Below are 72,089 nucleotides of genomic sequence, written 5' to 3' on the forward strand. Positions count from 1 at the left end.
AACAATGGCAATGCATTTACACTTATGAATGCCAAGAACATTGACCAAAAAATACTATTTGCCAAAATGTAAAAAAAAAAAAAAAAAATCCAGAAGGCTATACAGTGATCAAATGCCATGGGCTGGCTCATCATTATTAAAAAAAAAAAAAAGGCTCTGGAAAAACGTTCCCACAAATTCAATCCACTGTGAGCTACAAACTGCATATGCTCATCGAAAACCACAAACTGCTGAAAAGGAATCTTAACAAAAGTCACAGTATGCTTAAAAACTAAATGCTGGGAAAGTTAACATGTAATGAGAACTATTTGCACTTTGTCAGCTTTGGTTAAATCCAAAAAAGTGGTATCGAACTTGCTGGACAGTAAAACCACCAACAAGACTGAAGGGATAATTCACCTGAAAATGAACATGTTGTTTCTGTATGCATGTCTTTATTCTGTTGAACATATAAGATAGTTTGAAGAATGTTGGTAACCAAACAGTTGCTGGTAGCCATTGACTTTCATAGGTTACCAGCAACAGTTTGGTTATCAACATGAAGGGGAGTAAATGATGACAAAATATTCATTTTTTTGGGTGAACTGTCCCATGCCTTATGGCAGTCAGAGCTGTGGGTTGATTAAGTGCCTTCTTACATCTGTGCATATTGTTTCACTGCACCACTGAATGTGACTTTGTACATTGTAATGGGCAAAAGTGGAACATTTGTTTGAAAAACCATAGCACCTACACACACACAGTCCTTTATTCTTCAGGATGGTCCCTAATGTGAAATGACATGTTAAAATGAAACTTCAGTCTGCTATCACTTTTGTTTCACAGAGCCAAAATGGCTTCCAGTGCACATCCACTTCATGATGGCTATTTCCTCAGTGGCTCATGTCTGAGTCAAGAGTACTACAGAAATGACCATTAAAGTCTTTTTTCCCCCTTAAACCACATTTTAGTGGCTTTTTAAGTGGTGTTGTAGCGAGCAGAAACCTTAGAGTAGTTGTAGTAGCTCATTTTGGCGAGTTTCGCCAAATCTTGTGCGTTGTTGCTGGCTAGATTCTCCCTCTCACTGTAATCAAAGCTCTCTTCCTCGTATTCTTCCTGACCCTCCGCATCAGGCAGGACATCTGAGGAAGGAAAATGGAGACACACAAATATAAGCCTCGTTAATAGCATAATTACCTTTAACAGTTTTTGGTTTTTAAATATAGAAGCTACGTGAATTCAGGGGTTTATAATTTATACCATTAATTTATCATTTTGTAAAATGAAATCATTGACAAAAATCTTTGAATCAGTCAAACGTATTTCACAAGTCTTATGTACATGTTATGGTATGTTTCTTTACACACACACAAGACACACTGTGTACACCAAAAGCAAATTTAATTTGCATGAGTAGATTGCATACAAAGTTAATGTAAAGACGCAAATAGATGAGAATTCAGGCTGGGTGATGCGTTTGCCGCAAACATGCCTCAACTTTCCTCAACTGTGTTTTCCACGCAAATTGAAAAATGTAAACTCGAGTGGAAAATATGCATGATGCATTGTCATGTAAGCTAATCAGTGAAGAGCTTATTGACATGTCTGGTTTTATCAGAAAATTATTATTATAAAAAATATTTTTTGGTATGATTGACACAAAAAACATCCCATGAGTAATCTAGAGTAATGTGACGCAAATATTCGCTTCGCTTTTGGTGTGCACCGTCAGACTTGCTGACTTTTAATAGCATCAGATTGTACTTCTGCCTTATAAGGCCACAGAGAGGCGTAGTCAAACAGTTCTATAAACCTCTAGGCTAAACCGGTCTTGTCGTTTCTAATTTTCTATAATATTGAGAACAGCAAGAGTCAGAAGTAAGTGTAATCTGAGGTCAAATTTGCATTTTGTTACCTTGTCCTTCAGTTGAGGTGTCCAGGATTCCATGTTTTACCTTCATGTGTCGACTCAAGTTGCCCTTCAAATTGAACTTGCTGGTGCAGTAAGGACACTTGAAGGGTTTGCTACCGGCATGAAGGTGCATGTGACCCAGCAGGTTGTACATTCTGTTGAAGGACTTCCCGCACACCTACAGAAACCAATTTAGGAACTGTTAGAGGTCTATGATGCACAGCTATATCAGACAGAAAAATACAGACTGTCTGGAGGACTCCAGCAGGGTTATATTGGCATGGAAGATTTCTTCATACCCACCTTGCACTTAAAAGGTTTCACAGGCAAGTGGACAATCATGTGTGTTTTAAGCGTCTGCTTCTGAACAAAGGTCTTGAAGCAGACGTGGCACTGGAAAGGGCGCACACTAGTGTGAATCAGCATATGTCGCTTCAGGTTGGCAGAGAGCGTGAACTCGCGAGAACACACATCGCATTTGTATTCCTTCATACCCTGTGAGAGAAAGACAACAGCAATATATTTAGAGATGAGTCCAATGTGACGATCACTAAAAGTAACTTTTGTAATTAGCGGTAGATTTTTTTTTTTTATTCGTTTTCGAGAGCGGGTGGAAAAATGATTTATCACTGGCATCGGCTGAATGAGAAAAAGTGGTTCGTTGTCATAAGCACAGCTGAATCCATCAGTAGGGTGCCTGTCTTGCTTGCTCACTAGAATCCATAATGCAGAGCAACTCACACACTTTTTTCACTGTTGTTATCGCAATGCTGCAGGGTAAAAAGATTTGTGTATGCAGCACAGTACAAGCTCTGATGTTCCAACAAGCTAAAACATTAACAAATGAAGAGGGTTAAACATTCTCCCTCATTAACAATTTGACTATTCAATGAACACTTCCATTGTATCCAGGGAATACTGCCATCCTAACACACAAGGAAAAACTCTTTCCATTTAAGAATGTGCTAAGAAGAACTACAATGAATCTACACTACAATGCCATAAGTGAGTTGGCTACCCCTTGTGTTTGGACACTTAATTTCAGTAAGGATAGTTCTAGAATTATGTGCCAACTGCCATCTTGCACAGGTGAAAAAATAAACTGTGAGGGCAATGGGGGCAATACACATCTAGTAGAAAGCTTTCCCAGGAGAGCTAGGGAGTATCAGCTCCGAACTATATAGGACATCCCGATGAAACGTACAGGTATCCACTAACTGTAGTGTACCCAACAAACGGTGTTCTCATTTAGGAGTGACATTCATTATCTCTAATAGCAATAAATCTAACAACAGAGCTCAAACTAGACAGCTGCTGATGTAAATGCTGAAGAAATGACTAACTGCCGATGTGTTTTTTGCTTCGAACCCTGCTGACCTGTGACACATTCTGTTTACTGACACTGCAGTCATGACGAGATGAATCATACTCATGGAGAGTGAGAAATGAAAGGAGGAAGTATCAGCTTGTGAGACCCACTTCACTGCACAAAGCACACACAAAACAAAACAACTCCATACTAGTGCAAGGGACAGGGAAACGGGATAAGTTAATGGCAGGGTAGGAGGCGGATTGGATGTCTGGAAGGGACTGACAGAGATGGCTCTATTTACATAGAAACTTGTTGTGGCAAAACCCGAGACACAACTGAAGATGACACATTAACCAGCAGCTTTATGAGAACATGAAGTGGTGGGAAAATGTATGTGGGGTTTGAATCTCAAAGTCACTGGGGAGTAACTTCTAATAAGATGGTTGCAGGAAGATTATGAAAACTAATGAGGTTTAAGTACCTTGTGTTCGATGGCCTGCTGTGTCAGTACCTTGTGTGTAAGCATGTGCTGCTTCAGGTGGTGGATCTGCACGAACTCCATGCCGCACTCGGAGCAGACATAGGGCCGCACGTTCTGGTGCTTCATCAGATGGTTCTGGAGCTGGCTACGGTAGGCGAAGGATTTATGACATTCAGTGCACTGAAAGGTTGTCGGGCCCTGGTGGCTGACCTGGTGCCGCTTGAGGTGGGCGTGAGTGGGGAACTCCATGCCGCACTGCGTGCAAACATGACAGTGGCCGCTCTCGTGCTTGGTCTCATGAGTACGTAGCTCACTAGGGTAGGCAAATCCTCGACCGCAGAAGCGGCAGCTGTAAGGCTTGACGTCGCTATGCTGCAACATGTGCCGTTTAAGGTGACTAGTCTGGGTAAAGGCTTTCTTGCAGACTGTGCACTTGTGTGGCCGCGTCCCCTGGTGCGTTAGCAGATGCGTCTGAAGATGGCTGGGCTGCTTGAAGAGCTTTCCACAATGCAGACACTCATGTGGTTTGATGCCATTGTGACCAAGGATGTGCGTAACCAAGTTGTACTTCGAAGTGTAGGATTTCTCGCACATGCGACACTTCCAGCGTTTCAGGCCTTCTCCCACATCCACACAGTAGGATTCGTCAATTTGCACGTTAATATCTAGCCGGTCAATCTGCATCCGTCTACCCAAGGAGTTCTCACCCTCCGTCCACATCATGGTCTGGCTGCCCTCCTCATAGTCTCCTGGAAGGCCCATCTCAGCAGCCTCATATGCGGTAACACTGGATTCATAATAGCGCCTTATTGCTGGGCTCACATCCTCCTCTGTTGTTTTCAGGTTCAGTGCGCTCTCCTCCACTTCCTCCTCCTCTTCTTGTGCCTCCTCCTTTCCCCGTCCTCCCTCAGAGGACTCCACCAACACTTTTCCACGGCCCACAGGGCTTTGGTGGGCTTGTGTCTGAGTGTCAGAGTCAACCTGCTGGATGGCTGGTTCCCTTGAGGGCTCAGGGTAGCCTTTGTTACACTGCTCTTCTTTCATTGGCACTCTCCGAGGTGCTAGGTCCAACACTTCTGGCTCATTGTCAGGTTGCTGGGGATTCGAGAGATAACATGGGTTGAAGAAGTCAGGCCTCTCTCCTTTCACCTGATTCGGTGTGTCCGGAGACCTCTCCGTGGATTCCTCTGGTGTTCCTTCACTCAAGGGCCTCTTGGTCCTCCCACGGGGTCCTGGACGCCTGCGTTCTGCCCCGTAGATCTTCTCTGGCCTCCTGTTCTCCCCGTGAGGCTCAGATAGATAGTCTCCATTAGCTCCAATTAGCTGATCTGCATATTCATACTCCATGGACTCTGCAGGAGGAGCGGGGCCTTCACGTCCCTCTCCCATGTAGAAACCGTTTGGGGCAATTGTCGCTCCGAAGATTTCGTTCTGTGATATGAGTCCAAGCACAGCAGCCTGGGCCAGGGACAGGACCACCACCGGTTCAGTCTGAGTGCCGACGTCCACGGCATGCTCCATCACTTTAGAATAGCAGCGAACCAGAGGAACTTCCTGCTCTTCCTGTCAATGGACAAAACAACAGGTCTTACCAATACTTCATAAAATCAGAATCAGTGTAGAATAAATCTGCCATTGCAAGGGTCAATACAATACAGTTGTAGCAAAAAAAAAAGTCTGGCTAAGGCTGTCATGGCAACAGTGTCACTACAATAGCAATGAAGTCAGTTCAGTAGCGTCACATCTACATGAGGTTCAGAACCACCAAGTAGACTGATGCGGACGGCAAATTAGAGCTGTTTAAATAGGGTTTGTGGATTTGCTTTTGAAATTAGAAAATGACAATGAAATGAAAATCATTCCTTTAACTGATCTTTTAGTTAAACGGTAAAAAAATGCTAATTTTCACAGCAGTAAGCAAGAGATATAGTCTGACAACGCCTTGCCTCTGTGTCCACCAAAGATTGCTTTAGATAGAAGAGATAAGACAGATCTGTTCGAGCGCCATGCTTCCTTCCTTCACAGTCTTTAAACGAACATGAAGCACAATGAGTGTCTGGGTCCGAGTGGGAACTCTACATCCGTGGACTATCCACAGCATTTCCTGTGAGGTAAAGCGCTGCCACTGCTGACTATGAAAAGGTTGGACAGTGAAGTTTAAGCAGTACCAGCTAGTCTAGTCAATTTGTGGACTTCACACATTGGCTGAAGCCAACATAATCCAGTTAGATACAGCACCTATGAGAAAATGTGTTCTTTGAGGCTGATGATTATGTTACTTACATATGGATTAATTAAGGGGAAGTTGGTCGAACATTTAGCTCAAGTCACTTTACCACACATCGGAGTGCTCAAATCACTGTCCTGAACGCACAAGTAAATGTGTGTGTTCTCAGAAAGTCATTTACACACATTATCACCTCTAACGAGCTGGTACCTTGATTTGTTCTTGAAAAAAAAAAAGAAACCTACACAATACGGATTTAAGATTAAGAAAAACAATCATACACAAGGGAAAGAGGAAGGGAGCGACTGACAACAGTAAAACAGAGGAAGAGAGAGACAAGCAGAGACAGGGGAAAGAAAAGAAGAAATGGGTGGAGGGAGAGAGAGAGGGAGCGAGAAATGGGAAGGGAAACCTGGATGCCCTGATAACTATGTCATTTATAATTACTGCTTATAAAGCAGTCGGACAGAGGGAGGGAGAAACAGACAGAAAAAAAGAGTGAGTGAGTGAGTGAGTGAGAGGAAAAAGGTTGATTGAGGAAGCAAGTGAAAGGAGGAAGAGAGTGGAAGGGGAGGGAAGGGGGGAACTGGGGGATGAGAGACTGACTGACTGACTGACTGACTGAGGGAGGGGAGTGAGGAAAGAGAGATAAAAAGAGATAAAGAAAGAGTGAGAGGAAAAGAAGAGGGGGAGGGAGGGGCGGCGGGGGATGAGAGACCGAAAGAAACTGAGTGAGAGAGAGTACAACAGAGAGATAAAGAGAGAGGGAGGGGTTGTGGGGAGTGAAAGACTGAAACTAAGAAGAAGGAGACAGAAACAGAGAAAAAATAAGAGGGTGAGAAATGAGAAAGAAGGAGGGAGGAAATAGGAAAGAGAAGGAGTGTTAAGACAGAAAGACAAATGAAAGAGCCAGTCGGGCAAGATAGCAGCCGTGCCTGTATGAGAAGAGCTGAAGTGAATATAAAAATAGATTAAAAACAAAATAATAAAAAAGCATACACACACACACAAACCCTAGGTAGTGTAAAGACAGCACAGAATGAACCTGTGTGTGTGAGAGTCTGAGAGATAGAAAACAGGAGAAACACACTGCACTGGAGGCAGAGAGACAACATGAGGCTAGACTGAAAAAGAGAGAAATGTTAAAGTATAAATTTCACTGTTGCGGTATTCTGTGTGTGAGAAAAAAAAGTTATTTCATTTCCCCAATTTAAAAGTTGCAAACTTTCACAAAGCAATTAACCAACAGTTCAAAGTCAATATATCAAGACAAGCCGCTTCATACAGCATGTATGTTTGGGTTGAGCACTCACCACATTACTCCTGGTGTGATGTTTGAGGTGTTTCAGGGACCTCATCCTTCAAGACAAGTGAGAAGAGCAAAAAACACCAGCTCCTATTTATAGCTGCGAGACGCAAAGGGGGCGGAGCTTGGGCTCATCCTCCTCCTACTGTTGCTGTTATCAGAACTGAGTGTGCCTGCCTCTCTCTCACACACATACACACACAAACCTATTTCTTCCATTCTCTTTCTTTCTTTCCGTCTCTCTGCCCTCCCTTCCTCACACTCCCCCATCTCTTTCTCCTTTCTTTCTTTCTCTTTCGCTCTCTCTCTCGCGCGCACATTCACTATTCCTCTTTCTCACGCACACACGGCGTGACCCTTCAACAAACATATTTCAGCTAACAAAAGCGCACTTCTCAACACATCTTCGCTTTGGAGATGATCTCAAACATGTTTCAAGCCGGCACAAACACACAAGAGTGATCCCTAATCACCGGCGCACTGGAGGCGTGTCTGTCGGTGTCAGACAGCCACTGAGTGAGATATGCTGAAATGTTTCCCTGGAGGAGTTCTACAGGTCTGTTTATTTGCGCATCTCAAATAATTAAGCCACAAGACGCACGTGCAATGTCTGAGAGCCAGTGCGCTCCAAAAAAATGAGTGACAAAAGAAAGAAAGGGAGAAAGAAAAGCAGTTTGGAAAGAGAGGGAGGGAGGGAGGGAGGGAGTGAGACAGACATGGGGGAGAGAGAGAATAAGAGGAAGAGGGAGGGGGACTGAGACAGAGAGGTATAGAGAGAAAAGAGAAGGGAAGGGGGGTGAATGGGAGAGAAATAGAAAGAGAGAGAGAGAGAGAGCGACAGAAGGAGAGAAAAGAGGTGGGGGGAGGGCTAGAGAAGAAGAGAATGCAGCAAAAAAAGGAGGAAGAGAGGAACTGGGGGAGGGACAGCAAAGCATAAGAAAAGATGAGGTCAAAGAAAAGAGAGAAAGGCAGAAAGAAAGAGAGAAGAGGGAGGGAGAGCGCTAGAGAGGGGGGTAGGGACTGAAAGAGAGATAGAAAGAGAGAACGCAGTGAAAGAGAGAGTTTCATCAGCCTGAGAGAGAGATAGTGAGGGGGAAAAAAGAAGAAAAGGGGGGATGGTGGAGTGTGAAAATAAAAAAGAGGAGTCCATCAGCAAGAGAAAAAGAGGGGGAGTGGAAGAGTGAAGGGAGTGTGTGTGTGGGGGGGGGGGAAACAGCAAGGAAAGATATTAACTATTAAAGTTCCGGTTTTCTTCCCATCAGGAGCATGCGATAGGCTACCTGTCCGCTCCGTTGCCGGGTGTGTGCTGAGGTGTTCCCGCTCATCCTCATTACGGAAAAGGTATGGGATTAGTCTAACACTTCCCGTGAGCTTATTAACGCCGGGATATATGCTGGCCGTCCCACAAAAGAGCCTCTATTATGGAATAGAACACACCTGAGTGAAGGAGTGAGCTGTATACCGTCAGTGTGTGAGAAGAGGGGAGGACATTTTTTCATCAGTGAGCAGGAAAGGGCAATCCATGAAAGAGAGAGAAAATCAAGCATTGTAGGAGAGTCAGTATATGTGCGTCTCAGTGAGAGAAAGATATGTTTGTGTGTGTGCGTGTGAGAGATCGTGAGAGGAAAGGAGGGAGGGAGGGAGGGAAAAGAGAAAGGACAGAGAGAGAGATAGGGAGCGAAGGGAAACAGACATAGATAAAGAGAGATTGAGGGAGGGTGTGAGTGAGGGGGAGAGATAGCAGGAAGTTGAGAGAGCGAGAGAGGAGAGAAAATAGAAAGAGTGCAAGGGAAGAAACAAAGAGATAAGACACAAAAGACAAAGAATCCACATGGAAGAAGAAATGGCCAGGGACGTGTACATAAAACAACAGAGCTGCCGGCCTGTGGGGAAAACGAAGAGGGGGAGACAACAAAAGTTAGGGGAAAGAAAGAATATATGCTGACTGGAATACCCATCCAGGCCCATGGGGTTTCCCCTCTCCTTATATATATATATATATATATATATATAAGAAACAGATGGTTTGAAACCTGTCCTAACCTCATTTGCCCAGAAGTATCAGACTTGTGCGAACCAGTCCTCCTTACACGCACACTCACACACACAGGAAATAATACATGATGAATAATGAACGCCTACTAGTTTCTTCTGCATGTGTGTGTGTGCGTTTGCTTCTCCACAGGTTCGTGTAGCTGTGCTTTAGAGGGGTGTGTGGTTTGAGAATCCATCTACAGGTTTAACCAACAACTGTGTGTGCACTTGACATGACACTTTTACTTACGCTTTGTGTGTTTCTCCTCCACCTGAACAGAAGCAATAGGGAACTTCTGGCTACATTGTTTTCTGTGGCAATGTGAACGTATGATACTGAGGGAAGTGGGCTTGAACCGGTTGGGTTAGTGGTTGAGATCTGACTGGGATGTATGAGCATGTGGTCGTTTTCAATTCTCAAAAGCTTCAGTGCTAATGTGACCTGAACAGAGACTTATACATTAGCCCACCGCAGGTGATACGAGGGGAAATATGAAACCATCCACCTGTACATACTGACACCTTCTAACTCCATTGTAATGCAATGAAAGCGAAAGGGTGTAGCACAAACACAGTGGTCAAGGCTTTCAAATACAAGACATTTCAAAAGAAAGTAGGGTAAGCGGTGCCACTCAATCTTCTAGACAAGGAAAAATGATCATTAATTCACCTAATATATTTTTGATTCAGGGTGTCTGTTTTTTTAATTGAAATAAAAAAATTATTGAAAAAAATTATAACTTCAATGTGATCTGTGGTAAACTGTGCCATGTCAAAGGGTACTGTAAGTTGAATAATCAGAGTAATTGTGAAAGATTTACATAAAAAAGTGCACATAAACAAGAAAAAAATTATAAAAATAGAACTATTTACAAATGCACAACACCATTCCGATCCGAAGTGTTATTTTGCTGCCCATTGTTCTCATTTTTTAAAACCAGACAGGATAAGGGTTAACATACAGAGTATCTGAATACATAACAGTATTTGAAATATGAATAATAATTATAATAGTTTCCCCCCCTGCATTTGGAGACACAACTCATTCTTTGTTAAATCACTGACACAGCTTGCTAAAACATCTGGCACATTTTAACCCATAGTAGTAAAATGTCATAGTTTAAAAATATATATATAATAACATTATTAAAAAAATAAGACAAATATATATAAACATATATTGACTAAAGTTATATGATCTAAAATTATACAATATGATAGGGGAAACCCTTATAGAGGCACATACATTTGAACAAATTATATTTATGAAAAAGGGCTCATGGACACATTTTGTGTCAAAATATACACTACTTTTTTTTTTTTTTTTGGAAAGAACTTAATGTTATTCAGTAAAAATTTATTACATTGATGAGTGAAAGTAAGAAAAATAATGTCACAAAAGTTTTCTATTTCAAATAAACTTGCATTCATAATGTCATCAAAAATGATGCATCACAGTTTCCACAAAACATATTCACCAAATCAACATATTCAAATGATTTCTGAAGGATCATGTCACACTGAAGACTGGAGTAATGGCTGCTGAAAATTCAGCTTGAATTTCACAACTGAAAATTGTTGTAATATTTCCCAATATTACTGGTTTTACTGTTTTGATCAAATAAATGCAGCCTTGGTGAGCATAAGACACTTCTTTCAAAAAAGTTTTTAAATGGTAAGTGTACATTTTTAGACCTAGATAACATTTTGACTTTGACATAAACTTTATTTTATCTGCCATGTACTTTACTTTGGCTGCAAACATAACATTATTACTTTCTAAATATAAGGTGACATTAAAAAAACTGCACAGTTTGCTAGATTTAAGGGGGTGACATCTTATGCTGTCATGTTAATCTAAACAAATCTCAATGATAAACAGTCTTTTCAGAAGCTTTTAATATAGGCGTAACCACACAAACATGAATTAGCACAAAAAGCCAGATCTTCAGTCATTCAGGCAACAAGATCATGACTCTGTGCTTCCGTGAGATTGGGTTTAGCAGAGCTCTTGAGAGGCGTCAAAGCACATACAGCCAGCCTTCAGCTCTAACAACCCCACATCCCCCTCCATCTGAGCCCAGAACACACACCAGCACTGCCACTTATTAACCACTGAAACTCAATGGACATAACCTTTGACCCCAAGCCAGACACACTGCCAGCAGTTAGTTCCTTTCTAAATTAACTTCTAAATCATTTGTCCACTTCTGTGAGAACATGCTATGAAGACAGACAGCAGGAGCTAGCTTATCCAGACACTTCACGTGTCAATTCCATCCTATACGTCTTAATCTCTGGCACACAAAGTTGGCCCTAATGGTCCTGCGCTCTTGATTTCAGTGTTTGTGTATTTTGGTTGCAGCCCATCCGAGAGAAATCACACTCACAGACGCGAGCGCACACAAAAACACAGAAGATGCAAAGAAGAGAGGCTTTCCAAATCCTGAATAAAAGATTACCCCCCTCATTCAGCATGGGGGTTACAGATAAAATGTTGGACCGAATATTGGGCAAGAAATGTTTCTGCCGAGAGAACCGAGAGGAAATAGAGTGAATAGAAAAGAGAATGACAGTTGAGGGAGGAGAGCATTCAGCACAGGATATAAAAGGAACAGAGAAAGAGAGAGAGAGAGAGAGAGAGAAAAGAAAGAGGAGAGTGGGGGAGAGAGAGAAGAAGAGCAAGAGAGAGAGAGAGAGAGAGAGAGAGAGGAGGGAGGGTGAGCAAGAGAGAAAGAAAGAAACAGAAAGAGGAAAAGGAGAGAGACAGTGAGAGAAAGACAGAAGAGAAGGGGGAAGGGAGGGAGATAGAAAGAAAAAGAGTCACACAAGAGACTAAAAAAACCACAGAATATATAAAAAAGCAGCAACGTCTGGCTTCGGCTCCATGAAGATAGACAAATATGAATGGAAATAGGAGGCTATATTGTATGCATCTGAATGAGGCGGGAGTCCACACCCTGCAAAATTCAGCTGCGAAGGCACAAGTTCATTGTGTTGGGCCTAGAAGCATTCAGGAGTGCCAGCCCTCTGCATGCGTGCGTCTCCCTGAGGTACGAGGTTGGGAGGTCAAAACCTCGGCTGACTCCCGCCGCTGCCTTCAAGAGAACAGTTGCCTCCTGCCTCCCGTGCAGTTTCATCTCATAATCCTGCTAATGGCAGTTAAATGGGCTGACGGCACGAGTCTATGCTCAAATGAAGAGGCCTGTACATACTAGTGAGTCTGACGCCCGACAGCAGGCAAACTCTCATTTGCAGGGTCTCATAAATAGCATCCGTCCTTCCGCAGGCTCGTGCTCTTGTATTTCTCCCTCACCGCACGGTAACAAATTTCAACCTGAATTACTTTTTCTTTCTCCCAAGTTTCATTCTTTTAAATCAAAACCCCTTTGTCTCTCTCTTCTTTTGTACCTTCTTCTTGTTTCCATGGTTACCCCTCTCTCTGCGCTGTACACTATCTATCTCTCCCTCCGTTTCCCTCTCCGTCTCTCTCACTCTGTTCTTATCTTTCTCATTTTGCTTTCATCTCTGCCTCCCTTCCTCCTGCTTTATCCCACACCCTCCTCACTCCGGCTTTTATCTCTTTTCACTTTCATCTGTCTTTCACCTTTCTCTCCCCTTCAAGCCTGCCATTCCATCATGCTGTTTTTTTTTTTCATTTCTTACTTAAGGAGAGCGAGAGAGTGCGAGGGGAAAAGTTTCATCTGTTGCCCTATCAATTCTGCATTTTTAATCACTTTCCATTCGTCCAATCCCCTGTTCCGTTTCCACTAGCACAATCACAATCATGTGCGCTAGACGGAGTGGTCAGTTCTTCAGCTCTCATCCCCGGGCTGCATCTCTGTTCTTCAGGCTCTCGGAAGAAGGTTTAGCATGAAAAGAATTACAGGATGAATCAAACCTGATATTGTGTGTCCTCATCTCGCTGCGGCTACTTCAGAACGGTGTGGATGGATACGTGATGTGTGTATGATTAAAGTCAGAGTGAACTGTCGTTTGCAAACCGTTTCATAATGTGATGCGCTTCTAAGTGAAACTGGATGTTTAATGAGAAAATATGTAGGGTGGAACACTGGAAATCGACTGGAGTGTGAAAAGTGGACATTATAGCTATTTGGATATTGGTAACATTATCCAATAACACATTGACGAAGTGATATTAGTGGAAAAGGAAAGCCTTTTCAGAGGAAGAGCAAAAGATTTTTAAATTGGAATAATGTGGACTGATTAATCATTCACAAAAAGATCAGGAAAGTGCAATAGAAAAGTAAACGGTCACATTTAAATAAGAGCAGTGTAAAAATATTTTAAATTGAATTTTGAACAACCTTGATTTGCAGATCTTCTACTCAAGAGCCATGTATCTGATTCCCAAACACATGACACTTATGAGCCAGTTATTTTTGGCGGATCAAGAGCACAGAGCAAACAGTGTAATTCACAAACAAAAGAGACTTCTGGTCTGATTCTTGAACAAAATGTTATTTTAAACAAGTTCTTATTACTGAATTACACAAACATGCATGTAGTTAGTCAGAATTCCGAGCAAATGATTCTTATGAGCCAGTCCTTTTAACGAATCATTAAAACAAATGAACAAATTACTTAACCAGTTCTTTTTACTGATGCATACAACATACAATGCAGTCAGGGTCAGATTCACAATTATTTTTTTTTTTTTAATGATTCACAATATTTTACAGAATCATTAAAACAAATTAACAAAAAAGAAAGGAAAAAATTAACTGAAAAATTAACATTTTCATGAATCAAGAAAAACAGTCAGTGTCAGATTCATGCACAAATGACTCTTATGAACGGGTCCTTTTTAATGAATCATTCTAGTCATATAAGTTTCTAGTTTGTAACCGATTAAGTTGAGTTTGATTATAATTTTACACAATGTGATAGTAACAGTTTCACACAAGAAATACAACTTGTTTATTGTTTACTTTGGTATTCACATACCTTTTGGTGTTGCTTATTATATATTATATTATTGTTATATCTGTTACATAATATTTAGGTTACCTGTACAATTTACAGCATTAACTGACAGTGGATTTCTATAGACATTAAAATATGATTAAAATATGCCCAAATGAATTAGAATTGAATTTGCACAGTCTTCATTAATTTTAATTTAAAGTTGATTTAAATCACAAAAAGTGAGATTTTCTATGCTTTCCTCTTCTAAGGTACCCTTCATATGCTCGTCTTATGGTTCCTAGTGATAAACGTGCTATGTGGCAGGACATCCTGTGGCCTGTCAGCTCATGGCTGTGATGAAGATGTCCCTGTGAGACCTAGACACCTCCTATGAGGAGATAACTGTCCTCTACACAACTACTGCAGATATTTATATCAATATATCACAACCTCAACAAGACACAATACACCCCTGCAGTTTACTTAGGATTATTCACAATGAGACAAGTTTGCATGCATAGAAAGGCACCTGAGGTTGTTTCATTAGGGCTAAACCGAGTGCTTTATGTAAGTCAGTGCACAAAACGCACTAAGAAAAAGTCCCCAGCGCAGTCTGACTGCAGTAGGAGGAAGTGTTGTGCTTGAGATCTGACTGAAACTAACCTCCCTCCCCTGCTCCTTCCCTTTCCCCTTTGCTTTAAGTACCACAACTATTCAGAAAAGAGAATAAAGAAAACCTGAATAGAGGAAGAGAAGAAATAGAGGTCCCAAAGAGCTGAAGAAAAGCGAGGGGGAAAAACAATGAAAAGAGAAACAGGAATGAAAAGCAGCCAGAGAGAAAGAAAGAGAAGAAAGAGGGACAGCGAGAGGGAGGGGGAGACAGAGAAAAAGAAGCAGAGCAAAGGCTAGTGCAGAGTGAGAGTGAGAAAGCGAGAGTGATAAAAAAAATGTCTCTTTTGCCTTTTTCTTTTTTTTAAAGAGATGGATTTAATGGCATAAAATTAATAGCACAAGGAAACCTTAACCAGCCTACATTCTGATGAGGGCAGAAATGAACCTATTTATCTGGTTTAAATGCACTGAGCTATAAAGTCCATCTCAACTACACAGCACAGATTTATCCGTCAAGAGTATGATGAAATCTTGTGACAGCTAAGTAAGGAGGAGGGTTTAAATTTAAATTTAATTTAATATTAACAACAAAATCAAAATGTCTTCTGCATGAAGTCTGTAGATGGAAGATGCCCTCCTTAAAACAAAATGCATTTACTTTAAAATTTTTAACATTCACATATTTATAGTATGTGCAGGATGATGACAGACAGGCAGACAGAAAGACGGATTGATAGATTGATAGATTAAATTGGAATGTAGTATTGTAATATACCATACTATATTAAGTATCTTATTGGTTTTAATGAAATGTTTATTTAATAGTACACACAAAATAAAATCAATTAATCCCAAAGCTATTTCAAATGACTAAAAATGCTCATATGTGACCCTGGACAACAAAACCAGTCTTAAGTGTCAATTTTTTTTAAATTGAGATTTATACATTATCTGAATGCTGAATAAATGCTCTTTCCATCGATGCATGGTTTATTAGGGTCAGACAAAATTTTACAGAGATACAACCATGTTAATAATCTGGAATCTGAGAGTGCAAAATAATAAAAATTCGGAGAAAGTCTCCTATGAAATTGTCCAAATAAATTTTTAGCAATGCATATTACTAATAAAAAAATAGGTTTCAATATATTTAAGGTAAAAAATGTACAAAATATCTTCATGGAACATGATCTTTACTTAATATCCTAATGTTATTTTGGCTATTACTAATAATATACCCCAGCGACTTAAAGGGTTAGTTCACCCAAATATTAAAATTATGTCATTAATAACTCACCCTCATGTCGTTCCAAACCCGTAAGACCTCCTTTCATCTTCCTTTCATCTTCCTTTCAAAAACCCACCAATTCATCAAATTAGAATATGATGACATGCCAATCAGCTAATCAACTCAAAGCACCTGCAAAGGTTTCCTGAGCCTTCAAAATGGTCTTTGACACCCTTCACAAGGAGTGTAAGTCACAAAAAAAAATCATTGCCAATGAGCTGGCTGTTCACAGAGTGCTGTATCCAAGCATGTTAACAGAAAGTTGAGTAGAACGAAAAAGTGTGGAAAAAAAAGATGCACAACCAACCGAGAGAACCGCAGCCTTATGAAGATTGTCAAGCAAACTGGATTCAGAATTTGAGTGAACTTCACAAGGAATAGACTGAGGCTGGGGTCAAGGCTTCAAGAGCCACCACACACAGACGTGTCAAGGAATTTGGCTACAGTTGTCATATTCCTCTTGTTAAGCCACTACAGAACCATATACAACGTCAGAGGCATCTTATCTAGTGTAAAGAGAAAACCTGGACTGTTGCCCAGTGGCCCAAAGTCCTCTTTTCAGATGAGAGCAAGTTTTGCATTTCATTTGGAAACCAACGTCCTAGAGTCTGGAGGAAGGGTGGAGAAGCTCATAGCCTAAGTTGCTTGAAGTCCAGTGTTAAGATTCCACAATCTGTGTTGATTTGGGGTGCAATGTCATCTGCTGGTGTTGGTCAATTGTGTTTTTTGAAAACCAAAGTCACCACACTCGTTTACCAATAAATTTTGGAGCACTTCATGCTTCCTTCTGCTGACCAGATGCTGATTTCATTTTCCAGCAGGATTTGGCACCTGCATACAGTGCCAAAAGCACAAGAAGTTGGTTAAATGACCATGGTGTTTGTATGCTTGACTGGCCAGCAAACACACCATGCAGACCTGAACCCCAGAGAGAATCTATGGGGTATTGTCAAGAGGAAAATGATAAACAAGAGACCAAAAATGCAGATGACCTGAAGGCCACTGTAAAAGAAACCTGGGCTTCCAAACCTCAGCAGTGCCACACACTGAAAACCTCCATGCCACGCTGAATTGAGGCAGTAATTAAAGCAAAAGGAGCCCCTGCCAAGTATTGAGTACATGTACAGTAAATGACCATACTTTGCAGCAGGCCAACAATTCACTAAACAATTTTTTTTAATATATATATTCTTTTTATTGGTTTTATGAAGTATTCTAATTTGATGAATTGGTGGGTTTTTGTTAAATGTGAGCCAAAATCATCACAATTAAAAGAACGAAAGACTTAAACTACTTCAGTCTTTGTGCATTGAATTTATTTAATACATGAGTTTCACAATTTGAGTGGAACTACTGAAATAAATGAACTTTTCCTTGACATTCTAATTTATTGAGAAGTACCTGCATGTTCTTTTATGTTACACAGAACTAAAAAACGTCTTACTGGTTCAGAGTGAAATGAGGGTCCGTAAATGATAACAGAATTTTCATTTTTGGGTGAACTGTGTCTTAAAGTGTAATAATAGCCTACTTAAAAAAAAAAAAAAAAAAAAAAAAAAACCAAACATGAAAATACAATACACATCCAAGCCTTTGTATAGTAATTTAACATTTGTCCAAGCTTGCTAGTAAAGCTCGTCGACCATATAGTTCCTTTTCTTCTGCCAGCAGACATGATCATGATAAATAATTGGATACTGGATATCAAAGATGCAATCTGTAATTGAAAACAATGACCTTCCATATGCACTCCCACTACTGCATGCGACTACCAATAATACTGTAGATGTTGAGAGACAGTGAATGAAAGAGCACTGTACAGTGTGCAGAGGATTACCTGTTAAATACAAGCATTGCAGGGCTGTTAACCCCCATATGATCTCACATAACATAACCTAATAAATTATTAACTACACAAGATGTGTGCGCTGCGGTGCAGGTGATTCTGATATGTGGAGGGGGGCTCTAAGGAACCACCCAGAATACTCTAGTAAAGCCATATCAACCACCCATGATACCCTAGCAACTGTGCAGCAACATGCTAAAACTACTGAGAACACTTTAGCTATCGTCTGAAAATGTCCTGCCAATATATATATATCTTGAAGCCATATACTTGTACTTTCCTACACTTTTCAACATCACAATTTGGCAACTTGTGTAGAATTCTGAGTGTCCCACTTTGCTTGGTCATTCATGTGTCCTTGAAACTCATAATTACGATATTTCCATCTCCACTTAAAGGGCATTTTAGTCTTAAGTCATAGTTACAATGTGAACCGTCAAGTCACAGCAATTTGTGTTTGTGATAATTCCAGTAGCCTGTGAAGTACGCATAATTTTGATATGCGAAAAGCCTAAATCTTTCAACATTGGCAGAAACGAGTTGAAGTGAAGTGACATTCAGCCAAGTATGGTGACCCATACTCAGAATTTGTGCTCTGCATTTAACCCATCCGAAATGCACACACACAGAGCAGTGAACATACACACACACACACACACACACTGTGAGCACACACCCGGAGCAGTGGGCAGCCATTTATGCTGCGGCGCCCAGGGAGCAGTTGGGGGTTCGATGCCTTGCTCAAGGGCACTTAAGTCGTGGTATTGAAGGTGGAGAGAGAGCTGTTCATGCACTACCCCCACCCACAATTCCGTCCGGCCCGAGACTAGAACTCACAACCCTTTGATTGGGAGTCCAACCCTCTAACCATTAGGCCACGACTTCCCCTTCAAATGTTTTCTCTGGGAAAAAAATCTAACTAACTAGCACTTACATTTTTTCTCACCTTCATGTAACTTTTTCCAAATACTGCCTTAAAGCTCCAGTATGCGATTTTTGTAATTGACCATAAGAGGGCGCATTTCCAACAATAACAAAGGCAAAGCTTGATTACGCTATGAAGCAGGTGACGATGGGAGATGTCTTTTTTAATGCGTTTTCACCATAGCAATGTATCTAAATTGGATAAAGGAATCATGATCACGGATGAGGTAATTTATTCGTTTTTGTATTACCTGTATATCTGATCATATTATTTTATGTCATCATAATTAATGAACTGCAAGGAACGTGAAATGTTATACTATATTATCTCGTTACAACTTACAGCTATTTGTTAAATGATTTGTTGGGTTAATGTTGTGCAGTGTTACGTGTTTATGGTTAATGCCGTGATGTTTAACGTGCTCAAACCAATCATTCTAAACGTAAATTTGAACGAACATTTGCAAGTAATGACTAAATATATTTTTAACAACACATATCCGATTGTATTTAATTGTACTGCCATAATCTCGGTCACCACACATGATAAAAATCCTTACCTTAGTACAAAGAGCAATATAACTTTGTTTATAAGTGCTATTATTGACAGTTGCATGTGTTGCAGGGAAACACAGATACATCCTCACTGGAATTATCAAATCCAGATGAGACCTGGACCATGTTTACTGTAACTATTACGTTACTTGTCTCTGTCAAGTCCAAGATTTTCGCACAGCTCTCTCCATCTCGTAAACGCCTGGCCGATATTTATCCTGGTTTTATTCCTCCACTTGTCACACAGTCTGCGTGTATCCAAATATGGACGCTTACGTTTTACTGGCACTTCAATACTCGCCAAAGAGTAATCGTGATCCATAACAACGACAACCAAACCATACGCGCGGCTATAACATAACCACCACTTCCGCATTTGGCCATGTGATATTCCGGTGTGGTGGAACATCACATGGTCTACACCGGAAAAAAAGTATAGAGAGGACATTGCGTCACTGAGAGGCGACATTTATTTTCCGGGACGGTCAGTTATTTAAAATCGGAATTTCTCTGAATATTGTAAGTACACAACTGGAGGAAATATATCACACTGTGCAAGTTATTTTTGGAAATTTTATTACAAAATTCCTACATATTGGAGCTTTAATGTGTGTTAGAGTTGTCATAAATATGAATTGACAATTTGGAAACTACACATTCGTGCTCACTAATATTACAATTATGAATGGGAATGTTGGACATGCCAGTCATGCTTGTCAAAAGATTATATTTTTATCATCTCAAGTTATAATTTTTTAACAGTTGTGAAGTAAGTTCTTATTCAAAGAGTGCCTATTTCTAACACTGCTAGAGATTTATTGACCTCAAGCAATTTAATTAAACTTTGAAATGAAATAGGCACTTTTTTTCTGTTAATTAAGCATAAATAAATAGGCCTACATCTATATTACTCACAAGATTACTATGACATGTCATTTTAAATAATTTATTAACACAGAATTAGCTTTACGTTAGTAGACTATAACAATTAAATCAAATAACTCTGAGAATGTATTTGTTACCATCGACTGCAGGTAGCTTTCCGCCATCTTAGGTATAGACATGCCCCCTCCAACATCACAACAGGTAACAGGAAAAGGCTCAAAAAGGAAGATGGAATAAAACACACACACACACACACACACTATATATATATATATATACTTAATTTACTATCTTTTATAAAAAAAAAAAAAATATATATATATATATATATATATATATATATATATATATATATATCATAAATCTTGTAAACTGTTTTACCCAATAGACTAGATAAAGAAAAGTAAAGGTGTTTTACTTTCTTCATTGACTGAATAAGGTGATATCTCTCATTAATGTATTTCCTACAATGATGTAGTATACTCAACTGTTTCTTGCTGATTACAGTGTATACATTCCCCACTTAGGTGCTTGCCAATTCTATATAATGCACTATTAAGTCCAGTATGACCAATTCTAAAGCATGTTTATGACATTTCCTTCCCTTCAACTCCTACTCTCCTTTCTCCCAGCATCAAGGTTTTTTTTTTTTTTTAAATATACAAATGTCTACCTGTTTCATTGTCCAGCCAAACGGATTGTGTATATGTTCTAATACATACCTGTACTTTAGCTTCTGCTTTACTTAATGGAATATGTAGATCTACTTGCTTTATTCTTAGAGTGTGCTTAGCCAGAATGTCCACCTTCTCATTTCCCTCCGCAGCATGAGCAGGAATCCAAATGAATTGTGCAGACATAACCTTAATTTTTAATTCATACATCTTGCAGAATATTTCGTTATCCATCCTAATTGATGACCTGTAAGATCTTACACATTCAGATGCAATGACAATGCTATGTATTTCCTTGTCTTCTATCCACTGTAGGGCCAATAATATTGCCAATAGTTCGATCACATATAGACTACTGACAGATGATTGGTTACTCTTTTCTTCATATAAAAGTCAGACATTGGAATATACTGCTGCACCTTCAATTCCTGTATCCGGATTTTTGGATACAACTCAGGTATCACAGGTATCCAATTTGTTTGGACATAATCGCTGTCACTTGCAGGCCTCATTCGACTTGGTAATATGCATTTTTCTTTATGATCCATTGCCCTCTATAGCAGAGGTTTTCAAACTTGTTCCTGGGGACCCACAGCCCTGCACATTTTGCTTACAAACGTGCAAAATGTGCAGACTGCAGTGGGTTCTGAGGAACAGGACTGAAAACCACAGCTCTATAGGACAGACTAGGTGCCACAGGATAAATTACATTTATGCTAATTTATAATTTTAAAAGAGACACTTGCTGAAAAGACGCTTGATTTTTGTCTGAAAGTTATTTTGTGTTAAAGTAACTATAGATTGTGCTTGAAGAGGACTTGTTAATAGAAATGGCATTATTGTTGGTAGGCTAACTGTTAATAACTACAACAGTTAGGCCACGTGCTTACAAGTCATACTAAAACTAACTTTCCCCGGTGGAGTACATTACAGATCTGACTTCCTGGCATTTTAACAACCGTGTCGAACTTTAAAGGTTAGCACGCCATGTAAAAACCAATAAGTGCTATTTTTTTTTGTGCTGCAATGACATTTGTATCCACAAGATGGTGTCATGCTCTTCTTCAAGGTTCAGTGAAGCTTCACATTCTTGTAAATTTGCAAAAACTTTTTTTTTTAATTGCTAAGTATATATTTGAGTTGTTTTACCCTTTGAATTTTAAAACAACAAAATCCATCATCAACTATTATTGTTTTTATTAATTTTTTTTTAAAATATGTGCATCGACAACTTCAGTATTTATATTATTTGTATAGAAAAATATTACTTCTGTCCCACAATGGCATCATTTCCATCATAAACTAACAGACAGAAAAAAAAAAAATCATAAAAAAATACAGAGCTAATTAATGTGCTCATATTCAGCATATAACACTGAATATGGGCGATTATTTAAGCTATTATGAGTTTAATAACTAATAATGTGTATAAAATGTTTAGATTTTATAAATGTTTGTAATTCATATATATTCAAAGTAGATAGATAACTTTCATTGGTTATCAATTCGTCTCATAGCAAGGATATGTATGCACTTCTTTTGCCACAAGATGTCAGTACTTTCATTTGACTTCTGCATCAAAACCTTTTACGAGAGTTGCTTAAAGTTCTTTCTTTCTTTCTTTCTTTCTTGATGAAAAGAAACATGCTGTTAATTATAACCATTAATCATACAGTTCCAGATCAAATGTATCGTCAGTCTCTTCACAGTTTCTCACTTTCAAAGATACGATGAGATAATGTCCTGAGAGACGCTCTGAGATGATCAGACTAGTATTGGCCTGATGCTTTTTGTCCGGCTGATGGCGGTTTAGATCACTTCCTATCCCGAGTTTCCCACGAGCGCAGTGAGACAGTCCAGGCCTCTGTTACTCCTCTGTTTAAAGGAAATGACAGCCTGAAGGTTCAGTAAAAGGGTAATCTGTTCGCCCGGCACTGCAGATGGATCAGCTGTTTGCGTGCATTGAGTCAGTACTGTCGTCATTTGCTGCAGCTCCCTCCTTTTGTACCTCTTTAGGGATTATAAAGTTGTTCCTCCAGCAGGAATTTCTGGAATTCTCTACTCATGCTGCTTATGTAACAGCCGCTCCCCACCAAACATACAAATAGGGTGCTAGCAGAGGATCTGAGGGTGAGTAATAAAGTTGAACTGATTTCTTACATGTGTGGAATAGGAAATAAAAGAGCTTCCAGATGGAGCCTAACTTCATCGCCTGTCCAAATGTGTGTGTTGCAATCTAGTGGTTTTGGTCAGATTTTCCACAGTTGTATTACTAAAACTCAAAATTTTAATGATTTAATCAGTTTACGTCAAATATATGTCAGATATGTGACCCTTGACCACAAAACCAGTCTTAAGTAGCACAAGTATATTTGTAGCAATAGCCAAAAATACATTGTGTGGGGCAAAATAATTGATTTTTCTTTTATGTCAAAAATCATTAGGATATTAGGTAAAGATCATGTTCCATGAAGATATTTTGTAAATTTACTACCATTTATATATCAAGATTTTTTTTTTATTATATGTATTTCTAAGGACTTCAGTTGGACTGATTTTCTCAATATTTAGATTTTTTTTGCATTATCAGAATTTTAATTTTAAAATATTTGAAAATATCTTGGCCAAAATATTAATTGTGATTATTGTAATGTTTTTATCAGCTGTTTGGACTCTCATTCTGACTGCAGAGGATCCATTGGTGAGCAAGTGATGTAATGTCAAATTCCTCAGTATTCTAAGGAATATTCATTATTGCACTTAAACCATATGTATTTATGTAAAGCTGCTTGTGCAGTTATTTTGTGCTATCAAGTAACAGAACTGAACTGAGGGAATACAGATCTGTGTAAAATTAGCATGGCTTTATAATTTTAGTTCTATTTTGTTTTCTCACCATGAAGGCTTTATTGGTATGACAATTGCACACAATGTTCATTGAGGGATCCTGAAACCTGTAGGAAGGAAAGCAGCTTCTGTACTTGTTCAATACAATCCAACAAAACCATGCCAAGCTTTGATTTCTCAGTTTGTTAGCCAAAAATTGCAGCAATTCGTGAAACCCACAGGGTTGTTCATGCTGACTCTAAGCCCTGTCTCACTTACTGTATATTTCAAGGAGAAGCTTTGGCCTAAACTTGAATCTCCTATGTTTATACCTTCTTTATTGAGCTGATTGGATTGAATCCACTGTACTTAAAAGCGTTCTTCAACTACATTCGTAAGCATATAGCCTATAGTAAGCACTTCACAGTATATTTTTGTGTAAAGAAAATTATTTTAATCTTTTATAAGGGCACATTTATGATAATAATGCTGGCAGTGCTGCTGCAGGGGATCTGCCAGTTATATTTTGAACTATTTATTTAAGGTTAACAAAATTAACAGTAATAGTTTAACTTCTGATTTTGGGTAAATATTTAATTCTCCCTCTTGCATCTTAATGAAATTTTGTTTCAGAAAGGAGGCGTAGGTTCAAATCCCACTTTATAATCTAATTTTAATATAATGAATGAATAAAATAATATAATACTAATATAATCATTTTTTTTATTAATATAATAATTTCACGTATCATATTATGTTTTAAGGAAGTATACTGCTCACCAGGGATGCATTTATTTGACCAAACATAGCAAAGAAAAAAACAGTGAAATATTATTACAATTTAAAATATGTATGTTCTGTTTTAACACATTTTAAAATAAAATTGTATTCCCTTTGATGACATTTTTTCAGCAGCCATTACTTTAATTTTCAGTGTCTCATGATCCTCATGATTCTATTCAATTCAATTCAATTCAATTCTATTCTGTTCTGTTGACTTAAATGCATCCTTGCTGAATAAAACTATTACAAAAAATATTGATGTGTTAAGTCAATTACATTAACTTAATCACTTATTATTCTATTTTATTTTAATTACAATACAATTTCACTTAGTATAATAAATGACTGTATATCAATAATTTGACTATTGTACTTTCTTTGGCTGTAAGTGCATTAACAAGGTATGTAAATTCCACAATTACTAGAATGGTTAGTACTGTTGTTATATTATTATATAGGCCAGAAGTGAAATGTTAAATTAATTTCCTACAGTATGTAATAGGGGGTCCTTTGCCTAAATAAGTTGGAAACCCATGTCGTATCATAGTTACAGTATTCATTTGGATGTCTGTGCAGCCACACTCTCTGCCCTTTATAGTTTGTTCTCTTTGCTCGCTAATATGACACTAGCATCTGGCCTTGGTTCGTTACAACATGTACTTCACCAGAATCAAACTTCTTAGTGGAGCAGGACACATGTACCAGTGAGAGATGACTAGTGTTTTAACAGCCTATTCCACAGATATGCAAATGTACAATAAAGTCAAGCTATAAAAAGGTAATTGTGGTAATATGTAATGTGTACCCTTTTGTTTATCCTCATTAGAAGCCTCACATATAGACTAGATTGTTATTATAGTTTGGTTGTTGCAGTAAAAATGAGATAAAAGTAAGCAAGGAAATGAAATCACAGAAGATAAAAGCTCTTTCCTGAACCTCCGCAACACTGTAAATCTGTAGGGGGCCTGTTTCTCTTCTGATGTGGCAGAAACATTGTTTGCGAAGTGTTCTTATTAATTGTCTTTAAGTATTTTATGTTATGTGCAGCTGAGAGAACTAACTGCATTAAATATACTTTTTTTTAATTTATTGAATATTTTGCTGGCATTTAGGCCACCGTTTTCAGAGGAAAAGTTACTGAAGGAAAAAAAAAAGCATCTACACTGAGAATCACCAGGGGATGACTGTGCTGTCCAAACCAGCAGCTGGTTTCCTGTGGTGTCAGGAGAAGCCCTCCATCTTGTTCTTTCGTGCTTTACCAATCTTCCTTTAGTCAAGGACTGTGCTGCACTCAGTGATATCTGTCTTTTATTAGAATGCCTTTTGTATTTTTCCCTGTGGTTAAAATTGTTTTTCCCTGGTCAAACAGTATGTGTTCCCAGATTTAACATTTCTGGTGATAATTTTATGACAACAAAACAGACATTGTTTTAATGACTCCGAAGTAACCCTGCCAAAAGGAAAAACAGATTTGATATGGTGCCCTTAACTGATTACAGACATCCTCAGAGTTTGATTGTAGTTTGCTTTCCCAGGCAGCGCTCTTTCCTTTAGATTAAACACTGGAAATCTAGTTTAAGATACATTTTGTTTTGAAAATTTGAGAGCCTGTTTCTATCTATCTATCTATCTATCTATCTATCTATCTATCTATCTATCTATCTATCTATCTATCTATCTATCTATCTATCTATCTATCTATCTATCTATCTATCTATCTATCACAAACGGTGCCTTGCAGAAGTATTCATACCCCTAATTTTTTATGTTGCTGCCATATGTTAAGCTGCTGTAAAAAATAAAAAAAATAAATAAAAACATAAAAACTTTTTCAATCTACAAAACAACAACTTTATTTAAAATTGCTTGTAGACGTTACTACAGTTCGAGTGGAGTTAACCTGTGGCAATTCCATTTGAATGGGTATGATTTGGAAAGGCACACACATCTCAATAAACACATCTCTGAAAATGCATATCAGAGTAAAAGCCGAGCCCTGAGGTCAAAAGAACAGCCTGTGCTCAAGAGACAGGATTGCGTCAAGGCACAGATCTTGGGACGAGTTCAAAAACAAACTGAGCATGTAGCCTCCATTATCCATATTGGAAGAAGTGTGGAACAAATAGGGCTCTTCCTAGAGCTGGACTCATGTTCAAACTGAGCAAATGATGGAGAAGGCCTTTGGTTAGAGTCGTGACCAAGAAGCTGATGGTCAATCTAGTTGATATTCATAATCGTACAAACTCGATTCCAAAAAAGCTGGGACACTGTTAAAAAGCAATGTAATAATTTACAAATCTCATAAACTTATATTTTATTCACAATAGAGTACAGATAACATATCAAATGTTGAAAGTGAGACATTTTGAAATGTCATGCCAAATATTGGCTCATTTTGGATTTCATACACATTCCAAAAAAGTTGGGAGAGTTAGCAATAAGATGCCGGAAAAAATTAAATGTACATATAAGGAACAGCTGGGGGACCAATTTGCAAATTCTTAGGTCAATTGGCAACATGATTGGGTTTAATAAGAGACTCTCAGAGTGTCACTCAGAAGTCAAGATGGTCAGAGGATCACCAATTCCCCCAATGCTGCTGCGAAAAATAGTGGCGCAAAATCAGAAAGGAGTTTCTCAGATAAAAATTGCAAAGAGTTTGAAGTTATCATCATCTACAGTGCATAATATCATCCAAAGATTCAGAGAACCATGAACAATCTCTGTGCTTAAGGGTCAAGGCCAGGAAACCATACTGGATGCTCGTGATCTTCGGGCCCTTAGTTAGCACTGCATCACATACAGGAATGCTACTGTAATGGAAATAACAACATGTGCCCAGGAATACTTCCAGAAAACATTGTCGGTGAACACAATCCACCTTGCCATTCGCCGTTGCCAGATAAAAAAAAAAAAAGATAAAAGGTAAAAAATAAACCATATCTAAACATGATCCAGAAGCGCAGGTGTTTTCTCTGGGCCGAGGCTTATTTAAAATGGACTGTGGCAAAGTGGAAAACTGTTTTGTTTTCAGACGAATCAAAATTTGAAGTTCTTTTTGGAAACTGGAACTCCATGTCATTGTCACGGTTCATGAATCGGCTGTCTCACACTGATGGGTCTGCGTGAGTGTAATTGTGTGGGTGTGGTTACTCGTTATGTTGATTAGTGTCACCAGCTGTCGTTAATTCCTGTTCCTTTATATGCCCAGTAATTTCCCTCTCATGTTGTCAGATCGTTGTGGTTGTTCCTCGGTGTGTGTCCTGTTCTCGTGCCTTGTCAGCTCAATTCTTCGTCTGGATTTCATCAGTTCTTCGTGTCGTCTGGATGTTCCACGGTTCCTGGGTTTCTCTAGCACGCTCTTCACCGCACCACCACCGGATTGCCATCTCGTCCCTGATTCGACTACCACCTGAGTGTTTGTCCCCGACCTGTGTCTTTACTTCTGCCTTTCATTTATTAAACTGTGTTTACTTGCATCTGGAGGTAGACGCGTCAGAGGTGGGAGTAGGAGCAGTACTTTCACAACGCGCTTCCTCAGACGACAAGATGCATCCCTGCGCGTTCTTTTCTTATCGACTATCGCCTGCCGAACGTAATTATGACATTGGTAACAGAGAGTTGTTGGCAGTTAAGTACATCAGATCAGATACATCAGTTACATCAGATCGGCTAAGAGACTCAACTTCAGGCAGGTCCGGTGGGCTCTTTTTTCCGGACGTTTTGATTTTGTTCTCTCATACTGCCTGGGGTCTTAAAACATCAAACCTGACTCTTTGTCTCGTATTTTTGATCCATCCGAATGCCCGGTCACTCCTGAGTGTATTTTACCTGAGAAAATTGTCATCTCCACTCTGGTATGGGAGGTCGAATCGAAGGTCAAGACAGCCTTAGAAGGGGTAACGCCTCCGTCTGGTTGCCCACCTGTTTGTGCCGGAGGGGTTACGGTCTGACGTTATTCGATGTGGTCATTGCTCCAACGTGGCTTGTCATCCAGGAGTGGCTCGCACTAGTTTTCTACTTAAGCAACGATTCTGGTGGCCATTAATGGCTCGCGACATTCACGATTTTGTTTTGGCTTGCTCAGTCTGTGCCACAGGTAAGACATCTAACCGACCCCTAGACTGGCTACTTCGACCGCTGCCTGTCCCTTCGAGACCCTGTTCCCATATCGCTCTAGATTTTGTCACCGCCCTCCCACCCTCCAAAGGCATGAAAGTTGTTTTAACCGTAGTGGACCGGTTCTCGAAGGCAGCAAATTTCACCCCCTTGCCCAAATTACCTTAAGCCAAGGAGACAGCGGTCATAGATAACGTCTTTCGGTTAATTGGCCTCCCGATGGACGTGGTCTCTCACAGGGGTTCCCAATTCGTATCCAAATTTTGGCAAGAATTTTGTAAGTTACCGGGGGCCACGGTCAGTCTGTCCTCGGGAGTAATGGTCAGTCTGAGCGAGCCAATCAGGACCTCGAGAGAATGTTGCGATGTTTGGTTGCCAAGAATAAGTCATCCTGGAGCCAACAGCTTTCTATGGTGGAGTACGCCCACAATTCGTTGCCAGTGTCATCCATGGGCCTCTCGCCATTTAAGTGTAGTTTAGGTTACCAGCCTCCAATTTTTCAGAGTCTGGAATCCGAGGTCGCGGTTCCCTCCGCTCACGCATTCGTCCAGAGGTGCCGCCATACTTGGACTAGATCCCGTGAGACTCTACTCCAAGCAGGGGGGCGCATGAAGGCCATGAAGTGGGCGCATGAAGTGCCTCGTCAGCTCAATTCTTCATCTGGATTTCATCAGTTCTTCGTGTTGTCTAGATGTTCCACAGTTCCTGGGTTTCTCTAGCATGCTCTTCACCGCACCACCACCGGATCGCCATCTCGTCCCTGCTTCGACTACAACCTGAGTGTTGTCCCCGACCTGTGTCTTTACTTCTGATTTTCATTTATTAAACTGTGTTTACTTGCATCTTGCATCCTCCTGTCATTTCAGCACAGTCATCCGGACTAAAGAGGACAAGGACAAAGTTGTTATCAGTGCTCCGTTCAGAAGCCTGCATCTCTGATGGTATTGGGTTGAATGAGTGTTTGTGGCATGGGCAGCTTACACATCTGGAAAGGCACCATCAATGCTGAAAGGTATATCCAAGTTCTAGAACAACATATGATCCCATCCAGACGTCGTCTCTTTCAGAGAAGACCTTGCATTTTCCAACATGACAATGCCAGACCACATACTGCATCAATTACAACTTCATGGTTGCATAGAAGAAGGATCCAGGTACTGAAATGGACCGCCTGCAGTCCAGATCTTTCACCCAAAGAAAACATTTGGCGCATCATAAAGAGGAAGATGCGACAAAGAAGACCTAAGACAGTTGAGCAACTAGAAGCCTGTATTAGACAAGAATGGGACAACAGTCCTATTCCTAAACTTGAGCAACTTTTCTCCTCAGTCCCCAGACATTTGCAGACTGTTATAAAAAGAAGAGGGGATGCCATACAGTGGTAAACATGGCCTTTTCCCAACTTTTTTGAGATGTGTTGATGACCTGAAATTTTAAATCAACTTAATTTTCCTTTAAAATTATACATTTTCTCAGTTTAAACATTTGATATGTCATCTATGTTGTATTCTGAATAAAATATTGAAATTTGAAACTTCCACATCATTGCATTCTATTTTTATTCACAATTTATACAATGTCCCAACTTTTTTGGAATCGGTTTGTTTATGGAGATTGGAGAAACTTACAGAAGAACAAACATCACTGCAACACTCCACCGATCTGGATTTTATGGTGTTGTGGCCAGATTCATTCCTCTTCTAACTCAGCGTAGACACATGAAAACCCACTTGGAATTCATGAAAAAGCACCTAAATGACTCTCAGTCTGTGAGAAACCATATTATCTGGTCTGATTAACCTAGGCATCTAGCATGGAGAAAACCAAGCAGTGCTCATCACCTACACAGGAGCATCCCAACAGTAAAGTGTGTGAGAAGCAGCCTCGTGCTATGATGGTGTTTTTCAGCCGCAGGGACTGGGGGAATCTTAAGAGTAGATGGAAAGCTTACCAGTCACCACACCAAAATATTGAGATAGCCCAGAGCCTGGGCTTGAAACTAATCAAATGTTTCTGGAGAAATCTGAAAACATGTGTCTGTCCCCATCCAACCTGACAAAGCTTGAGAGGTGAAGAGGTGAGGAGAAGAATGGCAGATAATTGCCAAATGCAGATGTGCAAAGCTTGTCACATCATAGGCTTGAGGCTGTAAAGATGCTTCAGTGACCTAGTTAAGGGTATGAATACTTCATATACTGATTTTATTTTTATTTTTAATAAATATGCAAAGTTGTTGATGTGGTGAAAAAAGTAAGTTAAAGGAGTTTAACATAAGTCTGAAACATAAAATGTGAATTTTGCAAGGCACTGTAGTGGTTCTTTTAAGTGGTTTTCCTGGTCCTTGATTCAATCTGAGGGAAATGAATTATTCAGGCCGCTACACTAATGCTGATTTTGTAAACACTGGCATGAATGTGTTCACTTTAAGGCTTTTGAGAATACACATTTGCTGCAATTTGATTAACCTCGAGCGTACACCCACACTCCTGACCTGTGTATTGCTTTTGAAAGCTGAAACTGAGAGTAGAAACAATGTATAATTCAACTTCTCGACCTTGTTTATTTTTGTAAGAATACTCAGGGCTCATTGTCTATAATTGGTCAATTTATTCGCTGACAGACCTTTAGCTGGCAGGGGCAATTTTCTTCCAAAAAAAATAAATAAAATAAAAAGGAACTTGATGACATCTACCTGAAATAACCTTTTACTGCATAAGGCTAAATCCAATTACAAATGGATCTTTTGTGCATAAAAGTTGAAAACAAGCACTTTGTGGCAGTTTAGTTTAAAGTGATTTTATGAGTTATAATGCCACAAAAGTGCACTTTTCTCCAAATACTTTTAAGATGAGAGCAACTGTGCCAATATTCTCTTTTGTACATAATCAGAGTGTTTAACATGGCCTGAGGCTGATTATGTTGTGTTCATTCTGACAGTGGATTTCATGCATCATAAATCAAGGACAAGACGAGGATGCCATCCTGAGGAGGTGCTGGCACACATAGAGAAGACTGAACTGATATAAACAGTGAGCGATCTGTTCTGCATGCTAGTGCTGCTTTCCCTGAGACTTGAACAATTTTGCTTTAGGCTAAAGTTAACTCAAAGTGTAACTCTGAACATTGTGAATCCCTGTCAGTGCTGTCCAAGCCCACATCTCCTTGTGTGCAAGCCTAGACATGTAGACTCACACCTGTTCCTTTATCAAGATTCAAGGGATGATCCATTGACTGCGTCCAAAAGCTGAGAAATGCTGCCTTCACAGGTGGTATATGGTGGTATATAGGGAAACGTTACATCCTGTCTACTAAGATGCCTTCGTGTTGTTGGTTTCTCAAGGCAGTATAGACCTTTCACTGCCTATGATATTCTATACCCTGTGTGTTCGCACAGGGTATAGACACATAAATTAGCAGCTGAAGGACTGTCATTTAAATTTTTTTTTACTCATTGCTAGACTCTCGTTTTTTTATATGCTGTTACTGAGGTGGTACCCTTTCTAAACATACTTATATGTACAATTTAGGTCCAAAGGAGTACCTATAAGGTACTAAAATGCACTCTTTAGGGGTAAATAAGATTCAGAGGTGTACCCTTTTGAAAGGCATCAATCCCAGCGGTACCTTTTTTATGCGTGTCTTTTTCTGAGAATGTACTGAGAAATAAGCTCGGTTCTCTATACATTTGGCTTGAATTGGTTTTAGATTAACAAATATTTTTGAGTGATATTGGCTTTTTTACCGTAATTGTGTGTTTTTTTTTTCTTCAACATTTTCTTTGTTGTGATGCATGTATTTACTTATACCATTTTAAATAATTCATTTATTTTTTTTAATTGTTTTTTAATTTTATTTTAATTGATAATATCTATTTAAAAATCATGCCTGTTATATTCAACAATGTAATTATATACAATAATGTGTTTGTCAGATGTGTGCTGATAAAGAATGAAATGGTACTTCTTGGTGCTTTAGAAAAGTGTCAACGTGTTTATTATTATTATTATTATTATTATTATTATTATTATTATTATTATTATTATTATTATTATTATTATATTTAGCAACTTAAGACTCCATTTTTATTGTGAAATAAGCTTATCTTATAATTCTAGTTATAATTCTATATATATTATTATATTTATATTTATATTTCTTTACCAAAGTGGTTATTAACCAATATTTTTTGGGGTCATATGCCCAACTTTTACAAATGTCTATTTTCAGTTCATTTTAATTTAATTTAATATTGATTTTTTTTTTTTCATCCTAATAATTTAAAAACACTGGTAAAAGTATTTTTAAGTAAATCTTAGAATTAATTATCTTACTCGTACTGAACATTATTGTTGTGATACCTACAGTTTAAAATGATTAACTGTATTTCGATTAATAGTATCCATTATATAAACTCTTTTGAAGTGATTTTTAGCAGTCAGGCCAAATAGAGTTTTAGAGTTTTTAGCAAAAATAAATTGTAAATACTTGATATAATTTAGCCATAAATTTTCCTCGCCATGAAAATATCCACAGAAACTGGCATGGCATTAAAAACAAACAAACAAACATTGTTCGAAATAAAACATCTTTTATATTTATCTGCATACAACAGATTTTTTTATCTGTGCATCCCTACTTTAGGACTTTAAACATGATTTAATGATGCTTACTTGAAACCAGTTCCTAGGTTGAACCTTCATGCACAAATGCTGCCTGTTTAGTAACTGAATGTGTTCGGTAGCGAGGCAGTAGGCTGCTTTTTTTGGATGCAGCCTTATACTCAAATCTCAGTATCTCTAAAAAAAAGTCTGCTTTTGGCTAAACAGCTAGTCATGAATTAGACATTTCCATCTGTTCTGAAAGTTTTACCAATGCAATGTTCTGTAAGATTTACAAAGTCACTGTTTTGTTTCGTTAAAGAGTTTAGTATCATGGGCTTCTGGCAACTAAATCAAAGCTCTGCCAATTAAAGCTTGGCATCTCTGACTTCTCCCTGCAGCTGTGAGCATGTCCTGTCTGTGTATTAAAGGTCACTCCGCAGTGGGCCAGCTGGCCGGTGTGTCAGCCTGCATCGTGAAAACCTTCTTTGTAGTGAGCGGCGGAGACAGTGGGGCCTCAGAGGCCGCAGCACTACCTGCACCTCTGTGTTAGAGTGGAGGCGTGTCATTACACCCAGATGGCTGCTGCTTCCTGCACTGCGCTAAACAGCTCTGTGTCTCACTGCCTGTTTGTCCCTATCTACCTTTTTTCTCTTTCTCTCTATCTCTGCATCTCGTTTTCAATTTTTCACTTTCTACTATACACAAACACGCATATCCATCACAGCTGCTTGAAAATAGTGTAGTCCTTGTTGCATCACAAACAGAGCTGACACAGTATATTAAACTTCCATAATCATTTCTGCTACTTAATTTGCTACTTTAGTCCAAATTAAATTTATTTAAAGCTAAAGTGAATTTCTGAAGTAGAAATTCAGTACTTCTTGTCTCCGAAATTAACCCTCTGGTGCTGCTTTGATTATTATTAGTGCTATCAAATGATAAATCATGATTAATCGCATTCAAAATAAACGTTTTTGTTTTGTTTACATAATAATTAATGACAAAAAAATTATTTTGGAATGGAAAGTTTCATTTTCGGGGTGGAGTAACCCTTTAATACAACGTTGTGCAACAAAGCTTTTACAGGTTTGGAATGACATGGAGGTAAGTGATTAATGACAACATTTACAATTTGGGGTGGAGTAACCCTATAATACAATGTTGTGCAATCGTATTGTGTTTCAGTAATCCCAGATAGTATCCACGTGCTCTTGTAACTTGTAAAATCAGGTTATTTAAGAGCACAAGTCTTGTCTTGTGTTATGAGAAGTATTAGCTCATTGTGTTGTAAGTCATTTATGGGCTTGCTGTGGCTTGGCTGTACACAGATAAAGGAGGTGATTACAATGTGCGAAGAATGGTAGATGAGGCCCTGTCAACTACAGAGCAAATATTTGTCTCAAAGTTCATGATTGCTGTGAAATGATCACGCTCCACCTGAGTCTGTGCAACAACTTTTTTTTTAAAATAATTTAAACATAAATAATAATTCAAATGTAAAACTATACACTATACAGGTTGGAGCAAACCTGCAGCTTTATAAACCATAGTTTACATAAAATAAAAATACAATTCACCATAGCCTGTGTGAAATGGTGGGTGAAATAGGTTAAATATGCCAATGAGAACAATATAAACACTTATGTTTTTCATATTTAAACTGTAAAGGCATATTAAGAGAAGCCTCGAGTCAGATGACCGTTCATTTAAATGTTTGCCATCATGTCTCTGCGGAGGTTTCCATGGTAATCTAATGGCCATTCCATATCTAAAAAGTCACCTGACTGAGAGAGAGAAAGCAGCATGCACAGAACAAACATTTATTCATTATGTCATAGCCATGTAAAGAATTCAGCCTATTACTGATTATTTTTTCCATGGGGGAAAAGGATTTTATATAAAAAGGAGACTCCTCCTCAGACAATTGCAAAAAGATAGTTCTGTAAATTTATACTTGCAAGTGTATACTTAGCATTTGCCTTATATTGCAGAACTTGTTTGAGTGTTTTGTAATGGTTATTAATGACTGGTGGACTTCTGTGCAATGCATTAATGATTTCTGTGTTGATCGGATATGACAGTGTATCTGCTGGGATCTGTGTCCAGTTCTTTATGGCATGAGAGATAGACAGACGAAGGCATACGAAATGAGGTGGTTGCTTTTTCAGTATGAATATTAAATTATAAATAAATTCAAAAAGTTTAAATATATTACCTACTATACTTACAGTATGCAAACCATGTAGCTTTGACATTTGTTTTGTTTGTACAGAGCCATGAGTTCAATCTGTGATCTTTAAGTCCTCTTTTGGTTTTACGGTTTCCCACAGGTTAGAGTTCACCTGATCTCGGATGGCCAGGCAAAAAGTCTGGTTCTCATTCCAGCTTATTCCAAAAATGAACTCTCCACTTAATGAACTGTAAACTGACCAATCACAATTTTTTTTTTTTTACAAATTAATTAAAAACAATTAAATTATTAATCATTTTTTTAATTATTATTTTAGACAGTACAGTTTTGTTATTGTTAACTAAAAACTAAAACCATTTTTTTGTAATTAAAAGAAAAGCTGAAATAAAATGTAAATATTAGATCAAACTTTTTTTCAGTTAAATAATGTTTCTTTTTAAGTATTAAATGAATAAAAATAAAAATAATAATTAATAGAAAAAAAAATAATTAAAACCCTTCAAATTATTTAAACAATAAAAATTAAAGGGTGCCTTTTATGCCCTTTTTTCAAGATGTAATATTGTTCTTGGGTGTCCCCAAAATGTGTCTGTGAAGTTTCATCCCAAAATACCCAACAGATCATTTATTATGACTGGAAAATAAAATGTATGGGGTGTGTCTAAAAAAAGAGCTGTTTTGGAGTGTACCACTTTAAATGCAAATGAGCTACATATTCCCACCTATCTCCAGAAGAGGGGGTCACGTACTATACATCTTTCTGCATTGCATATCTACAGCAATAATCAGCCAGTAGAAGCAACATAACTGAGAGCGAGAGAACTGGTGTTCAGTTGTACATATGGGAAGCCAAATGCACTGAAAGTGGGATGAAACAGCACGATTTTACAGATCTCATGCCACACTGACCTGTCATCGACCACGCTACCTAACGAATCTCGTGCTACGGAAGGTGCAAACTAATCTTACAAACATGGCACTGATAAGTTAAAAAAAATACTCAATGTATGCAAATACGGTTAAAACGCTGGGCACTATAATGACATAACATTCACAAAGGAGTCTGGAGTGATACACATATTTAGGAAGATTTTGTTGTGCATTACCATGAAAAATGAAAGTAATCCACAGCGTCCTCAGCATCTCAGATATTTGGAGAAAATAAAGACTTATATTCAGTCTTACAAACAAACACAGAGCATTATTATTGTTCGCGAGATATTGTTGATATACATTATATATACATTCAAAAATATATTAATATATGACACCGAATAATTAAATGGAAACTATGTTCAAGATCACATCCCATAGAATGACTTTTGCTCAACACCTGTAAGAGAGCTAATAAGTTCCTCAAGCCCCCTCTTTTGAATGAATTTGGTTATATTTATAGCAGGGTTATATTGAGGCTTATTTGTTATTTCAGGTCCAGTTGGTGACGTGCAATGTGAAATACAGTCAGTCTGGTGTGTGAAATGCAATGGCACCAGTACTCCACAATTAAACTTCACTAGAGTCTCTCAGCAGGGGTCTGGAATGTGCACTGCAGCTCCACAGTACAGCGTGTCCTCAGCACTGTGTGAGAACGTGTGGCGGCCGGACAGACATGCGTCTTTGCTCCTTCTTGTGTCTCAAGTGAGTTGTGCTCATTGACAGCTGTTGCTTTGATGACAGGCGTGGCTGTTCGCTACAGAGACACACAAGAAGCTCTCAAAGCCCTCTGTGGACACATATGTAAGCGCGCTCATGGAGTATTGTATCGATTAAATGCTTCAGAGTACAAGCAAGGAAAAGGCAATCAGCTTAGAAGATAATAAAATAATGTGATTTGATATACATGTGCAATCTGTGGGTACAATATCAGTTTTCAGATCTCTGTGTCTTTAGTATTGTTTTTTTTTTTTTTTTTTTTTTGATTGTGCACGCTCAGTTTCCCCGGTTTTTATTTTATTTTTACATTTAGATCATCATTGCCATCATCTACCACTCACTAGAAGGTAATCTTTAAAAACACAAATTATTTAGTAATACTGTTAATCCTAATCTTTAGAAAATCTAAAAAATAATATCCATGTCTCATGTTGCATTGTACAGTTTGAATTAACTTTGACATTTAAAAAAAAGTTATTTTTTCAGAGTTAATTTTTCTGGCCATAATTATAATATTTGTAGATCCCCAAATGCAGTATTTGATTTTTATTTTATTTTATTTTACTGACCATTGATTTTAGTTTTTATTTTATTTTATTTTATTTTATTTTATTTTATTTTATTTTTATTTTTATTTTATTTTATTATTTGTTACTGATATTCTTGTTTTAATTATTATTATTATTATTATTATTATTGTAAAATAAAGAATTTGTAAACCTGTAATTTATTGATTATAGATGAAAACATGTAATCTCTTTTGTTACTAGACGTTACTTGGTGTCCAAGTCAGACGTTTTTTTTTTTATCTTCAGCTTTCAAAGACATCTGTGACCAAATAATTTTGACTTGTACTTAAGTAATTCATAAGCAAATCCATTCGCTCAGAGTTGTGTTATTACAATTGTTATATAAGCCCCATAGACTTCCATTATAAGTGCATTTCTGTGCACAAATTTTGATTTGTTTACATAACATTACATTTTGATTTCATAATCAAAAGCAGATGTTCTTGATAGAACTCCCAAACTTATATTGGAATATTAATTTAATATTGTGTAGTCTAGTCTTTTTTATAGTGACTTTTTTCATGAGCCATTTTTTAGAAAGAGAAATGAGAGTTGTGATTTAGAGTAACATCATTGCAGCCTGAGTTATATAGGTTTGTACAATGATTTGATTCCATTAAGACCTGCCTTAATGGAATCACAAAGAAAGTGGCCCCATGAAATGTCAATTACAGGCCAGACTTACATTCTCTGATCCATCTTTCAGTGTCCATGGTTCTAATTGCTATAGAAAGAAAGATTCCTGTGTTTTTTATTTTTCTCAGCAGTCGACAATGCTGACTAAGACTGGCGGCCAGCTAATAAAGGAAGAGCTGTGATTCAAACTGTCACTATCATATGACTTACCAGCATCAGTTGCATCGCTTCACTAATATTCACAAATCTTCTACCGTGGCATCACTGGAATGATAAGTACCTGTTGTAGGTGCACTCCAGAATCTCAGTGGAAATACTACATAGTGTATACTTGAATAAATGCATTGTTCATTGTTTGTTCATGTAAGTAAATGCATCAGCTAACATTAACTAATGGAACCTTATTGTTAAGTGTTACCCTGATATTTAGTAACATATTGGTTAGGGCTGCACGATTATAAAACAACAACAACAACAAAAACATAATTGTTGATTATTCCATTGAAATTGTAATTGTAATTACGATTAACACACTTTACATTGAATGACGTTTATACCATTGTTTGATGCAACTGCATACCATATTTTTATATGAAAATAAGATGAAAACACTAACTTTAAAACCTTTAGTGCTTTTCTATAGTATTAACCCTAAAATGTCAACTAAACATCGGATTGGTTTCTTCTTTAAATTATAAAAAAGTAAAAATATGAATGATATTATAATGTTATACTGAAACTAAAATGAAATGAATGGGAAATACTTTTAAGATAACATGTCAAAAGTAAAAAACTCATCTCAAGCACGCTGAATAACATAAGTGGACTTTAAATGATTAATTGCCACTTTGAACGATTACGCAATTGTTGCACCCTAATATTGGCAACATAACAATGTTTCATTTGTTAACCATGAGTTTAAGTATCAACTCACATGAACTTACAATGAACAAAATATTTACAGCATTTGTTAGTGTTAGTTGTTCATAAACTGTTCAATAAAAATGTCCATGTTCATGAGATATTTTACTGTGAACTAATTTGATCTTAAAAATGTATTAGTAAATGTTGAGATTAACATTAATGATGCAGTCTGCAATTTACTGTAACGTTTTCTAATTTGAGTGGTAACTCAAATTCAACCATGTCGCTGCATCATTACATCATGTCTATAATCATAAAATAATTTGTCCTTGCTAGACTGTATCACATGTGAGGAAACTGCAGGTGGCGGATTGTTTATGGCCTTTTCTCACAGCAGCTGGAATAATTACATTTATCAATTTGATGGCGGATTGTAATCCAAAAAAGTATGTTTATGAAACACAAGTGACCGAAATTAGATTATATTCCAGTTTAAAATGTGCATCTGATTACAGATAACAGACTATGTGGGATTACACAAGATTTGCATTTTAAAGAGAACCAGTTCTAGGGATGAATAATTTGCTCTTTGGGTTAAAAGAATTTCTATGAAATGTGAATGGTATGGCAATTAGAGATTTGACTGTACAGAAATTGAAATCTACATGTATTCTAATGCTAATACACACTATATAGGCCTACACATAGTCACGCAATGCTGATGTTGTTAACATTAGCAATTTGAGAACAACGTATAACAATAATAATAATTTGCATGGTTTGATGTGATATGAGTTTACAGATTGCTAAATTTAATCACTATTGCTAGTGTGATTTATTGTAATGCTTTTATCCTCAGTTTGTCAGAACAAAAGTATTGCCTACTTGTTCAGATGATATCACTTACTGATTCAGAAATTATCTGTTGTATATTCTTATTTGGGTTGTATATTCCAAGACATAGGCTAGAATCTGTGATTTAGAAATACAGTATTCACACCGGTGTGGTGACTGACAGACAAACCTTCACCTCAAAACATTAGATTCATCTGAACTGGAGCTGCACAACCCACACACTTACCGTGTTCCAGCTATATTACCCTGGAACAATTGTAGCAGGAACTTTTTTTCCCAGGAACTATATAACCCCAACCCAACACCCCCCAATACCAGTTGCTTTCTGTTTTTCCACTGTGTTCTAAAGTACCGGTAAGATTAAGCAAATAGACTGGTTACATAGGTCTGCGCATGTTTCTCAATACAAATTATGCAAATTTCGGACTTGCATCCTCGTTAGTTCGGACTTTGCGCATTAACCTCGGGAGTGTGATGTCCGCGACGATGCAAATCTGGTCATTCTGCAAACAGCAGCGTACATCAGTCAGCTCACCTTGGCTACTGCAATTTTCCTCACTGTATATTTACAATAAAACTAAATAGGATTTCAAATACCACTGCCTCCTTTAATTTTCATTTAAACATAATAGTTTACGCTAAAAAAATTTACTTAGTTCAGGGATATGTGTATATATACAGCCATTACAATGAAACAAAATATTATATCAATTGCCTCTTTTTATTTTCATTTTAACATATAGATAAATTTAATACACAACAAAGATTACCTGATATATTTACCCAAAACAAATTATATTTTATGTTTAACCACTAAAGAGACATCAGAGAGAGTGGCAAATTTCAGAAGGACTAGCCGAGGTGAGGCTGCTCTCATCGGATACATGAGCACTGAGCTCCCGCTGATCGCGTGGAGCTGACCATCTCCGAAATCGGCGAAACACATTTTTAAATAGGGACTGTCTTTATAAACAAACCCCAGATTTGAGTTTTAAACAACTAAATTCTAGACTGAAATACTTTTAAAATTAAATTTCATGACACAATAACAGTAACATTTTGAAAATTATCCAAATAAATGGTCACGAAAGTTCCAGAATTTTGAAAAAGTACTACCTCGCCAGCAGTGACTTTCTAAGGGGCATTTTTATTTAGATCCTGAACTTGCAGGTTGCAAACAGAGATGGTGATAAAAAGACAGAACTAATGGACTGCAGCTTTAATAAAGAATTAATAAATGCTTTAAAAGTATTGTTAATTGGGTTATTCTTTTTTAGTGTCCTTGTTACATGTAATTTAGCATCATTGTTATTACTAAGTACATGCAACTAACCATACACCAAACCACCATCCTAACCCTTACTATAAGTACCTGTAGTTCATTCATATTACTCAGTACTTATATGTGTGAAAAGGACACTGTAAAATGTGTAACCGTTAATTGTTAGTTCATGCTAACAAATGTTAACAAAAGAAACCTTTCTGCAAATAAAATCTTACTGTAAATAATACAACATGATATTTCATATATATGTGTGCAGATATAACCTCACTTGTCTGTTCATGCTGTTCCAAACAATAGTAAGTGCGTGCCCCAGAGTGAATGCAGAACAGGGACTCTCTGTGGTATTATTTAGATTTTATTATTTATAATATTTATTATTGTTAAATGTGTATTGTTATTATTGTATTATATGAGATTAGAAAGTATTATAGTTTATATTATTCATTTATTTACCTGTTTTCAACACTTTCTCTTGCTCCTTGGAGGAGTCTTTTACATACAGTAAGAAGAACTGGCCATGTAAAATATCTGCATTATTTTCCTGCATCATTTCCTGCATCGTTTTGTCCAGATTTGAATCCTGAAAATTTTTATATAAAGAAAAAAAAATAGGACATAACTGCCTAAACGTTATATACAACTAATCCTACTTGATTTTTTTTTTGTTTAATAAATAAATAAATAAATAGATTAAATAATTTATTTTTTTACTTTTTACATCCCAAACTGAATTCTAGCCATTTCCCAAGTTCTGCTAATTGTGGCGCGTACATTCGCGGTGAGGTGTGAAAGTCCTCACTCAGCGATGTGACCGCAGAGATAATATGGGAAATAATAACCCTGTCTCAGCTGTCACGTCCAATCTGAGTGCAGAATCCAGCCAAGTGTGAGGAGAAGCTTTCAAAGTCTTCTCCGCACACGTGTGTTTATGCACAGTATCTGGAAGATTTGACCACCTGCACTGGCAATGGCTACCAAGTGTCTATTTTTACACTCCCTGCAGCTGATCCGCCATGAAGTGGAGATGAATGTTTTTCATGCAGTGTGCTGGTACTAGCCAGTCTGTTCGTGAAGAGTGTAGGAGGGCAGTGCGCCTGCTTCTCCGCTCAGCAATTTGAGTATGCTGTCATTTAGAAGGTTATATTTGTAGCACCTTTGGCATTGCATTCAAATTTTAGCTTCTTAGATTTAAAATATATATATATATATATATATATATATATATATGTATTTGTGCATTTTGTTGTGTGCAGTTGTGGTTGTACTTTTTTTTTCTTCATCATTAATGAAATAGAAGTTACTGAAGCACAGCCATTTATTTTGCCTTCTAACTTTTCCACCCATAAACAAAACCGCATGTTTCTGTAGTTCACAGCATTGCTAAGAAACTGCTTTTTTAAAACATAAACTGCTGTTTTTAAAAGTTGTTTATAAAAATCAGTGTAAAATTAAATAATTGGCTGAAAATAGATTTGAGTTGTGCTCAAGTTTCAGTATAGTTAACAAGTTAATTAACAAATAGCTTACCAATTGTTGAATGGAATCTTTTGTACAAACATTTGTACAGTAGTATAATATTATATAATATATATATATAATATATTTTTTTTCAGTGTTGGCAAAGCTTAATTTTCATCGGTCATTACTATTGGTCTTATATTTCCTTTTTATAATGTCTCTTTCTGTGTCCTTTTTGTTACTAAGGGATTATTCAGCAGCTAAGTTCAATGTATAAAAAAAAGGATCGTATTGCAATCCTGCAGTGCATGACGTTCCAAAAACAGATGATTATTTTCATTTTGGATGGAAGTTTTGGAGTGAATGCATGAGTGGGCCATAATTCTTTACAGAAGGACAGGAGTTGTGCATCAGTGACTGGGAAATGCTCACACACTTCCAATGAAGAGGGCAGGATTGCTTAAGGGATTGAATCGGCATTCAGGTAGAAACCTGCCTTTAATCCTGTTAAAAGGGTTTGCGTGACAATGAGGCAATAGATTGCAAAAAAAAAAAAACCTGTAGGACTGTGTTAACTGAAGCTTTTGATCGACATAAACAAGCCCCGTTATTTTCAATGAGTCAGAGGACTAGAGAACTCGTTAAGCCACTGTTGTGACTGAATTCATATGCTTTTTATTACAAATGTTTTCGCTAGGGTGGGGATTTCTGGAAAAGTGTGTCGAAATGTTTAGACTCAAGCTTTGCGTAGGCAGTTCGTATCTTTTATTTTTTCCAGCTTGTGAGTTTACATAAACATCACCCTATACACGGCCTCAGTGTCTCTGTCCACACGTTGGGACAAAGAATCACTGTCCTCTGCATCACATCCTGTTAGTTAACCAGACCGACTCACTATGATGTGCAGAAAAAGACTCTTTTGATTAGTTGAATCACCCAATGGCCCAAAAGTCACTTACTTTGGCCTTATTGTGGGCCCCATTGATATTTGTCCAAAGGCTGAGAGGGTGAGAAAACCTTTCTTTTTCCAGCACTGCCACAGAAACCAATGATCCAGTTAAGTATTAGTCACTGGGGATTCTGAGAACATGGAGGTATGACTATGACCATGTTGATCTAATAAACTTAAAGACACAGGTCATGAGGAAATGGCACTCAAAGTGTCTCTCTTTCAAGCGTCACTGTGGTGTTGTATTTAGCTCGTTTTGTAGGATTCCACTAGTTTACCCAAGGCCAGACTTGTTGATTTGAAATTAAGTTTGACGTTGATGAAGTCATATGCTGGCTCTTGTTTTTCTTGTGAGTACAGTAATTGCGATACACCACATTTTTAAACGTTTAAATGACATTTGAAAACCAAGGCTTTTAGCTTCAAGCTATTTGCAAGCAACAGATTTCACTCTATTCCTCACACAAAGCTTGTTCCTGACCAAAAAAAAAAAAAAACATTTTAGAGATCTACAACTACATTTTTGGTGAATTGTAGATTAAAACATTGTGACTGTATACAGTATTTATCTGCCTATTAAAATTTACAGTATGCGCTACATAATTGTCAATGAGTAATTAATGATAGAATTTTCATGTTTAGGTGAACTGTCCCTTTAATTCTGTACTCAATTTTTTTCTCACTATTTCAATTTGTAATTATGGTTATTCGCAAATGATTATAGCATATTAGAGTAATTTCTGAAGGATCATGTGACAACTAAAGAGAGGAGTTGGTGCTAAAAGTTCAGCTTTGCATCAAAGGAAAACATTTTAAAAATAAACAAGTATAAAATAGAAAACACTTATTTTAAATTGTGATAGCATTTCACAACATTGCTGTTTTTACAAATTTTTTATGTATAGGCATCATGGTACTCTCATGAACACACGTCGAAAACTGACATGAAAGAAAAGAAATTGCAGAATAAAGTCATTATTTATGTTTTCTTTGCACACAAAAGGTATTCTGGTAGCTTCATAACATTACGGTTGAACCACTGATGTCATGGACTATTTTAACAATGTTCTTACTACCGTATTTTCCGGACTATAAGTCACACTTTTTTTCATAGTTTGGCTGGTCCTGCGACTTATAGTCAGGTGGGACTTATTTATCAAAATCAATTTGACATGAACCGAGAAAAATGAACCAAGAGAAAACATTACCATCTACAGCGGCCAGAGGGCGCTCTATGCTGCCAGAGATGCTGCTCAGTGCTCCTGTAGCCTACACTTAGCAGCATAGAGCTCCCTCTCGCGGATGTAGATGGTAATGTTTTCTCTTGTTTCTTGGTTTTAAATAAATGTGATTTATAGTCCAGTGCGACTTATACTGTATATGTTTTTTTCCTCGTCATGACGTATTTTTTGACTGATGCGACTTATACTCAGGTGCGACTTATAGTCCGAAAAATACGGTATACCTTTTTGGGCATATATAGGGTCAGAAAGCTCTCAGATTTAATCAAAAATATCTTAATTTGTGTTGCGAAGATGAACAAAGGCCTTAAATCTTTGGAATGATGTGAGCATAATTAATTAATCATTTTAATTTATTTTAACTTCATTTTAAGGTGAACTATCCCTTTAAATCTTGAGGAAGTGTTACAGAGAACTCATTACTAAAACATTATAAAACACATAAATATAAATATAATAAATTGTGAACAAACATTATTACAAATATGACAAATAGTATTTTACTTCACATTTTCTGTGGAAATACACAGGCAGTTTGGATGCATAGTACTAACATATTGTACTAATGTATTTTTTTTTAATACATAAATTTACATATCCATTTCTGCAGCTGTATAAAAGTTGTAAAGCGGTGTTTACCTCATTAGTTTGTCCTCGCTGAGCTTTGGTGCAATTTATGAGGTGTATTGTGGGATTCAGGTAATACCTGCAATAAATTCACTTCTGAGAACCATATTGAAGTAAAACAGTAATAGCTTGCAGTGGAGATATAACTTACGAACTCTTTAAATCATGCATTATTTTATTTTGGGTCTAATCATCTTAATAATGTCAAAACTAGTTCATGCCACAGCAAACGCTCTACCGAAACTAAAATCTGTCTAATAAACATCTAGGCGTGAAGGTTGTTTTCCACTCCACTGATGAGGGTTACTCATTTAACACAAAAGCAAGTACTAGTAATCCAATACTGACCTTAGCCCACTTGTTCATGACTAAGAGTTATTCTCTTGAACATGTCTTTGATGATGAAAGCAAGTTCCCTCGTACCCTTTTGATGAATTTGGGGGGGGGGGGGGGGGGGGGGGGCTCTGAAATCTGAGCTTGAACTTGGTTAATGGGTTTCACGTCTTGGTCTGTGGTCCATTGTCACAAGTTTTCCCTCATCATTCATGCACTTTGATTCTAATCTGACTTGACCTGATACCTTTTCTGGTAAACAAAATGAAATGTGTCAGGAAATCTTTTGAATGTCAAATTCAAGTCTTCACACCTGTTGCATGCTTCTGAATTAAGGCAGGACGGTATGAAAACATCAAATAAGATCTAATACTTTAGTTTAAAAACAGCCTGGTCTGCATTTAGAGATATAGATGAGACACAATGTAATTGTAACTGTGATCCTGCGGGGTGACACAGCTGAATACTGAGATGATGAGATTTGTGTCAAGCCTTTAAGGCATAGTTAATCATTGTATGGGCATGTCAGTGTTAATTCTCAATGTAATGCTTGATGTGGTGTCATCAAAGCATTACTCTGGTTAGTTACTAGTTACTCATCTAGTTTTTTCCTTCTCAAGAAATTCAGAAATGACACCTGATTGATATCGATACGCTGGAATTACGTCTAAAGTTAAATTGATAGTTCACCCAAAAGTGAAAATTCTGTCATCATTTTCTCACCCACAAGTTGTTCCAAGCATGTATGACTTCATTCAGCTTAACACAAAAGAAGATATGTTGGAGAATGTGGGCGACAAGATAGTTTCTGGTACCCACTACTCCTATAATGTTTTTTCTAGTAGTCTTTCACAGTTTAATGGTTGCCACAGGAAAGTAAGTCATATATGTTTGGTACAACTTGAGGGTGAATAAAGGATGACAGAATTTTTATTTTGGGGTGAAATGTTCCTTTAGACTGAAATAGGTCTGTTTTAAGACTGCTATAGTATTGGGACTAGTGCTGTCAGACTAATTAAATCTGTGAAATTATTTGTGATTAATCAAACCTAACAATAAAGTTTTTAAATATACTTTTATACTGCAATAATTTCACATTCAATCTTCCAATTAATGTAGAAACAATTTAAATACAGTATATATTTCCATATGTGTTTAATGGCATCTTTTTTATGACTGAAGGTGAGTATCACTGATACCAATGATGTTTCTATAAAATAGTTTTTGTTTTTCTTCTACATTATTGTATTGACTGCTATCCATTTAGTAAACTTAAAAAAAAAAAAACTGCATTTATGAACTGTAATAATAAACCTCTCACGGACGACTGATGCGCGCAAATAAAAACCAAAACATAAAATAAGGCCCAGGCCTGGTCTTCTCTCGTCCTTCACTATCGTCGCTCCAGTTTTATATCCTTCCATCTCCTACGTGGGACTCGAGACCGGCGGTGGGGCGCAGGTGTCGCTGATTTCCCAATCATTCCGCCGGCCTCACTCCTTGTTCCCACGTCCCTCGGCCCCGCCCCACTCGCCACATGAACCTATGAACCTAATTTTAATTTCTACATATTACTTTCCAAAGTTACTGACAGAGGTGCTTTTGGCAGTAATGCCTATCAGGTACATATACCTGTGCTGATTAAATGATTATCTGGCTCACCAGTGTGAATAGAGCAGTTGGCATCCAGGAAAGACAGGAGGGCTGCCAGGGAAGACTGGTTGATGGCAGGAAAGACTGCACCAGGGGTGGAATGGCTAGTTACCCTCTCCACATGTCAGTGTACCGTCTGCTACAGTGACACCCTAAATAACTACAAGCACGATAAGAAAGAGACAGCCTGGCGGTCTACCAAGAGGCGGGATGGAATATGGACCATTCAGGACAGACAACATGGTTATTACCGGCATGTCAGTGACTAAAGATCAACAGATCCTAAGAAAATGTGGGTGTGGGTGGTCTTAGATGATACAACATATCATGGTTTACACATTAACCAAGGGAAGGCTAAGTTTGGTTGGAGCATCCAGATGCAAGCTTGCACTGCAACGGCAGGTCAGGCAAGAACGAATCAAAGCCTGGTTAAGCACCGCAGTGCTGCTGATTCCAACTCTTTATCTGGCGAAAGTGGAAAAAGACCAGCCCCCACAACAGGTGGCATACCAACCAATAGACAACCCTCAATAACAGCATCAGGAACACATAGACACCTGCAGTGTAACATCTAAGGAGCTGTCCCACAGACCCAAAGTAAACTGGTCAAAAGTCAGACACATTGATGCATGGAAAAGCTTTGACTCAAGCCGGTATCCCACTCTCCAGAGCACACTAAGAGCCAGTACCGCTTCCAAGTTAAACATGATTGGGAATGTAATTAATGAGGAAGCTCAGGAGAGGTTCGGGGAACTGCCCTAGAGGAGGACATTTCCCAGACAAACTAGGAGACGTAAGAGGTAAATCCTCCAGTAAGTCAAGGAGAGATGCCTGTTGTGGAACGCATGGAGGATAGCCGAAGACCAAGTGAAGGAGGGCTTGAAGAACCTGTGGAATCAGATTTAAGGCCAGATTTGCAGACTTGAGACGAGGATCAGAAAACGCAGAAGCCACAAGGAGAAAGTAAGGTTGAGTTTTGGGTCCCTTACAAGTTTACCAGAGGCCCCCTGGAGGAGAAGAAATCTGGCAAGCTACAAACTACCCAGCAGGAATTTGAGGTTTTTAATAAATCCCAGATCAGTGATAGCCAGAGGAAATCCCCACTAGGATTCCCATGTAGAGCAAACAAGAGTAGAATCAGTACCTGAACCGAACGACGTACCCTATCGGGTATTTAAGACCTGCCCTTTGCTCTTGAAGCTCTTGTGGAAGCTGTTGGGAGTGGCCTGGAAAGCACAATCCAGACTGGAGTAAAGCAGTCACCACCTTTATTCCAAAGGAGAGACTCTATCAACATTAACAAGTTCAGAGGCATTGCCCTGTTAAATGTAGAGGGAAATATATTATTTTCGGTTCTGGCAAAATGCATAACCAGCTACCTACTAGCAAATAATTATATCGATAGCAGTTGCCAGAAGGCAGGAGTCCCAGGCTTCCCAGGCTGCGTGGAGCACTCAGCTATGATCTGGGACCAAATCCAGACAGCCAGGAGGAATAGATCAGATCTGCATGTAGTCTGGTTGGACCTTGAGAATGCCTGCGGGTCATTTGCCTACCAACTAATCTCCTTTGCACTAGGTTTTTTTCCATGTGCCACTGCCCATTCAGACCATAGTGTCTTTAACACTTTAACACCTTTCAAGTTTGCTACACAACCCACAAGATCTCAACTGGTTGGTACCTGCTGGAGAAGGGCATGGAATGTTCCATCTCCCTGATCTTTTGTACTGCCTTATTACAGATCATCTTAATCGGTGACATACAGATGGGCCGCTGCGGATAGTGCCACGAACAAGTTTAGCGCAAGCTTGCAGAACTCCTGGAAGAGTGCAGAACTGATGCAAACAGGGCCCATTCAGTAACATCTCAGCAGTGGATCCACTTTGTCAGGCAAGGGGAAGAGAGCCAAAGCGGCAGGCTGAAGGAGCAGTCTCTCCTGTCACTGGGAGGGGAGTGGAGCAAGGCAGCTGATCTTGACCATCAGCTGAGGTTTCTGTTTGAGATCACCATAACCTTTTTACAGCCTGACATCGTCCTCTGGTCCACCCTTACTTAAACAGTCATCGTGGTCAAACTCACCATCCCATGGGAGGAGGGGCTGGAGGCTTTGTTTGAGCAGATGCTTTCAAGCCGGGTGGAGGGCTTTTAAATTAACAGTAGAAATTGCCTGCAGAAGACTACATCAGAGCATCTACCTAGTGTCTATGGCTATATGGTTATTGTGAAATGAAAAATAGTTTAAACAGAAATAAAGTAAACTAAGCCACAATTATCACAAATGATTTTAGCATGTAAAAGACCCCAACCCCCCCCCCCCCAAAAAAAAAAAACAGAAAACCTTAAAAGACTAAATTAATCCACACTTTTCACTAGTAGTGCTTATATTAATTACAATTTACAATAGATGCAACGTAATCATACTTGTTCCTTGTACTTGTACCGGCCTGTACTTTCTCCATGATCTGAGTGTCCCTCTCCTCTTTTTCCTTTCACCGAGTCATCACCCCATTGCCTTCAGTATTTCAGTATTGTGTTCATATCAGTCCTTGTCTCTGTTCCCTTTTGAATGGCTGGATGAGATTAGAGGTGCTGCAGTTTAATCTGCTGATTCACCTCACTGACTCCCTTTGTAGTATTATCCTTTAATTTTGTCCTTTTCCTCACCTCTTGTAAACCATCTTGCCTAAACCATGGAGTAATGTATTGTATTGTACAAACCCTATAATGGAATAGCTCAGTTCTTGCTCTTTTATGAAATGGTAAGCATGTGTTTTAAAATGTGCTGGATCTATGCCTCTTTGAAACATTGATGTTGACTCATATAGGGTGTGGGGAACAGGGAGAGACTCTCTCTTCCAGATGGGTTTGGCCAGTTCCTCTGTGCTCTCTTGTTGTTTTACAGCAGCAGCTCCACACACCCAACACTAAGGGATCTGCTCCTCTATCCCCATGAGGAACCCTTTTGTACATCTGTACACACAATCTCATTATGGCCTGCACTCCTTTGCAGCTGCAATAACAGGTCGTAATACAAATACATATTGGATCCACATGATTTAACACATAGACTGCTAAATAAAACTGTTCACTGGATCTGTAAAAGGCTGTAAATGGACATTTTGCAAATAATTTATTTATTTTGTTTTTTTTTCTAAGACTTTGGAAACAATGGAAAAAAGTTGCAACACAACAAATTAGCACAACACAATGCAAACAAATCGCAATGCAAACAAATCGCAAAACATGTACAGATATTAGGGAGTAAAAAAAGACCAATATCGATATATCAGACAATCTCCTTTATGTGTAGGCTATAGTCAAAAGTTTAGACACACTTCACATTTGTGTCCAAACTTTTGACTGGAGCTGTATATAGAATAGAGTATATACTGTACATAAACAGAATATATATATACATAAACAATTTTTTTTAAACATTTAATCATTTAGCAGATGCTTTTATCCAAAGTGACTTACAAATGAGAACAATAGAAGCAATCAGACCAACTAAAGAACAACAACAGTACACAAGTGCCATGACGAATCTTAGTAAGTTTATATATATATATATATATATATATATATATATATATATATATATATATATATATATATATAAAAGAAATGAAAAGGTAAGTGCTAGTATTAGTTGGTCAAGTGCTGGCAAAAAAAGATGTGTCTTCAGATGTTTTTTTTTTTTTAAAGAATTGTGATTGGGAGGTCATTCCACCAGCTGGGCACAGTCCAGGAAAAGGTACAGTATGTGAGAGTGATTTTGAACCTCTTTGGGATGGCACCGCAAGGCACCGTTCACTTGCAGAATGCAAGGTTCTGTAGGGTGCATAAGTTTGAACTAGGGAGTTTTAGGTATATTGGTGCAGCACCAGTGGTCATCTTGTAGGCAAGCATTAGTACCTTGAACCTGATGAGGAGAGGAGTAATGTGAGCTTTTTTTTGGCTCATTGAAGACAACTTTCACTGCTGCATTCTGGGTCAGTTGCAGAGGCTCGATACAACATTCTTAATTTCTCTTCTACACGGTAAGGCAGTGGAACTGGCCTGAGCAATATGGATTGCTAACAGTACCATAATCAATTCATATGATGTTTTCATTAATCATTTCAAGAAAGTGTTTTGTGCTGCTACTGGATAACTTTCTGTGCCTGACCAGCTTCTGGACCTGCGTCAAGGCTCTTCCACCACCAGTGATTACACACTAAAAAAATAACTAACTTGTTGCTTGAATAAAGGTTTGGAGGTTTAAGGTTTGGATCCTCGCATTCCCACTCAAATGGCCATCTACGATGACAACATCAGACTAGAAGGTTTCATGCAACAAGCCATTCTCATCTCGCAATTGTTGTCAGCCTGTCAGCCCTACGAATGCCACCCACCAGCCCTCCACATCCACTAGCGGTCCCTCAGTACCAGATTCCGTGCAAAGTGAATTCTCCACGACTCACAGTGTGTGTTCACTGCTGTGTGAGTGCACTTTGGATGGCTTAAATGCAGAACATGGCTTTATGTCACGTCACTTTACTTCACGATCAGCCTTTCCAGTCCACACTTGGCTACCACTCCACTGCTCTTGCCATGTGTGGAAGAGCCCTTGGAGGTTCCAGCCATGGACTACTGGTTCCGAGAAAGTGAGAGAGTGTGAGCTGGTTTGGCTTTCCACCCGGGATCTGCGCCTCCACCTGACATGCAAGATGCTGAGTTCCTGCTATACTGGTCCATTCCCGATACAGAGGCAGATCAGCAAAGTCACCTACCTTCTTAACCGATCTTAACCGACTGGCTGAGACCAGCCAAAAAAGATACTCAGGACAGTTGACGGGCAACTGCTGTGCATTGTCACGAAAGCTTATCATTTTCACGTGTTTTTAAGCCTTGCCAATTTAAACATTCAAATAAGTTTAAAGCATTCAAAAACAAGATGTGGAAAAACTCAACTGCACACTGAGAGTCGTGTCTCACGGACAGCAACACCGAACCAAGCTCTCCTTCGCATACTCCTGCACCTGAACAATTACAAATTGCAGTTTAAACATGAAAACAGAAAAAGATGTGAAAGATTCCAATTCAGCACCCATGTGTGATGTTCTGTGCGTACAGGGTGCATGGAGAGAGATGCGTCTCAAAGCGCTTGAAAACACTGACATTGCCTCTTCTTGCTCTTGTACCAACAAATACATGCAAAATTGTCAAACTACCCGTCTTGGAGAGTATCGTTGGTTATATCTAAAGTGATAGTAAACAGTGGAGAAAGAAATTGGTTGTGTATCATTATAATGGATGCATTGTCTCTTAAAGTGACCATGCCTAATTTACTAGCTGCTGTCAGTGTCCTTAATGTTAATCCAAGAGAATTAAATAAAGAATATCACCCACTGCTCTTGACTGAATGACTTTGTAAATATAACATTTAATTTGCCGTGATGCGCAAATCAGCTCTAACGTCATGGAATATGCTGTTAAAAATTAACCATCCAGTCATCATATCATCATGCAAAACTACGAATTAGAATCAGTGAAATGTGACGATCAAAAATAGGTGTGGGTAGATGGAGGGCGGATAATTTATTTGAAGCAGTCGACATGGGTGAAGATAGAGCTCATCCGCACATCTCTACTGAAATGAATCACCAGCAAACAATGGAGCGTACTCTGCTGAACAAACTAAGTAATCACACCATTCAGAAGCATTTAATCCGCATTAAATGTTCTGTAAAAAAAAATCATATCAGTGACATATTCACAGATACCGATATATATATCTGCGACAGGCTCATATCAGCTGATAATATTGGCGAAACGATATATTGGTTGGGCTCTAGTGGTTACTGTGAGAGTTTAAAGTAAACAATTAAAGTCACTTTTTGAGATGTAAATTCACATTAGGAGAAATGAAGGTCACAGTTGCCACAACTACTTTTACAAAATATACACAACTCAGTTTTCTTTTTTACCCCTCTGAGACCGATATGCTTCCATCTATCCATCTTATGCAGAGTTAAAAGTTAAAAGTTTTTCATAGAATGATTTCCATCAATAGTTTTAATACTGTAGTGGTCTTTATTCATTTCATTATTTTCATTTATTGTTCTGTGTTACTGACACTGTTGGATTAGAAATGGAACTCTTCAGCTTTAAGATGGTGATTGCTAGAGAGGCAAAGCAGATTTGCTGCTGGATTTAGAGCACAAAAGGTATATGGATTTGTTCATTGATAGCAGCCGTGCATGGATGTGAAACCTGTGTGACAGCAGTGCTGGAACCATAGGGTGGGTATAGCGTGAAGATGATGGTGCTCTGCCTAAAACAAAGCAAATAAAAAAGGGATTTTCTCCCAAAATCAACAGTGCAGATCTTCCAGTGAAAGTCTCTATCCCTAATCCAAACAAGTTAAGTCTTTTCTTTTGAAAACAAATCTGTGTAGATATTTTCTTGACAAGTGATCAGTTAACAATGAATGATGAAGACCTAATAACGTGATAGCTGTGTATTACAGTCAGCTTAAATATGCTTAATACATTTTACTTTCATAACATGACGTATTTCCAAACGATTCAATGAGAACTGGATCAGGATGGAATTTTTTTTTTATAGCATAGCATAATGGATCTAGGTCTGAATGCCAGTTTGCTCAAACTGCACCTAAATGGCTATTATGGCAGCATAAATTATGTTAGTGGGAAAAGAAAAGTAATTTCTGAATTGGAATTTCATTTAAGTTTAATAATAAGCAGACACATTTTTCAATTTCTAGTGTTTTGCATTGTGACACCGGTCCATGATCACATGACAGCTCAGTTGTGACATTTCTCTGTATGTTTCTTTCAAAAGCCGTTAATTCGGTCACCCTGAGCCTCAGCCCTCTGCAGCTGTTGTTTCACACCTCAGATGTTTCTCTGTGTCATCACATCTTGTGTCAGGAGCGGAGACATGACTTTATTTGACATAAAGGGCTCTGAGGTCTTTGTTTTGTTTGAAATGAAAATACTGCAGCTTGCCTTTGTTTTACCTGAGGGCATGTAACATATAGTTTGAGTTTGCTTTGCTGTTCATGTCCTAAGAAAACATACTTACTTATATGTTTGTGTTATACTTCCACCTTTACACTTTCAACTTTTATTTTACTGGTGAAAAGAGCTGTAGAAACAATTTTCATGCATACTGTATATTCCTAGTAAATATTGCAAACAATTGCATAGAAATGGCAAGTGACATATTGAATGAATCTTTGAAAAAGAAAAACAGTGTTTTCTTGTAAAGCATACCACAATAATATTTGCTTTAATGTATTTGCCATGAGTCAGTGTTATTATATTATATTATTAGGACTGTTTTGATATATTCTTATTATTTAGTGTTTAAATGTATTTAACTTTCTCCACGTAAAATTGCTGAAGTACAAAATCTAAGAAAAAAATATTTTTGAAAATATTTTTTAACAAATAATAATAATAATAAAAACATCCAGGACTATTAAAAACATTTGGAACTTTAGCAAAATAGACTATAATGTTTAAATCTCATTTTGTTGTTATCCTTTGTATCAGTTTGCTCTTTTTTTTTTTTTTTTTTTTTTTTTTAAGGACCCATTTCACAGATGTTCCTCCTGTAAAACAATGTCTGCCGTTGTCTGTCAGTACAATGTTATTGTTCTGGGTTGGCTCCACTAATGAGCTTTGTCTTCCTCTTGCTAACCTACAAACCTCCTTCCAGCCTTTTCATCAGACAGATTTGTTACAGTCCCAAACTAAGTAGACTGTATTTTGTAACCGCGGAAGGAGGTCATTGCATTTTTTATGGGATTGTTTTTCAAAAAGTGAAAGACAAGGTAGGATGCAGGACAATGGCTGTCACAGTGGTTTTATAAGAGAAACCACTGTATTGTTTACCCTCTAGATGAACCGGTGAACTGTCTGAACCTGAGATTTAGCTTTCGTGTACATAACCAAGAAGAGAGTAAAAAAAAAAAAAAAAAGGGGACGCACTTCATGTGCAATATGTACAAACATCAAAGTTTAAGCAAAAGGAAATGGTACACCATTTATTTGCCCATTAGGCATGCTAGATCATTTTTTTCATAATATTCTTTATTGGTGTTTGGTGTTTTCCTAGGAATGTGAGTCATAATCGGGTTTATCATAACATCTAAAAATGTTTCCATACTGAATACCATAAGTATATTTCACCATTTTTCAGATTGCCTCTCATTAAACCTTCTTGAAGGACAACAAAGTTTTGCAAAGTTCTACAGCCTCCTTAAAACTGTATGATTATTCATTTGCAAGATTGTATCTTGTTAGATTGTTGCAGGCGCACACATAGCTTGGCTCACGCCAGCGGATTACAACTGTTGTCACCATGCCATGCTGTCCACACTGTGATGCCTGGAATGTGAGCAATTGTCCCAAATCCTTTTGTCTTACAGGGGGGTCCAAATGGCATGGAGCAGGAAAGATATCGCTCTAATTTTTTTTTATTTTCATACTGGGCTATGTTTAGAGGTTCTGAGAAAAAGACACAGGGAGGCCCGTAATGTCTACAATCTTCAGTCAGTGTATTATTAGGTCCTGGCACAAGCTCTGTCACCAAAAGCAAAGATGAGTGCCATGGTTGTTAGCGTCTGGTTGCCAAGCAAACCTCAGAAAGTGAGTTGCAGATCTTTGGAAGCCACTCTCTCATGGAGCCTTGCCCAGTTAATAAATGCAGAGTTCAAAACAAGTGCATGCATGTAGTTTTATTTGGTCAACTGTTCAAAAAAATGGAACACCAACTCTAATTGGCCAATTATTTTCTAATCTGATGTTTTCAGGGCCTGATTAAAGGAGTAGTTAAGCTGTCAATAATGATTCCTGTTCATTAATTCCATTAATGATTTTTGTAGTACTTTTATAGAACAACTATTTGGATAAAAAAAATCAATTCCACTGCCAGATGATGAGATTTCAATGTCAGTAACCGAAAAACTTTCTTTTTTTTTTTTCCACTAAAATGAATTGGCTCATTAGTATTATTTGCCCCCCCCCCCAAAAAATCAGAATACACTTTTGGCAGGTTTTTTTTTTTAATTTTTTTTTTTATTATTCTTAAAAAAGAACAGGTTCTTTAGAGTCATTTATGTCAGGAAGCTGTTTAGGCTTAGTTTTTGATTGAATAAGCCAGCTACTTAGAATTATTTATGTGGTAACTAGACTACACAGTTTATACTGTTTTTGATTCACTAAACAGAACCGGCTCTTTAGAATCATATCTTTGGGAATCAGGATACACTGTTCACTGTTTTTTTTGTTGTTGCTAAAAATGAGTTCAAAATACATTTACTGCGATATGCTGTTAGCAAACATCTCTACACTCCTGAATGCAACATTCAGATGTATATGTAAATATGTGCTACATTCTTTCTCCAGAACACAACTTCGTATTAGGTAATCAGCCTGGACCAATGGGTTTACCAGCCAGAGTGAACATTTCCAGAATGTTTGCGGTTTCACATTTTGAAACAAACTTCATTTTGGCCTGATTTTGTCTTTGCACCAATTCGTTCTTCAGTTTTGCTTGCAATATATCAAGGCCTTTAGGAATCGGAGTACACTGTTTGTGCTGTGTATTTTTGATTCACTAAACAAGAACTGGTTCATTAGAGTCATTCATTTGGGAATCGGACTACGCTCTTTGCACCATCTGTTTTTGAATCACCAAAAAGAACTGGCTCATTAGAGACATGCATTTGGGAATTGGACTACTCTGCTGGAGCTGTGGGTTTTTGAATCACTAAAAAGAACCGGTTCATTAGAGCCATTCTTTTGGAATTCAGACTACATAGTCTGAGATATGGGTTTTTGATTTACTAAAAAGAACCGTTCTGGTTCCATTCAGTTCCCCACCATAGTCTCATTTAATCCAAGAGTCTAGTGGGGTTTAGGTCACGATTTTTTGCAGGCCTGTCAAGATCTTCAACACCACCTCAGTGAACCGCAGGGTCATTGTCATGCTGGCACAGTTAAGACCCTTCCAAAAACTGTTGCCAAAAACTTATAAGAACAGAATCCTCTAGAATGTCATAGTGTTGTGCAGCATTCATATTTTTCATCACTGAATTAACAGAATCGCCAAAGCTGTTGATTACAAGGGGGTGTTCACATACTTTTGGCCAGTACATTGCATCCATGTTTATGTATATTAAAACTACTTCCATCCTCCTGTTTGCGCAACTAATGGTGATAGAAGCAGTTGCTGAAGTGTATGAATGCCCTGTGTGATCGGAGCATTACGGACCCGTCTGCCTGGGGTGAATAGGGGAGGGTGGCTGCATCAGTGTGGTTTGGATTCAGGGCTCGACAGAGCTTTGTCACAAACAAGTCCTGTACAGTTCTTTGTGTGCCTCTCAATGAAAATAAATAAATCAGAGAGCGAGTGAAAAGGGCTCTCATGAATGATGGACTACGATGACTAGGATCAACTAGGATGCTAAACAAATGATCATAAGTCATTGTGACACATATCTAATCTGTGATAGTGGACTAGCCAAGTCTCATTGAAACACATCCGGCACAGACATTAATGAACGCTCTCACGACACACCATTAAATCAGCAGCTGCATCTGGTCTCGGTCGGAAGGGTGAAATGGGCAGATGAGCTTCCTCTGTGTCTGACAGTGAGCAATCGTAGAGGTTAATACTGTTTCCTCACACTAGGTTCCTTTGTGTGCTGTAAATGCTGCTCGATATGAAACTCATAAGACATTAACATCATGAGTGTTTAACAGATTCATACTTTATAGTCCATAACCATAAGTGCCGTGGCTAAGTAAAAGGTTCATATTTCTTTGTTTCTTTCTCTTTTGCTAGGTCATTCCTGTAATTAAATAGTAATCAGAATTTATGTAAGGTCAGTTATCACAAAGGACAGTTATTTGACTACATCTAAAAATACAGAAAATAATAATTTGCTCTAATTTGCACTTCTTAGGGCAAATCACATTTCTTTCTTTCTTTCTTTCTTTCTTTGCGATCACTACTCTAATTATGCTGGGAAAAGTGTGCTGTTTGGCTATGATAAGCCGTTTTATCTCTTCTTTTTGCTTATTTCCTGCTTTCAAACGTTTAACTTTCAGTTAAATTTTTCACTTTGATTTTGTTTAGAGTATATTACTATTTAAATACAATTTGCATAAATGCTAACAAACATGTAGGATGCATACTGACCCAAAGTGATTTTAAATATATTTATTTAAATTAAAATGTGTTCTGAACTTTATATTCATTAAATAATATTGAAAATATATATATTTTTATCATGGTTTCTACAAAATTATTAGGCAGCACAACTGTTTTCAACACAATTATAAGTAATGTTGCTTGAGCACCAAATAAACATAATAGAATGATTTTTGAGAATTACCAGTACCTTTTTCCAAGCCCTGAAACACAACACAGCACAATACACAATTCAAAATATGAGTAAAACACCTGTAAAAAATATATGCACAAAATTCCTTCTAATTAACACAGTGCATTGAGCCATATTTTTACACACTCTTTTTTGAGAATGTATTATCTCACCTTACATAAGGGCTTAGCATGTGAACCTGGGATATTCTCTCTAGTAGAGCTTCAAAAAGCTGTCTAATGAATCTATAGGCAGAGTAATCACAGTTTACTGAAATACAGCTTCTGAGTTGAAAGGTGCAGCAGCTGTGCGAGAAAAGTGTGAAGATGAAAGTGATGTGTGATGTGCTCTCTTCCTCCGCTGGTGCTGAGAGCTGTGAAACACTCGGAGTGAATTATTCGGTTAAAAAAAGAAAAGTCACACCCACAGTTGAGGATTCCCTTCAGCAGAACATATGAATAATTAAAAATAAGAAAGGTGGTGGTTAATCTGCTGTCGGTTCGTGTGGGGATATTTATTAGCAATTTGAAAGTTTCACTATTTATATCTTCGAGTGTTTTTCCTTGTCTAAACACCTGATGTCTAAGCCTGTTTATATGCCAGTGACAGTTTAGTGCTAAATTACTATATAATTTATAATTTTATTGTAATCAGCCTGGAGGGGTGGTCTAATTATTTCTTATATCAACACACACGAAGTACACATGTGACTATGAGAAAAATTATTTTCCCCAGGGCATCTGTTCTTTTGAAACAGTTACAGCCTGTTAGTTTAATGCTTTAATGCTGTGAAAATGGCTTATTCAGTGCATTGGCTACATGCAGGACCTACTAATGGAGCCCTGTCTCCATCCCCCCACGCTGACTCTGATCTGCCGCCAAAGGATGCAATGATATGGATCACAGCCTCCTTATGGGGCAATTCTGGACTATTCAGGCTCATTTACAAACATTATCAGTCTCTGCCTTTGAAGTGGGCCAATGGAACAAGCAAAGTGCTTGTCTCAGGCATCTAAAGTCAAAGAAGAGCTGCACCCATTGGGCTTCAAATATAGTTTTATATTTGTAGTTTCTTTTATAGTTTATATTCTTTTATAGTTTTTTAAGATGTGTCATTTGAACGTCTTGTTCTCTTGTCCTTTAAAAACCCATACATTTCTAGACAAAGGCAGATTTCTGTCCTGTGTTTCATCCATGATTTCTTTTTAAAACAAAATATTTGGGCTGAGTGTATCTAATAACATCACAACCACAAGCCTTGATTTTCTACACTCAAAAATTGAACTGACAATTTTTGAACTGAGTAATTATCATTGTTGTAATTATTTAATTAAAATAAATACGGAATATTCAGTTCAATTTGATGGAATTTTATGATAATAAAATTGTGTAAATCTTAATTTTTCTTTTTGTTTCGTGTATGTTGATCGGTCAGATTTGGGATGAATATTCTTATTCTAGAGAGCATTTGATTGAACGAAAATCTGAAAAATGCAACGCTTTCATCAGTTCAGCAGGCAAGTCATCAATTATTTGGCTTAAATTTCAGAGAGAAGTACTATCCATTTTAATATTGTCAATTTGTTTATGACTAAACTAATATATCACTTAAGCACTACATATTTTGATTGTAAAATCATTTACATGTATAATTTATAATTTATACATTAATTTAATTTCACATAAACAAAAACTAAGTAATTGGTGTATAAAAATTGTATATAGACTTATTGAAAATATCAGCAGAACTTCAATGTAAATCTATTTAAGGTTAATTTAGCCAACTTATATAACAAAACTATTGTTATCAAGTAGTTATTTACTGATCTTGTTACTTGTAAGATGGTTTTCATGCATGTGTGTATAGGCCTAAAACACAAGCCTGTAAACATTTAAAATCTTTAAAATAATATATATATATATATATATATATATATATATATATATATATATATATATATATATATATATATATATATATATATATATTCATTTATTATTATTTATTTATTTATTATTATTTGTTTTTGCTATGCAAATATCTACATATATTCAGTTGTCTCCTGTGAAAATAATAATAAGACTCTTATTTGTGATTTAATTGGGATCTCCACGCAAGGCTTGAAACAAAATCCCAGCTGTTTCAGAAACACTTGCAGTCTGTCTACACAGTTTGCTCTATCAAAACTTTGCTTGTATGTTGCTGCGTTTGACCTTTGTAAGACAGACAAGGCGTGTGTGCAGAATAAATAGTGTGGTTACATTAGTTAATCATACCAGCATGCCGGTTCTGTCAGCGCTCAAATTAATACCACTCAGATACTCCTCCTCTACCTGAGAGAAGATAAATAAAGTAATGTCTGCTTTTAAGCATGTGTTGAGGCTTTCTGTTGCCTTGTCGCTCTCTGTAAAAACACAAATTATCACTCTTTAGTGTTTCTTTCATGGGCTGTTGAAATAGACGGATTAAAGCAGCTGAAGCATCATTAAGACTAAAGTGCTCTGTATTTTTACAGAGATTTCAGTAGGATTTGCACTAGCGGCTCGGTGATGGTAGGATGTCACAACAGTTAGGTGAAGCCAAGCAGCAGTAAGGTGTTCTCCCATTACCCTATGCATCGGTTCAATATGTTGCCATGACAACCAACCTCCTCAATTAGAGAAATGTCCTCAACCCCCACTCAGAGTAAGGTTGTGGTATCTTTGCAATGCAGTTTGAGGTTCATATAGAGGGACAAATATATTCCTGGTGGGGAAATGAAAAAAAAAAAAAAAAAAAATAGAAGACTGAGAGCATCTGGTAGCAGTTTATTTTGTGTTTCGGATGTCTGCAGCCATCTCAGGCAGCGTGAAGGTTAAACAGGGGTTTGATGGAGCCGTCCACATGGGCTTTTTTGGTGTGGATGACAGGAGGACAAGCAGAGTGCATCTGCCCTCCAGGGCAAGAGAACGCCGTCTGAATGGAGAACAGAACATAACCGCTGTGTTGCCATGGTAACGTGGAACAGTACACCATGGTGAAAGAAAGGGAACAAGGGATGAGGGGGGAGGGAGATGGCAGGACAGGTAGGAGTGAAATAAGAGAACGGTGGTCAATCTTTGCAGTGCTTGTATAATGATCGCTGCACCCACAATCTGAGGGAAGTCCTGCTTCAAGGACACAAAGTAGTCGCTCTTCAAGGAGAAGAACGCAACACTACGCAGTTTGTCAAAATGTGCCCTGCTCCTTTACGAAGAACTCAATATGTCACCACTGAATAAGAGCTTGGCTGAGCTTGCATTGATCTTGTCCTTGAAGTATGTTGTGAGTTTCTCCTTGATGTGAGCTTTTCTTGGATAGGACACACTGTTTGCTGCTTGGCTTGTAAGACTGTGTCCTATTTATTTGAGCTTTGATTTCACTATGTACAGGTTGTTTTTTTATTTAATATACTTTTTTATTGTTTTGATGAATATGGATGGCTGTCCGATTGAAGAGGTTAACCATTTCCTGTTATTCTGCATGTGTGTCCGCTTTTTAACCTACAAACTGAAATTTTGCTCCACCCCACCACATGCCAATACATTTGCTTGTCAACAGATTTTGCTTTACAATCACATTTTCAATCAAAATTAGTTTTTAATATATATATATATATATATATATATATATATATATATATATATATATATATATATATATATATATATATATATATATACAATGTTGTGCAAGTTACTTCCAAACTGTAATACATTATAGATTACTTATTACTGTTATTTAAATGTAATACTTTACCTTACAATATTACGGCCTCAGAATTGTAATACATTACATTACTCCTGTATTACTTTTGAGTTACTTTCACGAAAATAACTACAAGGTAGAACTTAAAATTCTAAAATGACAAAATGTAATACAGAGCATTTTACATCCAGTAGAAGGCAATTTGATGTTCCATATAATGACTGTGGGCTATCCAGGCTACTAACAATATAGCAATATAATTGGCAAAGTGAAGGCTCAAGACAAGAAAAGGATGACAGACAAAATCACAAATAATTAAAGTCTGTTAAAAGTATGGTAGAGGTAAAATTATTATCTGGCAATATCCGTGAATAGCTTGGGTCTATTAATATAAGACACAACATAAGTAAACTCTTAATGCCATGACAAGATGCACATATGTTTTACTTTATTCTCTTTGAATTCAAGAGGTTCACAACACAAAACTGTCATGCACAAAGTGCACATGATGAACATAGCTTAGGCTGTGCTTTCTCAAGTATAAAGTGCAATTGGAGGACCAACCCCTTAGCCTCAGTCATTTTAGTCCACAGAACTGAACATATAGGCTAAACATAGCCTTACTGCTTACCACCTTGTGAATGTACAGTCGTCTTCTGCCATCTTCATTAGCCGCTTTTCCACTGGCAAGCGCGACTCGCGAGCACAGCAGGGGCAGAAATCATGCCTCGCACCACTCCTGTAAAACCCGCCTTCACTATGTCACGCAATAACAAAGTTACACCAACAAGAGGGAGATTAATGAAGTCTCGCAAAGTTTTTTTTTTTTTTTTTTTTTTGTAACGCACGCTTTGCTGAAAATGTACCGAGTAAAATATTACTGAAAATTAATTAGTGATGCCTTACACTACTGCGTTACAGGAAAAAGTAATAAATTACTGTAATGCATTACTTTTGTAACGCGTTACTCCCAACACTGTATATATATAATTATGCAATATAAGTGCACAATAATAATAATAATAATAATTCACAAAAAGAAAGTGAGAAGGAAACAAAGAAAGAAGAAAAATAAATAAATTTGTAGTATTTCAATCTTCATATATGGTCCTTGACTCTTGGTCACAGTGTTATGTAAATAATCAACTTGGGTGAACTGTCTAAAGAAAATGAAATGGCAAAAACGGTCCAAAAAACAGTTAAAACTAAAAGTTTTATTAATGACTTATGTTGCATTCCAAGTTATGGAGCTCCGCACATGAAATGGAGGAAAAAACTATTACTATTGTGTTCCCTTGATTTACTAATTAGTTCCCTCAATTTGCTAAATCATGCACACGATTTAGCAAATCGAGGGAACGCAATAGTAAATCGAGGGAACGCAATAGTAAATCGAGGGAACGCAATAGTAAATCGAGGGAATGCAATATTAAATCGAGAGAACGCAATAGTAATCGTGTGCACGTTTTAGTACAGTGAGGGAACGAATTAGTAAATAATGCAAACGATTTATTTATTTTTTGTTGCATGTCAAGTGCAGGGCTCTGTAGCTACCAAGTCTTCTGAAGCCTTAATATATATTTATCTGACAAACTAAATGTAATTTTACAATATTTTGATTGCTGAAAATTGATCTGTTGAACCAGTCATATCTCAATCTGAACTTTTGCATGAAGCAGTCAGTCAGGAGACACACAAGAATCAGTGATGATTCACAGTCAAAGCTGGTTTAATGCTTTTATCAAGCATCATTTTTTTTTTTATGTGATTTGACAATTTTAGCAGATGGAAATGGTGATTCAAATTCAAAAAGATTTCAGTTTCAGTTTTTGACCTTGGGTAAGGTTGCCAGATATGGTCCGTTCCTTTTTTTTTTTTTTTTTTTTTTTTACCATCAGCAATCAAACCGTGAAGTTTAATTAATTGTAATTGAACCCAATTTATCAATCTAGGCCAAATCATTGGATTTCATTTGTTGGAAGAAAACCCCTTGATCAAAAGTGAAATGGCACCACTCTGCTGTAGTGTCGCTGCTGGCCTTGCTTTGTGTTCTGTTACATAACCACACAGAGCTGGACTTTTATCGTTCCCATTCTGAGAATCATTACAAAATCTTGCATCACAAATTGCTACCAGTCACAACAGCTGAATTTATCCTAATAATAGACCTTGTGTAACTCCATGACGCAAGAGAGAGGCACATACAGTATAACTGATGTGTTTACATGATGTCCGGCGTTTAGATTTGTTTCAACATGAAATCCAACTGAGCGATTGCTCCGGGCCTGGGAATGTAACCTCAATGTTGACTCTAGATATGGTGCTACCTGCTGTTAGAGTCATAGCGTTTTCTCTATAGACTCTCTGTGGCGATCACAGGCTGAAAAATGACTTGCATTTGGACTATAATAGCATTCAAATTGTCAGTTTGGAGTGCACTGCCAGAGGAATCATTTACCATGAAGAGTTTCAGATGGCTCAGATTGCTATTAAATAATATCTTTCAGTGCTTTTGACAAGAGAATTCAGCAGGCGTTTATCTCTATTAAAGCAACGCATTGAAATTATTGGATAATTTGGGGTCAAGTTTATAAGGCCTGACTGGAGAACACAAGTTGAACAGAGTGTGCTTTGATTTTTTTTTAATAGTGTGTAGCAGCTGTGTAATATCTCTGCTAGTGCTGAATTATATGCTTGTTTACAAAGCCAAGCTGTTTCTTAAATTATGATAAATAATGATTAATACTTCAGCCTGCTATAAACTATAGCTTTATTTCCCATGGTGCCTGTTGATATTTCCTAAATGCAATGATATTCTTTTCATTTGTGTAACACTGTGCATCAGAATTGTCTTTATTCTCTCTGTGGGGAACCACCAGCAGCTCTGTAGGGAAACTGAAAAGAAGTGGAAGAAACATAATATTTCTCATTTTCAGTACTTCAAAACCACAGACTAATTTGTTTGCATTGCTTCTTTTTGGGGTGATTTTTTTCATAATTGTGACTAGAGACATAAATAGTGTTAAAAAGTAACATGTGTTAAAATAATCCAAAGAAAACGGGGCTGCTGATGCTTTAAGGTTATGGATCACTGATTTTTAGCTGAGGCACTGGAAAGGGTTATTAATTTGTTGTGTTTACATTCGGGACATTGTGAAGCTTTGAAAAGAAAAGATGCTGAAATATTTGGATATTGATGTTTCTTGGCAGAGAGTGTTTAATAACATGACATGCTAACATGCACCAGAATTAAAGGGCACCTACTATGCAGAATTTAGGCATAAATGTGTGTTGGCAATGGGTGAACACAACCACCCTACAATTATCCCTTTAAACCAAGTCAGTCTCACTAGGCCTTCCATTTTGATACCCATGCAGTGTGACGTCATATTGTATAGGGCGGGGCCACGGGGGTTTGATTGACAGCCCTGCATTGCTTTAGTTTCTGCCCTCAGTGGTCATCGTCTCTGCGCTCGCATAGCTGTGATGTCAACAATGTCTCACAAGCAATCCTGATGCTCTGTGTTTTTTTATAAGACTGAAAATAAAAGTCTTAATTTTCTCTCTTCGGTAGTGTGGTCATGCGACTCAATTGATCCGCGCTGATGACAGGTCAGTTAGCTCTGTAACATCGCGCTGTTTCGTCCCACTTTTAGTGCATTTGGCTTCCCCTATCTACAGCTAAATTATGTTGCTTAAGTTATGTTGCTTCTACCAGCTGTTTATTGTTGTAAATATGCAATGCAGAGGGATGTATATGTGTTGGGGTGTTGAATATGCAGCTCATTTGCATTTAAAGCGATACACTCCAAAACAGCTCTTTTTTTAGATAGACCCCAAAAATTACATTTTCCAGCTGTTATAATAAATTATCTGGTAGGTATTTTGGGCTGGAACTGAATGGTATTATGTTTAACTGTTATCGCATGTTTTATTTTTTTTGATGTAGACAATATTCCATCCAAAAAGTACTGTGAAAGAGTTTCTTGTGAATCTAGTGTGAAACATACAACCTCCCATTCACAAACAAAACACTCTAATGAACTGGTTTTATTTAGTTAAACAAAGACATTCAATAAAAACAGTGTAGCCTGATTATCGACTGAATATCTTTTATGAATGTTTTATATTAGTTAAGTAAGGTTGCCTAATATCTAAGGAAACTTATGAATCTGTTCTTTTAAGTTAATCAGAAGAATTAGCCAAAACTAGTGAAGTCTAAATGCAGATCTAATGATTCTTATGGATCTGTTAAGAGAATCAAAAACATTCAGCAAAACATTATTTATAGTGAACCAAAAACATACATTCAACTGACTGGGAGACTTGCATCAGGGAAGATGCTGACTGGTTGTTCATATGCCAATGTGTAGTTGAAGATGAACATTCTTTGTTTTGTCTTTTAAAATATCATGAAAAGATCCGTTACTTAATTTTTTAATTTAGTATTGTTGTTTTAATATGTAAAAAACTGAATTGCATTTACAGTGTGTTACCTCAAGGAAAAAGTTTTTTTTTTTTTAAATGATTAATTTCTTCCAATTATTTCTTTCTTAAAAAAAAAAAAAAAAAAAAAAAAAAAAACATGAATAAAATGGAGGAACCAAAAAAATTGTTTATGATATCCATCCTTAAGCGGAATATTTCAAAAAATATAGGGTGATATGAGTGTAAAAAAGGATGCACTGAAGGATGCACACTTTGTTTAGTAAATATTAAATTTTTAATTGATTGCATATCGGCAATGGCTTTCACGTCACATTTTTGTCATTTTTGTCTCATGCAGGACAACAGAAGATCATTGACCCTTTTGAACTTTGGTCCTTTTTTAAGTTGGTAAATCAGTGCAAAAATCAGACTCTCGCATGAAAGGCAGGATGGCATTTTTGCATGACGAATATTCTAAGATTTGATATGATCATCTTCAGCCCACATCCTCTTTCCTAGATTAAAGAGTGCATTACACAAAGTAAGATTGTCAGCCGATCTGATTTGTCTTGGCAGTGTTGAATGGACACAAAAGGGGCCAGCTCTTTGACCTCTGACCGTGTAATTAGCAAAATGCTTTTGGGAGAGGGTAGTCACACTGCCACTGCTAAATATAATCAATCAGCACCATACTTCATGCCTGAGAAGGCTGGACTCTCTTTGTGCGAGTGCATTTTTGTAATTACTTCACAATTAACCAACATTTATGACACTTTAAGGCTGTTTAAAATAGGGTGCTGGAATCATTAATGCATGTTTGAGTTTGAATCATATGATAAGAGCTCTTTTGTGTTCTTTGTTTCGAGGGTTGCCTGTTAGAAATTTGGGTGATCACATACCAGTTGATTTTCATTGTAGTCACAGTTTATGCTATTTTATTTATTTATTTTTTGGGATGTCATTTCAATAAATGTTATATTTAAAGAAATTCTTATTCTTATTATTATTTATATATACATTCATTTTGAAAGACATTTTAAGAATTTACATATTTATAAATTATGACCTATTTTTTTAAACATGAATGTCTGCAGCCACTGATCTACAGTCAACCTTTTCTAAATTGGTCCAATTTTTTCCTCAAAACATTCTGCAATTATTTGAAAAAAATCGTCTCAGGTTACGAATGTAACCATGGTTCCCTGAGAGGGAACAAGACACTGCTACCTCTTAGGGGACACTATGGGGAACACCTTGTCGTGACCCGTGTCTGAAGCATACTTTGTAAAATGCCAACGTGTTGGCTGGCGATAGCCTCTGACGTCACTACCACCGCGACTATAAATATGCGCCCGTAGGACCCGTCACTTATCTTCTTTGTGAAGCTTGCGTCCAAAGCATGGCAGGGAGCTAGAGGACGCAGTGTCTCGTTCCCTCTCAGGGAACCATGGTTACATTCGTAACCTGAGACGTTCCCTGTCAAGGGAACTTCGAACTGCGTCTTCTTAGGGGACACTATGGGGAACAGTATACCCACGCCGCCATGCTGAGGGGAGTGCAGGCCAGAATCATGGCAAACACTAAGTACCAACTCTACCATTTCACCGGGAGTCGCCCCTGGGATGGTTCGACGGCTGTCTATGACATTATCCCTTATGGCCAAAGGCCTAAGCTACATACCCAACTTACCTGTAGTGCCTTGTCCCGGGGTAGAGCTGAAGGCTTGGAATCACAAAAGATTCCTTTAAAGGGATATGGCTAAAAACCTAGCACTGTCTTCTACCAAGTCTCGCCTGTCACACAGGGGCTACCGCTAGCTTTCACAAAAACTTGCTGAAAAGAGCTGTCCCAACAGTACTCTAGTAGCAACGCCCTGTTCTAGATAGGTATCAGAGGATACCTGGGTGGAGTGGCGCCCAAGATGAACGGGGCTTTAACCGACTCAAGAAAGGGCACGAAGCAGCCGCGCGAAGTCCTCGCCATATAGGATTTTAGAAAGAACGCAGAGTACTAGCGTGCGAACTTACCACAGTGTGGATTTCAGAAAGTGTGCAAAGACTTCACGTGCACACTTACCATAGCATGGATTTACAAATACTGTTCTAAGGAGGGGCTCTCGTGGCACTCTGATAGAGCAGCTCGTAGATGGAATGGCCCGGGAGCAGAACAATTGGAGGAAGGAACGTACAGATGAAGCCTCGGCCACGCCTGTACCATGGTGTCCAGCACCAGTAGAGCTGGATGAGTCAGAGGAAGCCAGAGGGGATAGTGTGATGCTCTCTCGAGCCGCAAAACCGATTCACCCAAGTCTGGCCAACCTCTCCAACTCTGCTTCAACACCTTGGTGTGAAGGCACCATTCCCTAAGCCTCTGCACCTGCCTCAGCAGGATGTCTGCTCTCACTGTGCGTCTCAAACAGTATGTAGTACTGGAGCGCTCTGATTAAAAAAACGAGAATTCAGTCTCCTATGAGAGGAGGACTCTGAGCTCCGAGCAGCATGCTCATAGGTGACCCTTTTCCTTTTAGAAAAAGGGGAACACTGCTAAACTACCACGAGAATTGCCCACACAGCCCCTCATGTTGAGGGAAGCGATGCTTGAGGTTTACAACAAATACACAGTGGTTGAATGAAGCCCAAGGAACCCAGGGCTAATCATCTTGCACGCTTCCATGGCAAGTCTAATTTTGCCGTGGCGTGATCCATAACCTCTAACAGCTCCCCATACGCAGGGCAGGAGGATTGAGAAGGCTCAGCCTCAGCTTCTTCGCCACTCTCAGACATCTCCTGCTCTTTCTGGGTAGAACCCAGCAGAGCACTAACTTCAGTGTCAGAATGGGTTAATGACAACGCATCTTCCTTCTGAAGTTGACTCTCGTTTGCCGTTTGATCGTTTGATCAAATCAAGTGCCAAGTGTCCTAAAGTATGAATTTCTTTCCAAAAATCTTGCTAAACAGTAATGCAAATAGTCAAGGTTTGTAAGGATGTGTTCAGTTATAGTTTGGATCAATTTGCCTTCTTTTACGATCTGTCACACTCTCTTCTTTCCTGTGTTCAGTACCTTCTGAACTGAATAGAATGTTTTCTTATTCTTCGCACAATTTTATGCCAGAATTTATGTGTAACCATTGTGACCATAAACCATAATATCCCTCTAATAAAGGTTAAAGATGAAGATTGGTTTCCCTTTTGAGCTTGGGATCTTCCCAAGCTTTTTTCAAAGAGTAAGGGACTTTTCCCTGCATGGTCCCATTATGCTTGGCCAGACATTGACACTACTTTAGAACAATATCCATTGTTAAAAGAACCATGCAAATAAATTGTATCTGAACTGAATAAAACCAGACTGTCAGAAATCAGCATTTCAGAAAATACTGTAGCCCTCTATTCTTCTGTAACATCTCAAGGATTTTAGGCAGGACAAATTTTCACAGCTAGAGGTCAACTTCTTTTGCCATGGTGTTTGTATTCCTGGCGCTTCTGTCTTTGCCTGAGGCATTGCCATGCGAGAGGAGTTTTGTACACAATGGAAAACAGTATAGTCTGAACCGCTTTCTGCATTCCAGTCAACCTACAACACGGCATATTTGGAATGTCACTAATGGGCTCTCAAAGACACGAAGGGACTCACAAAAGACGTTAGACTGTACTTTGTCCCATCTTCGTCATACGTATTAAGTCCAATATGAAACAGACAATGTTCTATTATTATTCTGGTCTGTTTGGGCGTCCATAAACAATGATGTTTTATACTGTTTTGATGTGGTGAAGGGCAAAACAGCAAGTTATAGTAGTGGTGAACAGTCTTCAATTGACAGAAAAAAGTATTTTACTACTACAAAATTATGATTAAAAAATAAACATTTTATTATTATCAGTCAATATTCAATGTTTAATTGTACATGCTCATTTCATTAATGAAATGCCAGTAATTTAATAAACACTGTCAGATGTTATATTTAGCAAATCTAAATGCTACATATATAGTGAACATAACCCCCATGTTGTGTTCCAGCCATTTTGACCCATAGATTTTCTTCTTGTGCAGACACAACTTTTTCTAAAATCTTAGACATAAATGGAAGATTTAAAATAGGCCTATAATATAATAATCACTAGGATCTAGTTTTTGTTTCTTAATAAGAGGCTTAATAACCGCCAACTTAAATGGTTTTGGGACATGACCTAAAGATAATGACGAGTTAATAATATTGAGAAGCTGTTCTTCGGCTACAGGTAACAACTCTTTCAGTAATATAACAGATTCTCCACTAAAATTTGATCATTTTTGTAAATTAATTTTTTGGGACAAAACAATGAAAGACAAGGAGACAAAGACAAGACTTGTTGAGTCTTGTTTTTCTATCACCAAATATTTGATTTTTTTTTTTTTTTTTTTTTGTCTCCATTTTGGAAGTTGACTGTAGACTTAAGTTGAATATTATTATTTTTTTTTTAAGTTGACAAAAACATCAAATCCAAAATTTGTATGATAATTAAGCATAATGAGAGATTTACAAAGTATATATATATAATAATAATAATAATAAAAAAGATTAAATCATTTTTGACCAGGAACACCAGGTGGATTAATCAGGTTCAGATGTTTTTAAGCACAGCACAATGGTTAAATTGTTAAATTATGGCCATCAAAAATAATATTTATGGTATTTATTTATGGTTGACTTCGAGTGCATGCTCATTTAATTTGCTTTCTTTAAAAACACCAATAATTGAATAATAACACCATTAAATGTTTAGCAAATCTAATCATGAAAATACATTTTTCATTGAACATTATAATGCTGTGATGACTAAATTCAGCATGTAAAATTGCTGCCTTGAGTTTTTTTAGTTTATTATTTTTTATTTATTTAGACAAAACAGTATAGAAGTTCAGTACAGAAATCTGTACTTTATCAGTCA

The 72,089-nt window shown here is 37.7% G+C and overlaps 1 protein-coding gene and 1 long non-coding RNA gene across 4 annotated transcripts; one reads left to right on the plus strand and one right to left on the minus strand.

The window, feature by feature from the left end:
- Nucleotides 1–736: 736 nt before the first annotated feature.
- Nucleotides 737–7,447, minus strand: znf710a (zinc finger protein 710a). 2 transcript variants are annotated; one of them, XM_026257197.1, is made up of 5 exons: nucleotides 7,225–7,447; nucleotides 3,715–5,247; nucleotides 2,195–2,386; nucleotides 1,895–2,069; nucleotides 737–1,121 (listed from the first exon to the last, which is right to left on the minus strand). In XM_026257197.1, the coding sequence occupies exons 1-5, from the start codon at nucleotides 7,267–7,269 to the stop codon at nucleotides 958–960; spliced, it is 2,109 nt and encodes a 702-aa protein (XP_026112982.1). In that variant the 5' UTR covers nucleotides 7,270–7,447; the 3' UTR covers nucleotides 737–957. The 2 variants fall into 2 exon arrangements, with proteins under 2 accessions (XP_026112982.1, XP_026112981.1); XM_026257196.1 differs by having other exon boundaries at nucleotides 3,685–5,247.
- A 205-nt stretch (nucleotides 7,448–7,652) lies between these two features.
- On the plus strand, nucleotides 7,653–32,550 carry LOC113091622 (uncharacterized). 2 transcript variants are annotated; one of them, XR_003287413.1, is made up of 4 exons: nucleotides 7,653–7,773; nucleotides 8,480–8,558; nucleotides 31,630–31,721; nucleotides 31,833–32,550. It is a non-coding gene; the product is annotated as an uncharacterized LOC113091622 (long non-coding RNA). The 2 variants fall into 2 exon arrangements; XR_003287412.1 differs by having other exon boundaries at nucleotides 31,630–32,550.
- The last annotated feature ends 39,539 nt before the right edge of the window (nucleotides 32,551–72,089 follow it).

The sequence above is a fragment of the Carassius auratus genome, unplaced genomic scaffold (assembly GCF_003368295.1).
Source record: "Carassius auratus strain Wakin unplaced genomic scaffold, ASM336829v1 scaf_tig00214259, whole genome shotgun sequence".
Lineage (NCBI taxonomy): Eukaryota > Metazoa > Chordata > Actinopteri > Cypriniformes > Cyprinidae > Carassius > Carassius auratus.

What these genes read in the sequence shown, in the direction of transcription:
- znf710a (XM_026257196.1), bottom strand. Translation starts at nt 7,269, where the DNA reads ATGAGGTCCCTGAAACACCTCAAACATCACACCAGGAGTAATGTG. An exon ending in AGCAGGCCATCGAACACAAG is followed by an intron (nt 2,387 to 3,684) that starts GTACTTAAACCT and finishes TTTCTCTCACAG; the next exon opens with GGTATGAAGGAATACAAATG. An exon ending in CACCTCAACTGAAGGACAAG is followed by an intron (nt 1,122 to 1,894) that starts GTAACAAAATGC and finishes TTCCTTCCTCAG; the next exon opens with ATGTCCTGCCTGATGCGGAG.